The following is a 72,089-nucleotide window of genomic DNA, read 5'->3' as shown; positions in this document are numbered from 1 at the left end:
AGATGAGTCAGATCATCAGACTGGTGAAGAACTGTTTCGCCGAGAATTTTTCTATCCACTTGTAGATACAATTTCACAAAGTCTCCAGGAACGTTTTAAAAATATGAACGATTTCAAAACAAAGTACGGGTTTTTGTGTAGCGCAAGTAACATGAAATCGGCAATAACATTAGACATGTTGCCGTCCAGTTGTGCTGCTTTGGCAAAAAGGTATTGGAGAAGGTGATATTGATTGTGAGAAACTTGAGAGAGAAATTATCAATTTCGTCAATCTCATGGACAATAAAAAGTGCATTACATTTTCCGCCATTGAATGTATAAATTATATAATGAAACACACACTTGTCGATTTATATCTCAACCTAGCTGTTGCACTCAGAATTGTAACTATATTGCCAGTTACAGTGGCATCCTGTGAACGTAGTTTCTCTAAACTGAAACTAATTAAAAACTTTCTTCGGAACTCAATGTCTCAGGAAAGACTGGCTGGCTTATCTGTTATAATCATTGAACATGAACTAAGCCGAGAAATTGACACAGAGAATTTAGTACAGCAGTTCGCCACAGTGAAAGCCAGAAAAGTGAAATTTTAAACATAAAGATGGTAGGTAAATAAATTTTCTTCGATTCCATTTTCAATTTTGGTTAAAACAGTTTACTGTTAATTTTTTCGACACTGGCCAAAGTTTTCTTTCGATTTGAATCTGTTGCTTTAGTATGCACAAAAAGAAATGCTCAATGAGAAAATGAAAGAAATTTACTTGAGTAAATGAACCAATGAACATCTTTGGCACATACGTAGCCGGGAGCTCTTGTTCTTTAAAAAAATATGCATGTGTGAGTATGCACATTAGTCCCCCCGGAAAAAGAAAGTAAACATCATGACACCTCATGTTTAACTTGATATTTACTACGTATAATTACGGCTTGGTAAGTAAATAATTACTACAGTCTCTCTTATTAGTGATTGATGTAACTATTTAAAAAAAATAATATCATTTATCGACGGTTATTCAAAAATTATTAACTTTTCTCTGCTTGTTTACGAAAAAAAATGCAAAAATGGCGACAAATTTGAATTTGTAATATTTACGTTTGTAATTTAAATTTTAAAATACTTAATGGTGATTTGGGGGGGCTTTTCTTTGTTTTAAAGTTTAATCTCTTTTCTTTAAATTGAATTGGTTACTTTTAATGTTGTTTTGATTTAATTCGTCCCCCCGCCTCCAACATATCAACACTTTTCGAAATAAACTCCTAAACTCTAATTTTGGACAGTATATCTAACTTTTCTGTAGCAAAATAGTTTTAAAATTTGGGTTGACATTTTTTGAAAATCCCTTAAAAAAACTGGTAGGAGATTGAGAGCCCAAACGCCCCTAAATGACTATAAAAATAGCTGCGAACTACTAAAAAGTAACTAATGGTTTTAAAAAGGTTAGCTGCAAAACACCAATTCTTCGATTTCTTCGTTTTTTTTTTCATGATTACGGAATATCTGCGTTCTTTCAAGAGCATGTTATTCTGTTTAAAGTACCATTCATTGTGGGTTCAGTATGTTGAAGGGGGGGGGGCGGGTGCGCAAGATGAATTGTGTCGGTAGGGACGGTAGGGGACACAGAGCGCATTTTGCGGGGGGGGGGGGGGCGCAATGTTCCTAAGCACGGCGCTGCTTAATCCCCCCCCCCCAAAAAAAACATTCATTACAGTAGAGTTACTTCCCTTGACCAAAAAAAATTCATTACATTATTCCACAAAAATACATTCGTTACACTAGATTTGAGCCCCGACCCGAAGCATTCATTTCGGTAGACTTAATCCCCACCAAAAAAATATTCATTACAGTAGACTTAATCCCCCCGAAAAACATTCATTACAGTATACTTAATCCTTCCTCCACAAAACATTTATTACAGTAGACTTAATCCATCCAAAAAAACATTCATTACAGTAGACTTAATACCGGGTATTAAATACCCGCATAAACATTCATTACAGTAGACTTAACCCACAAAAAAATTCATTTCCGTACACTTAATTCCCCAAATAAAACATTATAGTAGACTGAATTACCCCCCCAAAAATATTCATTACAGTAGATTTAATCACCACCTCCAAAAAGAATTTATTACAATATACTTTATTCCCCCCCCTCCCCCCCAAAAAAAATTATTACAGTGGACTTAATTCCCCAAAAAAACATTCATTACAGTAGACTTAATACCCCCCGGAAAACATTCATTAGAGTAAACTTAATTACCCCCAAAAAACATTCATTACAGTTTACTCAATCCTCCCTAAAATCATTCATTGAAGTAGATTACTTTTCCCTAAAAAACATTAGTTACAGGAGACTTGATCCCCCCAAAATAACATTCATTAAACTTGACTTAATCCCCTCAAAAACATTAATTACACTAGGCTAAATCCTGCCCCCAAAACATTTATTACAGTAGACTTTATCCTCCCCCCAAAAAACATTAATTACAGTAGACTTAGTGCCCTCCCCAAAAAACACTCATTATAGTAGATAAATCCCCCCCCCCCACATCATTCATACATTAGACTTAATCACTCTCCAAAACATTCATTACTGTAGACTGTATTCCCCCCAAAAACATTCATAACAGTAGACTTAGCTCTCCCGCCCAAAAAAACATTCAGTACAGTAGATTAATTCCCCTTAAAAAACATTCATAACACTAAACTTCATTCCCTCATCAAAAAAACATTCATTATAGAAGACCCCACCCAAAAAACCTTCATTATATTAGACTTAACCCCTCCTCCCCTCCAAAAAAGAAATTCATTACTGTAAATGAATAAATACTACCACCCCAGAAACATTCATTTCAACCCCCTCCCCCCAAAAAACATAATTTCAATGAACTTAATCCCCTCAAAATAACATTAATAACAGTAGACTTTATCATACCCAAAAACATTCATTACAGTAGACTTAAACCCCCTTGAAAAAACATTCATTACAGTATAATATTATTTCCCAAAAAACATTCATTACGGTATACTTAATCCCACCTAAAACGTTCATTACAGTAGACTCGACACCCCCCCCCCCGACAAAACATTCATTACAGTCGACTTGTCCCCCACCCCAACAAAATATTGATTACAGTCGATTTGTACCCCCAAAAAACATTCATTACAATAGATTTTATCCTCCTCAAAAACATTCATTGCAGTAGTCTTAATACCCCCCAAAACATTCAGTACAGTAAACTTAAATCCCCTTGAAAAAACATTCATTAGAGTAGACTTTATCCCCCACTAAAAAAATGCATAATTTCAATAAACTTTATCCCCCCCCCAAAAAAAAAAACATTATTTTCAGTGGACTTACCCCACCCCCAAAAAACAATCATTATGGTAGACTTAATCCCCCCTAAAAACGTTCATTACAGTAGACTTGATCCCCCCCCCCCCGGAAAACATTCATTAGAGTTGTTTTGATTTCACCCCCGAAAACATTCATTACAGTCGACTTGTTCCTCCCCCAAAAACATTTATTACGGTATACCTTCTCCCCACAAAAAAACAGTTGTTACAGTAGATTTTATCCTCCCAAAACACATTCATTACAGTAGACTTAATTTCTTTCAAAATACATTCTTACAGTAGACTTTATCCCCCCAAAAAACATTTTTTCAGTAGACCTTTTCCCCCTATAAAAAACATTCATTACAGTAGACATCATCCTCATAAAAAAACATTCATTACAGTAGACGGAATTCCACAAAATCATCTGTTACAGTAGACTTAATCCCCCCCAAAACATTCATTTCAGTAGACTTTATCCCCACCAAAAAACTTTCATTACAGTACACTTAATTCTCTCCCCGAAAAGTATTCATTACAATAGACTTAATCACCAAAAAATATTCATTATTATAGACTTAATCCCCTCTCAAAAAAAATCATTACAGTAGACTAAATCCCGCCCCCAAAACAACATTCATTACTGTAGACTTAACCCCCCCCCCATATTCATTACAGTAGACTTTGTCCCCACTGAAGACATTAGTTACAGTAGAATTTCTCCCCTCAAAAATATATTCATTACAGTAGACATAATTCCCCCCAAAAACATTTATTACAGTAGACTTTATATCTCCCCAAAATTCATTACATTAGATCTATTCCCCCGGCTAAAAAAAATTAATTACAGTAGACTTTTTCTCCCTAAAAAACATTAATTACAGTAGACTAAACCCCTCCAAAAAACATGTATTACACTAGACTTAATCCCCCTAAAAATATTCATTACAGTAGACTTTATCACCACTAAAATACATTTAATACAGTATACTTAATCTCCCTCCAAAAACATTAATTACAGTAGACTTAGTCCCCCCCCCAAAACATTCGTTATAGTTGACTTAATCCCCTAAAAACATTAATTACAGTAGAGTTAATTCCGCTTAAGAAAACATTCATAACAGTAAACTTTCTTCCCCACAAAAAAAATTCATTACAGTAGACTTTATCCCCTCCCCAAAAAACATTCATTACAGTAGACTTAATCCACCCACAAAAGCGCATTCATATGAGTAGATTTAATCCCCCCCAAAACATTCATTACAGTAGACATTATCTCCACCAAAAAAATATTAATTTCAGTAGACTTAATCCCCCCCAAAGACATTAATAACACTAGACTTAATCCCACCCAAAAAACGTTCATTACGGTAATCTTAATCCCCCCTAAAAACGTTCATTACAGTAGATGTGATCCTCCCCGGAAAACATTCATTAGAGTAGATTTAATTCCCCCACCCCCCCTGCAAACATTCATTACAGTCGACTTGTCCCCCCCCCCAAAAAAAAAACATTAAGTTTACTGTAATTAATTAACATTAACATTAATTACAGTAAACTTAATGTTTTTTTTGGGGGGGGGGATTAAGACTACTTTTGAGGAGGATAAAATTAATTACAGTAAACTTAATCCCACCAAAAGTATTTATTACAGTTGTTATATTACGAATAAGCATATGATGGCAAGAAGGAATCAGACAAACAATATGTATTTAAATTTTAAATGATTGATTTCTCAATCGTTTATTTATAAAATTAAAGTAAAATAAAAAAAATGTTCAAAGTTCGTAAGAATGTGAGAATGTGCAGGAAAGAGTTTCACCGTAAGGTTAATGTTTGTGCTTCTTAAGAGAGAAAAGTCGAGCGCTAATATGAAACTGTGATGAAAATAAGAAGTAAAACTATTAGTTCTTGCTGTTGAGAAATTGATGGATGATGTGCGTGAAAGTGGGTTTAACGTCAGGGGAAGGGGAATCTGACAGAGCCGATGATTATCCCATGCTGTAGATCTGCTGTGACTCTGGGCGATTGACTTTTTGTCGCGACGGCTACTGTTTTTATAATGGTGTTGCGGACGTAGTTGAAGACAAAGGGCAAATCGATAATTAGCTTATATTTTGCTATTTTAATTGTGTTTGTTTATTGTGTCTCAATGCGATGTAGGGAATCGTCTGTTTGGTGTATGTATGCATGTGTTATATTGATTTAAACCTGAAAAGTTGTGAATGTAACCTAGTTGGTGTTGAATTGTTGCTATGTTTTGTGTAATATTTATTTACATTGATATGGTATCTAAGTTGCGTTTGCTGCGATGCTTGTGTTTTACATTTTGGCTTTCTCTTTTATTGTGCAGCCTTATCTAGCGGTTTTCTTGGTTGAAGCGATGTGCGAGCTATTCTATTGATGTCTGTATGTGAGAGAATGGGCTTTGAAATTGTTGTGTGTATTCATGGAGTTCATTTGTATTGACTCGACGAACAGATGTTTCTTATCGTCGCCATTGTTGTTGCCGTCGCAGCTGCTGCTGATTTCTGGTTTATTCATGTGAATATTGAGGGATATGCGAATATAACACGGACCCCCCCCCCCCAAAAAAAACATTCATTACAGTAGACTTGATTCCTCCTAAAATACATTCGTTAGACTTAATTCTCCCAGAAACATTCATTACAGTAGACTTTATCCCCCCCCCCAAATATTTATTTCAGTAGACTTTATCCCCCTATAAAAAACATTCATTACAGTAGACTTGATCCCCATAAAAAACATTCATTTCAGTAGACTTGATCCCCATCAAAAAACTTTCATTACAGTAGACTTAAACACACAAAAAATATTTATTACAATTGACTTATTCCCCCCAAGAAAACATTCATTACAGTAGACTTAATCCCTCAAAAAAACATTCATTACAGTAGACTTAATCCCTCAAAAAAATATTCATTACAGTAGACTTAATCCCTCAAAAAAACATTCATTACAGTAGACTTAATCCCGCAAAAAAAACATTCATTACAGTAGACTTAATCCCTCAAAAAAACATTCTTTACAGTAGACTTAATCCCTCAAAAAAACATTCTTTACAGTAGACTTTATTCCCCGCCAAAAAATTAATTACAGTAGACTAAATCCCGCCCCCAAAAAACATTCATTACTGTAGACTTACCCCCCCCCCCCTATTTATTACAGTAGACTTAGTCCCCACTAAAAACATTAGTTACAGTAGAATTTCTCCCCCCCAAAATACATTCATTACAGTAAATTCCCACCTATATAATTCAATCTCGGTCGATTCCAGGCCTGTTGCTAGTATATATTTCCACTTCTATATTTCAATCCTGGGCGACGCCAGGCTGTCTGCTAGTATATATTTCCACCTACATAATTAAATCCCATGCGATGCCAGGCTTTCTGCTAGTATATATTTCAATCCCGGGTGACTCTGTCTACTGCTAGTAAAAATTTTAACCTATCTAATTAAATCCCGGGCAAAGCCTGGCTTTCTGCAAGTATATATTACAGCCTATCTTATTTAATGGCGGGTGACACCATGCCTTTTGATATTATATATATCCACCTATCACATTCCATCCTGGGCGACGCCTAGTCTTGTGCTAGTATATATTTCCACTTGTCTAGTCCAATCCCAGGCGAGGCCGGGTGTTCTGCTAGTATAAATTTCCACCTATTCAATACCGGGCAACGCTAGCTCTTCTGATAGTATACATTTCTACCTTTCTCATTCAACCCCATTTGTGATAAATTCAGAAATGTATTTTGCATAAGCATTTTTATCAGTTGATTGCTGCACTAATTTGGCTCAGAAGAAACTGTCTCGAACTATGGTAGAAATAACAGCTTTAGTGGTTCAGAAAGGGGTTGATGTAGGGTATTGGATTAGTATCAGAGCGTTACAGTCAACTGTATAAATATGGTGGAATATGGAAAATTATTTTGGCACTGATTTTAAGTAAGTTTTTTTTTTTTTTTAATATTTCTGAAATTCAATGTAATCCTAAACAAATGCTAACCCTTTATTTTTTTGTCTATTCCTATTTTTCTTGTCTTTTATTTTCTTATTTTTATTCAATTTTATTTTTCTTCTTTTGTCTTGCAAACTGTATTTCTCTTGTCTGTAATTGAAATTCGTCACCCCCCTCCAAATGAGGGGATAAATCAGTGCCAAAATAATTTTCCATATTCCACCTAATATACAGTTGACTGCAACGCTCTGATACTAATCCAATACCCTATATCAACCCCTTTATGAACCACTAAAACTATTATTTTTAACGTAGTTCGAGACAGTTTTGTAAAAATGAGACAACGCAATGGAGTTTCATTCTATATTAATAAACAAACTTTATTTGTTATCTTTGTTAGTAGCGTTGGTAGAAGAGAGAAATGGGTTAGTAGGTTGAAGTGTTCTTATGTAAAGATATTGCTAGCTTGCTGAGGAGAGAACAGCTCAGTCCACACGTTTATAACTAGTCGTCGCTGGGGCAAAGGAAGCCGATTAAAGGAGAAAGAAAGGGCAAAGTCTCCAGTGTGTTTGCGTATTGTCGTGCATGTGTGTGTGTGTGTGAGTTGTATCGATGAGAGCAGTTCTTTGGCATGATAAATAAAGTTCATGTGGGTACCGCACGTGGAAATAAAGGTGAGTTTGAAGAGAGCCATAGCTAGCTTGTTGTACTCACATTCTGCCTGGGGCCGAAGCCTGAGGCGAAGTCTACTCCCAGGCAGGGTCAGGATCAAAGAAAGTTGAGAGTTTCAAATTTCACCTTTTATATACTCGGTCACGTGATTGAGAGCTGGTTTGTGATTGGACAAGCCAGGAGGAAATAAATTTCAAATCTCGAATCGTGAGAATTAGCTTCTGCCTGTGATGTAGCGAGTGTCGGCTGCTACAGTTTCTTCTAAGCCAAATTAGTGCAGCAATCAACTGATAAAATATGGTGAATTTATCACAAACGGAGATTTATCCTTTCTATGATAGAGGGTAGAAGAACTATATCTATAATTCTTATTCTTGTATCTACTAAAATATGTCCATCTTGCTATCTATAACTAATCACATATACTGGGTATTTGATAGCTCATATCTTACTTTCAGTATCCTGGTACTGTCGGGTTACTTTTATCTTAGTTATATCACCAATAAACATTTTCTGAATAGATACATAATCTTCCCGATCAACTCAAATATCCAGTTACTCCTTATATAATTTTTAATTGTGCTCTAACATTTTATCTTATTCTTGAGCTAATATGAACCACACGTAATTATACTTTATTCAACTACTTTTAAAACAAAATTAGACTGGCACAGAGTTATAATATTAAGGACTCATGTTTTGCGTCTGGCCTAAAATTTCCTGACTAGAATATCGTTTCATGATTCATGTTCTAATGGACTTCTCTCAAAACTGTTCAATTACTGCTGCTAGATTGCTATATACGAGGAGCGTGCAATAAGGAATGCCCCTGACCCACTTCCCATAGCAGTAGAGCAACGAAACTTGGCACAGTTATTAGTCTTTCTCTACATAGGAACCACCCAGAGTTATGCATTTTTCCAATCGTTTGATGTGGCTCTGGAGACCGTTGTTGTAGACAACCCCAGATTGGTCCTCCGACCACGACGTGACTTCAGAAATCAAGGCTGCATCATCTTTCCTTTCAAAAACAACTTCATGGCTGGGAAGAGATGAAAGAGGGTGCAAGGTCAGGAGAGTAGGGAGGATGGGGAAGGATTTTATAACCACACGCCCGTGCTTCTGATCTGGCGACATGTGAGTTGTGGACTGGAGTGTTGTCCTGTAAGAGGAGGGTACCTTTGCTGATCTTGCCCCGCCTCTTGATTTTGATAGCTTCCCTTAATTTCCTCAAAAGTGAAGCATAATAGGCTCCTGTAATTGTGGTACCCTTTGCCAGGAAATCTTTCATCACTACTCCGACCTGGTCCCAGAAGACTGTGAGCATGATCTTGCCAACGGAGGGCTGCACCCTTGCCTTCTTTGGAGGTGGTAAGTCCAAGTGCTTCCATTGCATTGACTGGGCTTTGGTCTCTGGATCATCGTGATAGACCCAGGTTTCATCCTGCGTAATCAGTCTTTTGAAAAACTTTGACTCATCTTCAAATTCATCCTCAAGCACTCAATGTGTTCTCGCTTCAGGAATGGTGTGAGCAACCTGGGAATCCATCTGGCAGACACCTTATGCATATGCAAATGGTCATGAATGATAGTTTTCACAGACCCTGTACTAATCTTAACATCTTGGGCTATTTGGCAAATAGTAATGCACCGATCTTCCAAAATGGCAGCCTCAACTTAACGGACAGATGCCTCATCAATGGCAGAAGGGGGGGGGATTAGGTCTGGGAACTGTTTCCACAGACTTCCGGCCATGTTTGAATTCACGATGCCAGCGTTTTAAAAGGTCATATGATGGGGCATTATCACCATAAGTTCCTTTCATTTCATAAAAAGTCTCCTGTGGTGTGCGTCCTTTCAAATACAAAAACCGGATCACTGCTCGACATTCAACAGGCTCCATTTCACACCTGACTTAGTTCAAACACCTGTAAAACAGAAACCACAATTAGTTCAGAGCTGTAATTTGCCACATAACCCATAGAGATATAAATCATTTCACATGCAAAATTTCAGTTCGAGCAGACAACTGGAAGTGGGTCAGGGGCATTACTTATTGCACGCTCCTCATATATCCAAAGATATTAAATAGATACTTTGCCTCCAAGACGACTGCCTTTGTCTGTTTTTGCATGTTAAACATGTTTTTCTCCTAAACTCCACCCAAAACTCTATATCCAAATGTGTAATTATACTGCAATCTGTAGTTAAAATCCTCTCTCCTAATAACTAACCAATTGCTCTAATTCCCAATTCACCATTAAATCTAATTCATTGCACGTACCTTAGAGGGGTTGGGTTTAGCTCTCAACCCTTAACCTTAGCAGACTGACTTTTAGAAATCACTAAACACTTAACATCTAAAGACTTCTACTGCTAAAGTGTTACTATTATCTCATAACAAAGCTATAAAGTAGATACTTACTTGTCATAGTCTTGCATTTAGATTTAAAGTGATTTAAAATAATAAAAACTCTTTATCTCTCTTTCCCTTAGATAGAAGATAGTATTACAATAATTAATACAAAAAACTGAACCAATACTCTTCGTAATGCAAATTGCAAATATATGGATTTTACATGAAAGGCAAAGTCCTTTTCCTTTATTAGATGTCTGAACACAACCTACTAAATCATCTTCAATTCCATATATTTGTATCTACTAAAAAATGCCATATATCTATTTTATACTTAATTATGCTTACAGAATACACCATAGTTTATACTTTATTTTCCAGTTATACGAGTACTGATTTGTACTCTAAGTCATAAATATGTCGTTACTTGTATCTATATTAAATATACATCTTCTGTTGACATAAAGTATTCAGAGTTTGGGCACCAAATTTTAATTTTAATTCCTAATATCAAGTAAAGCATACCTTAACATGTTATCCTATTCCTAAACTTACATATAAACTGTATTTTAACCATTTATCAACTCCTTTCTCTCAAACCAACCTGTTGCAATTTTAGTTGCTTCCACTGCATGAATTCTTACTTATCCCCTCTTCCAGTAACAATGAAATGGAAAGCATATAGTAATAACCGCTTTGATCACTTTAATTTTTCAGTAGATATTGAACCCCTACTAACTAACCCATTAACTACCCATGCAGAGACGCAGAAATATCTGGTTTAGGACCCAGGCACAGTGCAAACCCTCTCAGTGCTGATGAACCTGTAGATCTTTCCAGGTCATCCGTCTAGGAGAAGGAAAACTCTTAAGCTAAACCTAGGGGAGAGAGGCCTCTTCAGTCCTGGACGACAAGCTTCCTAGAGCTGGTGACTCAAACAAATCACCGGTTTGTAAACCTAAACTGCTTAAGGAGGATACAGGCTCTGTCTATCGCCCAGCTTTCATACTTCTTCTTTGCCTATTAGCCAGGAGCAGAGAACTCGACAGAAAACACCCAGTGGTCGACCTTGTTTCCTGACTAGGGCAATGAATGCCATTTTCCCCACTCCCGCCACATCCCATCTCCTTAAACTGGACACTGTGAGGGTGCATGAGTGCCATTGCAATTGGATTGGGTTGACTTTTGTGTGATGGGTTGAGGGTACTGGATTGACAGTTCCTGGCTGCTGTTTTCGACTGATAGTACAGGAGCCCTAACTCTTAGAGTGGCTGCTTCATTAACAGTTGTATAATATCGGGATGATTGTGGTGTCATGCCATGCCATACATGGAAAGGAACCCTGCATTCATCTCCGGTGGGCTTTCCTGAGGCCACAATCCTATAGATGATGAATCAGCTGATAACCTATTTGTATTGCATGTTTGATATTCTGCACAAACACGTGTTCAGCACCTGTCACCCTAACTGATACTTTTAAATGAAATAAAATGACAGTTCAAGCAAAAATTATGCTTAAACCAGGCACAATCTCAAACAATACCAACTTGCCTCCTCCCTTGAGGCTTGCATTTACGAATATCCGTAAATGAAACTAAGCTACACTCGTCCATTCCCTCTAACCACTTTAACATGCCTTATTAACTCCCATTCTGTCGTAAGGACTCAGACAGACATATAGATGGACTTGGAGTCTATATTCAAAACACCTTCTCCTGGACTAGAGAAACAAAACTAGAATCAGACAACCAGGCCTTTATGTGCTTCAGACTTAACATGCAACATAACATTAGCTACTTATACTTTCTCTACCGCTCTCCCTCGACCCAATAATAAACAAAATCTCTGACAGCATAGATACAGCACTCTTCCTCGATACTAGTGCACAAGTACATGTATTTGATGACCTCAATGTCCACCATAGTAGCTGGTAGCACAACACATAGCTTTTCTATATCTCATTCCCTATCACAGATGGTTACATTTCCGACACGTTTCCCAGACCAGCAAGATCAACATGCCTCACTTCTAGATCTATTTCTGACCACAGTTTCAGATGATTGTGTAACAAATGTCAACAGCCCACTCGGTAATGCTGATCACGCTGTGATAATGGTTGAAATCGCCCTAAATTCTGGACCCAAAACCAAAGAGCCACTGCTCAAAACGAGGTACAATAAAAAGGCTGACTGGGAAGCCATCAGGGATATCATCAAAGATGCCCCATGGGGAAATATCCTTTCTCTTCCTGCTGAACAGTATGCAAATAAGACAACTAAATGGTTCAAAATGGCAATTGAAGCACATGTTCCCACATAGAAATTCTATAGCAAGCCCCACTTTCCCAATGGTTTACTTCTACTTGTGCAGCTGCCATTGCTCAAAGGCAGCATGCATACCGCAGATTTAACCGTCCAGTTCAAAGAGACAGAAGTTTATAGAAGCTAGAAGTAATTGTAAGAGAGAAATAGCGGCAGCCAAGAGAGAACATACTGAAGACACCAGTAAACGCATCGAAGCACAGAATTAGAACAAGATTCGAACCCGTGATTTTTGGAAAATCTACAACAGTGGGCAATCTGCGATTCCCCGACTATCAAAATCATGATATTGTTTGCACGGCAACCTAGAAGGCTAACTTGCTTGCCTGTTGGTGTGCCTCAAACTCCACATTGGACCCAGCAAACCACTCTGACTTTCCTTTGCGGACAGACACCACACTAGATGATCTGAAAGGTGCAGGGTATCATAAAAAACCTAGACACCTCAAAAGCATGTAGACCCGATCTCATTTTGACTGTACTATTAAAAACATGCTCCGCCGAGGTTGATCCAGTTCTCTCCAAACATTATAATACAAACCTAAACGAATCTTGTTTTCCTGCCTACTGGAAAACTGCTACTGTGGTACCAGTTTTCAAAAATTCTGGCGAAAGAACTGACCCATTATATTATCGCCCCATTAGCCTCCTCCCAGTTATTGCCAAAATATTTGAGACCATAATTAATCAAACTCTAGTCAATCACCTTACAGCTGCTAAACTTCTGACTAACTAACAATATGGATTTAGGCAAGTCTGGTCCACAGCAGATATCCTAACTGTAATTGCTGAACGTATATACCATTCAATAAAGCAGAGGAGGGTAGAGCGGTAGCCCTAGATATATCTAAGGGTTTTTACAGCATATGGCACGATGGTCTTAGGAAAATCAGATCATATGGTATCAGGTTATTAAATCCTTAAGTAAGAGAAGAATCCAGCTGTCGTACATCTAAACAATATGATATAAATATGGGAGTACCTCATGGGTCTATCCTTGGACCTTTATTATTTATAATATTCATAAATGACCTCCCTGATAAATTGTCTCTGAGATGGGTATATTTGCCGATGACACCACTCTCTATAACAGGCACGAGGGGAAAACAAATGAACACATATCCAAGGAAATGGCAGAAACACTAGAGGAAGACCTTCAAACTGTAGTGGTATGGGGACATAAATGGATGGTCACATTCAATGCTGCAAAGACTAAGCTTGTTTTCTTCAATAATTCCAAGTGACACCTGGCATATATTTCAACCTGTCTCATTCAATCTCGGGTGATACCAGGCCTTCCGCTAGTGTATATTTTCACGTCTCCTTAAATCCCAGGTCACAATACGCCTCCCGCTAGTGTATATTTCCATCTATCTCATTCAATACTGGGCAATGCCAGGTCTTCTGCTAATATATACTTTCAGCTATCTCATTCAATCCTGGGTAACGCCAGGCCTTCTGCTAGCACATATTTTCACATGTCTTATTCAATCCTGGGCAATGCTGGGTCTTCTGCTAGTATATATTTCCACCTGTCTCATTCAGTCCCAGGCGACACCAGGCCTTTTGCTAGTATACATTTTCACCTGTCTCATTCTAATCCAGGGGATGCTGGGCTTTCTGTTAATACAAATTTCTTTCTGTCTCATTCAATCCAAGGCGACGCTGGGCATTCTGCTAGTATATATTTCCACATGTCTTATTCTATCCCAGGTGATGCTGGAACTTCTGCCAGTATATATGTCCACCTATCTCCCATGACACTGGACCATATGCTAGTGTAAATTTCCACCTGTCTCATTCAGTCCTGGGCGACGTTGGACCTTCTGCTAGTGTAAACTTTCACCTGTCTCATTCAATTTTTCGATAGCTTTCATACGAGATTCTGAAGTTTATAAACGATACCAACTTTATCATTGTTCATCACATCTATCAAAAGTTTTTATCATTGTTCATCACATTTATCGAAAGTTTTTGTTGTCAGGGATCAATGTGATAAAAGCATTGGGGGGGGGCATCACTGTTGGACCTGCAGATGCTGTCCGGATCGGCGTCATTGTTTGTCACGTCTGTCGAAAGTTTTAGCAGACATACAAACACACACACACAAAAACAAGTAAACACAGATTTTTGCCCTTTATATAATAGACTAGCCTGGGTGACCGGCGTTACCCAGATGTTTGGAGGTGTGTGTTGAGCAAAAAAAGTAGTAGTAGGTATGCAGGCAGGCTCGAACCCGTACCACCAAGGAGGAAAAGAATGTGCAAAAAACATGTGATGTCTTTGCTGCTGCGTCCATCACCAAACCAAAAGTAGCAAAGGCTAGTCAATCGAAAAGAGGGTATGACTTTCAAAAATATAGGCGAAAAAAGTGACCCCCTGCCTGTAGAAAAATACTCAGTTGAGGATGAAGGAATTAATGTTTTTAGCCAATTTTTTATATTTGTCGTCTGAAGGGTTGAGCTTCAAAACTACACCAATTTCGTGAAAATATGCCACCTCTGTCAAAGTTTTAGGCAGATATACATACATACATTTAAACAGACAGGTGAGATTTATATAATAGATTACTGCAGGGCAAATTGTTTTTTTATTCATTTTAAACATCACATTTTTTTTTCAATTAAGAAACCCTTCTACTCAGAGCGGTTGCAGGGCCCTCCCAACATTATATTTTCTTCTATTGAAGAGGGATTCGTCGACCATGACGATGTGCCTCAAGCCTCCAATTGGCACATCTCTGCAAAAGATTTTCCAGTATGTTCCGTTTTGATGCCGCACCCATGTCTAACGTTTTTGACTGTCGCCATCTCATGAGAGCAGAGATATATAAATTTTAGTGCTTGTGCAAGTGTAAGATGAGACCAGGTGAAAGCATCCCCACCAGCTACACAATTCATGCCATGTATTTAATGTTACAGCATCTCCAGGCATAATTTTTCGCTTTGGTTTTAGCTGGCAATTATGCTCGTATACCCAGCATTTCTTACTTGTGCCAATCAACTTTTTTTCTTGGCAGAATTGTATTGCAGACTCTGCAGTTTGGAATTTTTGCTTGATTGTGATAAATTTGTTGTGTTATTTTTAAAATTAAATTTGTTGTATGTGATTTGTATGACTTCTCATAAATGTAAACAAAAAATTCATTGAATTGTTTTGCTATTGAATTTGATTGGCTAAGTGGCTCGGAATATTCCAGTTCTTTCCGTTATTTGCCCAGAAACACTCGTGAATGTTTGTATTTCTCACGGTACCAAAAATGTATAAGTACCCAAATTTCTGTAAAACACATTATCAGTCTTGTAAATTTGAAGATAAAACATGAAAAGAAACCTTTGTTTTAAACTTATAAAGTTTGTATGAAATGGTTTTTGTTAAAAAATTACTAAGTAATTTCTTAACAAAAACAGTTTCATATTTAGGGAATCTTGTTTCGTTTTTAATTTATAGCAATCATCCACAAAGAACATTTATTAAATAATTTTGCTGGGAGGAATTCATACAGCATTTAATTTTGATTTCAAATGGCATACAACACACCTGACTACAAGTACATTTGAAGATTATTCAAAGCCATATTGTTAATATTCAGTAAATTTCGAGTTTTTTTTTTTATTTCTGTAAATTTGTTGAAACTTATAAATGAGCATTGAATAGATGTTAAATTTTTAAGATAAATTTTTTTGAAATGTAGAAAATTCATTTTTATATTTTGTTATTTAAAAATATCCCCTACACACATGCATTTCGGTTTTTGATAGTCTCTAGACAAAACATATTGTTTATTAAATGTCTCATCAAAATTTTAATTCCAATCTGATTTAATTAAACTTTATTTACCATAAAACAAAAACATACAAAACTGTCACCTTGGACTGCATATATTATTTTTTAATTTGAAATTATTGTCCGTATTCTTATTCATGTTACTGTTAGGGTCTGTACATTAGATTCGTTTGTGTTGTACAGGTTAGCGTTTGAGAAGCATTTGAAATATTTGATAGTGGTAAAGTGTACTGTTGATGAGTTTGAGACCCGAAAACCACAAACAACTGGAAAGCACCGGAATATTGGAAGAGAGTTACCTGCATGCACTGGATTCAAAAATCAATATTTTTATAAACATTTATCAATTCTTGCCACTAAAAAAATGATTTTGTTAAATTGAAAACACAAAAGAGATTTATATATTTTAATATACAGAATGAGTATTTTCTTCAAAAAAAAATTATTCCTAAAACCTTACTCATGATTGATATTTAAATCAGAGTTAAATATTAACTCTGATTTAAATATCAATCATGAGTAAGGAAGATAGTCTTTTAGGAATAATTTTTTTTTAAAAATTAAAAATCAATCAATACCATAATGGAAGCTGTTAAGTTTCAATGTGTTACTATAAAATAATCCTCATCCTGTTAGGATGGGTTGGAGGCTAATTAGAAATTAATCAAAGCTGACTGGCATTTTTACCTAAATGCGAGTTGGGAATATATATATATATATATATATATATATATAAGCAAAAATCAAAGCCGACTAGCAGTTTTTGCTTATATATATATATATATAATATATATATATATAAGCAAAAACTGCCAGTCGGCTTTGATTCCCAACTCGCATTTAGGTAAAAATGTACTTCCATATAAATAATGTAATTCATTCATGCAGTATTGCTAACAAAAACAAACAACATTTACATAAAAATGCGATAAATTAGTAGTCCTGTGAGATGGCTCAGTGGAAGAGGCTTAGGCTTCTTATTGTTATAGAATGACGAGAGAGAGAGGGAGATGTGTAAATAATATTGAGACATGTTGACCGGAAGTCAGGGTCAGCTGATCGGATTGCATGTTAGTCATGTGATCAGGTTAGCTGAATCGTGGAGATTTGGTTTAGACTTAGAAGAGAACGGATAACTTTACCATTGTCTCCTCCCCTTCACTGGTGGTGGTGTGGGGGACGCTGACGTGTGTAAAACAGAACCACACAAACCAGAGTTTCATTTTCCATCCTTCTGCGAGACATCTGGAAAGTGAAATAAACTATAAAACCGATTTCTTGTCTTGGAATGAAATAAATCTTCGTCCAAAACAGGTACTAGGTCTCCCCTCCAAGACGAGAGATGTTTCCAGATGGACCAACATCAACGACGCGTGAAGGTATGTTGAAAAATACATGTACCAGACACACACACACCCAACGGCATATGAACATATTTAATAGACTGACCATTAGACAATCACACACACGATCCCCCTTATTAGAGATAACAACGCAACATTATCATGGGTCCCGATTTCGAATGTCACTAGATTCAGCCACTCTGATGAGTCGTAGGCGATGAAACACGTATCAGTGGATAATTATGTTTTAAAAAATAATACATATATCCCTCCCTATTTTGGAGGTACCAAACTGGTCAAAGGGAAAATTATTCCCAACCTGCATTTAGGTAAAAATGCACTTCCATATAAATAACTGAATTCATTCAATAAGTATCGCTTACAAAAACAAACAAACAACATATATATATATATATATATATGTATTTGGATGAAAATGCTTTCTAGCAGTTCTTAATGTACCTGGATTTCATCTATCTGAAAAATCAGACTTCTTTAAATTATAAAAAGATTCATTAGAAATACTTCTGATTTGGGCTCATCATTTCTAAAGAAGTGTTGAGACTAAATTTAGAAATACTTCTGATTTGGGCTCATCATTTCTAAAGAAGTGTTGAGACTAAATTTAGAAATACTTCTGATTTGGGCTCATCATTTCTAAAGAAGTGTTGAGACTAAATTTAGAAATACTTCTGATTTGGGCTCATCATTTCTAAAGAAGTGTTGAGACTAAATTTAGAAATACTTCTGATTTGGGCTCATCATTTCTAAAGAAGTGTTGAGACTAAATTTAGAAATACTTCTGATTTGGGCTCATCATTTCTAAAGAAGTGTTGAGACTAAATTTAGAAATACTTCTTTAGAAATGATGAGCCCAAAATCAGAAGTATTTCTAATGAATCTTTTTATAATCTATCCGTTACATTTCATTTACATAAAAAGTATAAGATGCCCCTTCTAATCTAATATGGAAGTACCCCCTCCAAACTCTCCTTTTTTATCCTTTTCTTTCTGATATGTTTTTTCTCTACCGGATTTGTCTGCTTTCTTTTAGTATTTTTTATTCCTCATCTTTTGCTTAAAATCTTGATTCGTAATTTTTTGTCAAATTGAATTATGGAATATAAAAAGATATAGCTATAAGTAAAACAAATCAGTTTTCTTCTTTGAAATGTAAAGTATTTAAAATTGCTGTAGTATTTAGAAACAAGACAAATCATTTTATAGATTTAAAAGCAGAAAACGATTGAACTACACTAAAAACAAAAAATTTAACATTTTTATCAATTAGCCATGAAATTCCTGGAGCCCATAAATTGTAAATACTTTTGATTGAATGAATTTATTAGAAAGTAAAAAGATGGCAAGTGTTTTTGTTATTTTTTTAACATCATTTCAAAGTGTTTGCTTGTAGAAATTAAAAATAAGAAAATATAAGATAAAGATGGAACTCTGCCTTTTTGATAACTTGCTTCCATTTCTTCTTTTCAAAATTAAACATAAAAAGAAAATGTACTTTTGGCTAGAATGTAAAATGAACTACTCTTTATTTAATAAATTTCTCTTTGAAAGTTCAAATATAATGCATGGCAGCTCCATAAAAATAGGAGATAAAGTAAATTTGGTGGGGAGTTTATAAATAAACAAAAAAATTTCTATCAGATGTGATCAGCAGATTTTTTGGAAAAATTTGAAAAAAAAAAATTGTCAACTGATATTATGTTCCAGATTTCTGTTTGTTTTTATAAATAGGATTTTGAAGCATAATACTAAAATAAGTGTTTAAAAATCTATGACTGTTTTTGTTGAGAATAATTGATTCCCCCACCCCACCAGACACTAATAATACAAAATTTGTCAAAGTAGTTACTTAAACTTCAAAGAGACAATTTATTTTGGAATGACAGTTTTTGAAAATATTTCTTTCACTTAAAAACATCTCAACTTAGCATAAATGATATTCATCGTTTGGGCAATCATAAAAACAAAAACATCCACACAAGAAGCTATCATTCTATCAATTGAGATAAATTAAAAACTTAATATATTTTCAAAAAATTGACAAAACTTTTTTTATGCAAAATAAATAATAAAAGATTAATCAAAAATCAATGTTAAGTTGAAAAATTTCATTTTAAACAGCTTATAAATTTCATTTGTGGCATGTAGTCATTTCTTCTGATTTTACACAATTGAAAAGTTTTACAGCTTGAAAACTTGGCATAACAAAAAAAATTAACAAAGAAAATCAATTAATCTTAATATTTTGTGAAACGAGCAATGTTATTTGAATTCCAGTTAAACTGTTTAAAAAACAAATAAAGGATCTTGAGATTAGAGAATTATTGGATAAATTTGCTCTTAAAATTCAATTCTAATCAGGTTGGAAAATGATGAATGAGCACCAAAGAATTGAAGATTTGAGAAAAGAAAAACTGAATAATGAAATCTTTGTTATAACAAAGATTTCATTGTTCCGTTTTTTTTTTAACTAAAAATATTCAATTGAATAGTAAAAAAAGTAATTAAAATTCTTTCTTTCCTATTAATAATATTCAATCAAATTGCTTTTAAAGACTATATTAATGGTTGATGATGATATCAACTAGCATTAAAAAAATTACAAGATGTTCAAAGTTTTGTTTAAGAGAAAGCAAAATGTTCGTATACATATAAACATGAACTAAACATTTTTTAAATATTTAAAAGAATTTCATTAATTCATGAAGAGAAAAAGTTCTATTTAAAAAAATGATAACTATTATATTTTAATTTTTTATGTCATTTTTTTTGTCAAGTATTATTATTATTTTTTTTTTTTTTTTAAATTCAATTCTCACTGCTTGGACATTCAGCCATAGATAAACCAGTTAACTTTGAATAGTGGGACAAAACAGAGTTTCTTAGATGCTTAATACATTTAAGTGGGTTTATATTACTATACACATAGATTCAAAAAAGTTGTCAGAAAACAAATATATAACAAATAAATGTTATCAAAGGCAAAGTAAGTTACTTTTCTACCTAACTGGATAATTTTTTAGCGTTTTTATTTGATGTCACATGTTTATTCAGCTCGAAAAACATACAGTGTTACCGATGTATTGAAAAATTTAAAATGGTACCGGACTCTCTGCTGAATACAGTAAGTTTGGAGAAATGAGTTAAAAATAGAAAACTATACAAAATACTGTTAGAAACTCACTCAATATATGTTAGCAGGTCATAGGCTGGCATATAATCAGTGTTTTTTTTTTTTTTTTTTACATCGGTAAACACTGTGTTCTTCAAGCTGAATAAACGTTACATTAAATAAAAACACTAAAAAAATTATCCAGTTAGGTAGAAAAGTAACTTACTTTACCTTTGATAACATTTATTTGTTATATATTTTTTTTTTGACAACTTTTTCGAATCTATGTGTATAGTAATACAAACCCCATTTAAGTATTTAATGATATGAATAAACAAGAGAATGTTATTCTCTCATCTTCAAAGTAAATGAAAACAAATTAAACACAGTTATCTGCCCTTTTCATCTGACTTGAGGCACAGAAAATTTCAACAGAAATTAAATAAATTTTTATCAATTGCAACAAAAATAGAATTGAAATGTTAAACACTTAATCGCACAAACGCAGGTCTTTATGTGTACATCTTAGGATTAGAAATATTTTTTCTTTACACCATCATCATCTTCAGTTTTCTTTACAATTGGAACAAGTTAGGAAGCAACAATTAGTTGGCGCTGGTCGTCGTAGTAACATGTAAGTGTGACACAGGCTGTCACCAAGATCCCAGAATCTGTTGACCAAAATTTGTAACTTCATTTTGCTGCAATGTTAATAAAATGCTCATCGTTGTTGTTAATATTTAGTCCCATTTTCTCATCACTGTCCTTCTATGCTAGTCTGACTTTGGCCTGTATTCGCCACAACAGCAGTTGAAGAGCTGCATAAGGTAAGTTCAGGTGGCTGTGACATCAAACTTTTGTAAAGAGGATTAAAAGCAGAGGTGACACTGGGTTTTAAGACGTATGCATTGTTCTTAGGAGAGCAGAACAAGAGAGGTTCTTTGATTGCTGGTGTTTTCCTGAAAGAGAGAGATTTTTTTAGAGTCAAATTTAAAAGATAAAGAAAAAAATTGTTTCAATTGTTAAGTTACAATATAGAATTGATTTTGTAAACAATTTCTATTTTTTTTTAAAAAACTCTTGCTTTGTGACATCATGTGAGCACTGCCAATCCTACATTGTGTGCTGTGGATTTTTTGTTCATCTTATGTTTTATGGCTGTGTCGTCATTATTTCTCAGCCAGGTGGCTGCCGAGGGGAGTGCATGGGCTTACAAGATAAGCAAGAAAAGAAAACTAGACTGTGAATGTCACCACCGATCATCTAAATGTTAAGGTGCATATCTATATCTCCTATCAAGGCTGGAGATTTCATTTCCCTATTTGCTCCATCTGTCTTCAACCGTATCCAAACTTCATGCCCTCAAGGGTTCCCAATTAATTTCTGTCAAGTGTACTGTCAGCATAAATGTCTACAATGTCGTCAGCATAAATGTCTACAAATGATCTAAGGATGTGATTTGGAAGATCATTAATATAAATCAGGAAGAGAGTTGGGCCTAGGATGGAACCCTGAGGAACTCCAGTATTAATACTGTGAGCTTCTGATTTCTGCCCATCAACCACTACTCTGCCCAGTAATTTCTGTCAAGTGTACTGTCAAATTCACTACTGTCATAAAGTGAGGTCTAATTCACTACTGTCATAAAATGTAAAGCCCCTTGCCAATCCTCAGCATCATAAAACTAATTGTCAATCTTAAACTACCCACAAATTTAGATACATTTCCATGTCCATTGTTTGTTCCCGCCATATATACCTTTTTCCTTTCTCTCTTACTTTCTAGTGCTTGGGACAGGAGTCAACTATAGTATCACAGCTTATTTGAATTATCTTCCATGCAGATTCGTTTTGTGAATGAAATGTTTTATTTTCAGGGCAAGTAGCATATCTAGAGATTTACATAAAAGATGGATCTGTTCTCGACTGGAACACGAGACACATACTGTCTAATGTCTTTTTCAACTGAATCCAAGTCAACTTCTAGATTAGCTGCATATTTTGATGAGGAAAAGGAGAATCAACAGCAGAATAGAAAGTGGTATCATCAGCGTAGATGTTAATTTTCTCAATAATATTCTCTTGAAGTTCATTGATGTAAAGAAACAAAGTTGGTCCTCGAATAGATGTGTTGAGGCATGTCAAACATAACTGGTATGGACATAGCAACAACTGACCATCTTGACCGTTACAGAATTGGTCTGGTGGTGGACCATAAGTCATTGAACTAGTATTCATGAACGTGAGCAGTGAACACACAAATGTTGTTTTTATGATTTAACCGTAAAAAAAAGACTAAACTAGTTTCATCTTGTCGAACTTGGGAATCTATATAGAAATAATCTCTATGTAATGGAAAAGGTTCAATCAGTTCTAAGTGACAGTCTTTTGTTGGGTTGTACTACGTAAGATTAAAATGAAAAATATTATGTCTGATGGTCATGTCTGATGAAATGAGAACTGTCTAGTTTGAAATTACATACGGATTCCTGAGTTTTACAAAAATATTTTCAGATTTAAAAACCTGAAAAAAGGTAGAGATTACATCAGCCATAACATTGTGAAAATTGTAATAGTAATAACAAATAATTGAGTAGAATTGAATTGAGATTTTTGTCTTTGTATGAGTTCTACTTTGATACAGAGTTGATTGCTGTAAAATTGCATTTGTTTTTTTGGCATGTTATGATGAATTGAAGTTTTATTGCATCCTGGAGAGATAGTTTTTCTTAAGTGTATTTCATTGGTCAGGGCAAAATGCAGGCTCCAAAGCTTAAGCTGAGGCTTTGATTTCATAGATTGTAATTTATTTAGGTAGGATTTGCATATGACAATGTGGATAGTGAAGGTGTCATATACTATCTATAGTCATCTTCATGCCAGTTCATTTCTGAGAGGACTTTTATGATTTTAAAACCTTTTGGCATTTTTGTTTCAGCTTATCAACATTTCTTTTAAAGTTAAATTTTCTGTTGTATATTAATTTGTAAGGATTTAGTTTGTTGGATTCAGGTAATATATAATATTTTTTTACAGAATTGTATACAAGCAAGTTTTGATTAAAAAAAAATTTTTTTTTTATACATAGGAGTCTCCACTTATCAAGGCTCAGAGGCCACTCAAGGATAAGGTATAAAGAGTGTACAGTAGTCAATGGGACAATATAATAGGAATCGTTAGTAGTGAAAATTTGGTAAATTAGATTACTTAAGGGGAACAGCTCATCAAGAATTTGTTTATGTTGGACTTGAAGACGACTATATTGTAGTTGTCAGGAAAGTAGGCAAACGGAAGAGAGTTCCACATGCATGCAGCTTTGTTCATGGAATTTACGTTTAGGTTTAGGCACAGATAAAGAGCGGGAGAAATTATTGATAGTGTTTTCAGCTAGACGAGTGTTTCTCGTGAAAGTTTGGCCAGGGAGGGACCACAGATTGGAACTAAGACAAGCACTTGCCATGAAAATAACGATAATGCAGAGACACGCTCGCAATGATTCTTCTGTGAGAAAGAGGTTGCAGGGAAGAGAAAAAGGCATCCCTTACTAGATATGGCAACAGTACTTCATCTTTGGACGTATCTGGCTCTTATATAGGTAGAGAATTGCATAAGCAGCGAGATATCTACTGGATTGATAGAGGATCCCACCATTTTTCCAGCAACCTTGGCAACGGATTTGATATACGTGTTCCATTTCAAATCTTGTCAAAACATGATGAGAGCCATTCATTGATGCCAGATGATGGAAAGATAGAATTGAGCGTTGATGATGGAAAGATAGAAGTTTGGTTTTAGATGCATTAGTAACCAGCTACCTCTTTCCCCATTGTACTATGTGCTCAAGATCAAAGGAGAGAGAATTATAGAGAACTTGGTCATTTACAGCTGTTGATGTGTTGCCATAGATGGTAGTGTCGTCAGCATAAATGTCTACAAATGATCTAAGGATGTGATTTGGAAGATCATTAATATAGTTCAGGAAGTGAGTTGGACCCCTGGAGCTTCTGATTTCTGCCCATCAACCTTATGAACCTATCAGAGAGAAATGATTTAATAATTAAGACATTTTTATCTATACTGTAGCTGGAGATCCTGTGAGTAGATCTTTATGCCATACACTATCAAAGGCCTTTGATATGTCAAGAGCAATTGCCCTAGAAAGGAAGCCTCCATCGAGAGATATGATAATTCTATGAGATATAACCGCAAAAACATTTGCTGTAGATCTAGCAGAATGGAAACCATATTGCATGTCACTAAGAAAGTTATTTTTGCTGAGGTGGTTGACTACTTCTCTATTTAACAGATTAAAGCAACTTACTTATGACGCACAGGAGACTTATTGGTGTGTATTGAGAAGGGGATGACCGATCACCTGAATTCTTAAATACAAGGCATACTAATAAGGTTTTCCAAGGTGTTAGGAAGCAACTCTCCTTAAGGCAACATTTAAACAGCTTTGTATGTATGGGAGCTAGTTCTGGTTGAAACTTTTTTTCCAGCACTATAATAGGAATGCCGTTAGGGCGAGTTGCTTTACTGAAATCAAGGTTTTTGATTAGCTTGGCAACATTATACACAGATATTTGTATGTTGCATACTGTGTTTTCTGATACAGGAGGAAATACTAGGGATTGGTGGCCTTGGTCGCATAGGGTGGAATTAGCTACAAAGTCCATTAATGATGGTTGGGATAGACCTCATGCTTCTGTTCAGGATCCTGTTTGCTATTTGTCAAAACTGGTAGGAACCAAGCCGCTGCTCAGCTACTTTAGACTTGACGGACTGAGCATACAACTCTCTAGTGTTCTTTTACAGTGGTTGCTGGCAGTCCTGAAGGCGGCTTTAGTCTCAGTACATCTATTATGTTGAAAGCAATGGAAAAAGTGATTTTTGTGCACAATGGCAGCAGCACATTCTGGACAGAACCACATCTAGCTGTTAGGTTTTTGCTGGAACTTTTTCGAGGTTATGAAACGGTCTATACCTACAATTAACTATTCCATCAGGTCTGATAATATAAAGGACACATCCTTTTTAAACATGGAATGCAGAGGTAGACCTGATATAAATTTACAGAAACTATCCCAGTCAGCCATAGAGTATTGATATATTGTATGATGGAGAGGTACATCTGAGAACTTATAACATTTCATTTTGTCTTAACTAATACAACCGAGTGGTCGGAAGATCCCAGTGACAGAACGGAAAATGAACACAGCTCAAGGCAAGTTGTGAGAAAAAGGTCTAGGAGACTTGCATACTGGCTGTCAGTGTTGGGCACATGAGTGGGTTCGCGAACAACCTGAGTGAGGTCATAAGTAATGGAGAAATCATGACAGAACCCCCCCTCATCATTGGTCTTGTTTAAGTGGGTTAACCATTTTACATTGTGAACATTGAAGTCTCCACATACATGAATGTTAGCCTAAGGATGAGCAGACAAGATGTGGTCAATTTTCTCAGATATGCTTTTAAAGATAGTAAATCCGCTGTTGTGAATTGGGAAATCATTTTTTTCATCTATTTTATTCCAGTAATTTTGCAAATCTTTTGAGTAACATGGTTGGTGATGAATAGGTTACTGGCAATGATGTTTTTATTCATAAATCAGAAGCTTTGGTATACTTTTGTCTCATCATTGAGAATTTGATAAGTTTTCAAGTTTATAAAAGAAAGTTTGATGTGATAAGACATAATATATATGAAACGTTACATGAAAATGATTTGCTGAGTATGTAATCAAAGTCTTAAAGAGAAAGATTACATTTAGATTACACAGCAGGAAATTACATTTAGATTACACAGCAGGAAATTTCATTGGTTTTAGGTTAATAGATGTAGAAGATCATAGCAAGTAATATAATAATATTGGCAGGAAAACAAGGAAGTGATAATCATGGATGAAAGAGAAATACACAGATAAACTTTAGATGACTTATATTGGAATATTTTTTGCCATCGAGTGAGGAATATGGGATAATGACTTGCACAATAAATTTGGAAATTGTGCACCATAGCTCATTAAATGTTTCTCATAGTTTCAAGAACTGGTTATGAATTATATCTGGATAGCTGTCGTTTTACTTTTATTTATTAAGATATTATTTATTGAGCTCTGTGAAAATGAATGGCCCGGATAAATCAAAACAACCTGTATCAAAAGGCTATGATTTTTGGTGTTCAATGTGAATTTAGTTTTTTTTTTCTCTTGAAATTTGAGGAAGTAGTGAGGAGTTGGCTACAATTTTTTATCTCCATCTGTATCTATTAAATAGGTCAAAATTGATAGTAATTTGTTCTATTTTGTTTTATTGTCATGTTTTATTTACTGAGGTTTAGTTTTTTTGGAGATAGAACTTCTTTATTTTTGTCATTGTTGGCCTAAGTTTACATATACTAATTTTTACTGCTTTTCTGCATTCTACTGTGAACCAAGGGTTTGTTTTAGGAGTTGATTTAAGGATTATTTGTTTTGTCAGCTGATGTTTTTGTAAAATATTTTTTAGTAGACCTAATAATTAAGTATTTTTTGGTTGATTACTTGAGATAAGTTTGCTGAATTTTTTCAATTTGATTTTATGAAGTTATTATTTTGATTTCCTTTCATATGAATTTCTTTAGGCAAAGGAAAATCTGTTAGTGGATGCTGCCACATTGATAATCATAAAATCCTCACTAGAAATCTATGAAAATGGGGTTAGGTGAATGGTTAACATTGTACCAGACTCTCAATGGAGATATATGCGTTTGTTAAAAATGCATAGGTCAGATGATTCTGTTCTTTTTTTCCCAGTTTGATTGAATTTGCCACATCTCTATATTTTGCTGTGATCATTGAAATGTTTCATATGAAAAAGACAGGAAAGATGATCAATCAGTTTTCATTTCTATTATATTTAGATTGTGTTAAGAACTAGTCATCGTAACCCACATAGATAAGTCAAAACAAGGAGATTTGTCATAAGATTGTTTATACAAGAAGCAAGATAACCGAGCTAACATTATGCTAAATACCCCATCTGTTTTAATTAAGAACAAACACTGTTAAATTTTTATTCATAAATATCTGTTTATGGGGAAAACAATAGTCTTTTATTCATTCATAAGAGGGGGATGCATTTCAGGAGAAGCTAAAATCGCACAGTTCCAGAATAGGGTCAACTGGTGTGGAATTCAGTGGTTTGCGATTTTACCGAGAGCCAAGGCCATGATGAAAGACACTTAGTGTGGCTTCACTTGCAATGTGTATTGGCTGTAGACATGTTTTCCTTCAAGCTGTGAATAATTTACATGACTAAAATGGGAAATCGAGACATACGAGCAGAAATTAATCTTAAAAATTCATTAACTAATCAGTTTTAATTAAAGTTTTGATATGAACTAAAAATAAAGAGTACATTAAATTTTAGTTAGCATATTTTCTTGTGTTTTTGTTATAAATAAATGGGTACTTCACGGGGAACGTGGACCCTGCGTAAACAATGTTTTTATTTAATGATTGCTCCCTGTTTTGTTTCACTTTCTTTGTATATATCTCAGACTTTTTTTTTTTTAAATTGTGCATGTATTTATTTATTTCAAAAATTTTTTTTTTCATTTTTGGGGGGTAAATTTGATTCATAATTTTCTTTCGTGCTTGTTTTTATTTTATTTCATTTTGATTTTTTTATTATTTTCTCCACGAAAGATTTTTATTTTTTTGTTTAATTATTTTTTTTTATATATATTCAAATAATGTTCCGTGGCCTCAAATAGTACCTGCAAAAAAGTTTTCATGATTAAATAAATCAGAGACAACCTTTTGTGCATGCGCTTACAGGGAGCAATCATTAAATAAAAACACTGTTTACGCAGGGTCCACGTTCCCTGTGAAGTATGAGTAAATGTACGCGCCCTGCTGAAATAATGTTATTTAGAAAGCCATTCTTAAAAGGAGGAGGGGTTTTCTAACTATTCCACACTTTCACCTAACAATTTAATGAAAAAAAAAAAAAGATATCATAAAAATTTAATTTAACTTGGAAATACTATCTAAAATATAGCACAGTGCATACACTGCACAAGCACCATTATTATTATAATAATAATAATAATAAAAAAAACTGGTGTAGATGACATCGACTGGTGCCACATTAACTAGTTGTGAAGGGTCAGGGAGGATGGAAAGTCCAAAGTGGGAGATTACTAACCAGATCTCCACTGAAAGTGTGCAATTCAAATCTGGTACCTTGGGAGAGGAGGGGGGAGGCATTTTGTCACCCAACCCCAGGAAACACCAATGGCTGATGCCAATGAGAAATCAATGGCAAACGGCTGTTGCGATAACATGCAATCATCTGCACGAGTGGTCAAGAGGTGAAGAACACTGGAAATCTGGGGAGACATTGTCACTTGGTCTCCAAGGAACACCACATGTGAGACAACTAGTAGTGAGTGAAATAATAATGTCCCCCTCCCAAATTCACTACCACCCTGATTTAATATCATAAATGTTTACTAAACTTTCTTAGTTTTTAACCAATATTCACATCATGCATTTTCGTATTCATGTATTCTGCACGGATATGAAAATGAAGACTATAGTGGAGTATAGGAATCCTAACCATGTAACTGATGAAAATATGCTACACGTTTTGATGAAAAACATAGGGGAAAAATGGATATAGAACAGAAAACCAAAACTTTAAATATAATTAAATATAATTTCTGTATTATTTCAACATATAATCTTGTAGGGAAAAATCCTGGGGAAAACTAAGGGGCACTCTGGATAGGAACAAAAATGAAAATTGTCTCAGTCATGAAGGATTTCTCATCCACCAACCGAGGACAGAAAAGGTGAAGTATAGCATCAAAACAGATACTACACTGTGATCTTGTCATGAAGGCCAAGAATTGTTTGTGTTTAATATGTTTGTTCCCTTAATTCAGTTTTATCAGTATTAGATTGCATATTGCTTTAAAATTACATAATTTTACATAGATAATATTTATATTTTATATTGAATAAAGTTCAGTTTCATTATTAATCAAATTGGGTTCCTTTCTTTTCTTAACATGTTTTAATGCTCTTTTTAAAAATGCCCTCGTATAGTATCAACAGTAACAGTTTGACAAATCTTACCTACATTGCTTGCAGGCATTTTTCAGTTAACAGGCCTTCTTCCTCTCAGTGGCCTCAGTATAAGGTCTTGGAGTTTGTCAATAAAATACTTGTAAAATAGGCAGAGGGATGCAACATTTCATTGATGGGACAAGGTTGGAGTTTGGTTGACAGAGTGGGACCTATCAGATTGGCCATTCTTTTTTAACCCTGTCCAGGAGAGAAAGATGCACCAACCCAAATGTGGCAGCAATACTCCATGATGGTGGCCTTATAGAGTTACAAGATACTCTCCGGCATAAGTGTAACCAAGTTATGGGGTTGATATGCCGTTATAGAGAAAGAGCCAAAAGAACGAAAAAGTAGGACGATCAAATGACTCTTTGGTTAGAACAGACAAAGGAAAAAGTATGTCAAGAGATACTTATTGTTGTAACGGTCAGAGTTTGGAGTGAGCTGGCTGTTTATTTTGAAACACAGAATTCGAGATGAAATGACAGGCGGTTGTTTATTTTAGAAAACAAGGTTTGAAAGCTGATGACAGGCAAGTTTTCTTGTTGTAAACAAATACAAACTCGTGATGTTTAAAGGGCATTGATGGATATGTATATATTCCTCGAACACAGAGAAAAGAACAGAAGGAGAAGAGAGGAGGGGGAGAAGAGGAGAAGAGAGAATTCGATTTTGGCGAATTCAGATGGTGTTAAAGTCTGGCAGAGAGGGCTTTTGACTTAAAACAAGTATCTCCAATGGCCGAAAAACTTATCTGAACTCGAGTCACAAGCTACCGTTTTAAAATAGCTACAGCCAACTTCCTTCAAACTCTGAAATATTATTAGACCATTATTATTGTGAATAAACCCAGACTAATTGTTTATTCGTGTGTGGAATCGTTTTTATTTCCTTTTTCACCACACTAAAATCCACGGCTCTCTTTTCGGCAATGTTCGCCGGTAAGTGAGTACACAACGATAGGTCCGGAGTATAAATTTAGACGATCAACTGATAATTCTGTCATTACCCCATACTAGCAACATTAAAACGGCTAAGAATTATCACCGGCAGTGGTCACTGGAAGGACGAAAATAGTGAGCTGCAAACCGCCAGAGTCGGGTCGTTTTCAGGCTGCCGTAATTGGAGTGGAAGAGTTCTGAGGTCGACGATCGTCTCAACCGACCGGCTGAAGGGGGTGACATAAGTAACCCTCTATCGCAGTAGAGAGAGAGAATCCACCTTTGCAGCAGCTTTGGCAATGCCATTCAATATATCTGTTCCAATTCATTCAGCTGAGTTTGAACGAAGAGCTTTCATGTAGAATATCATTAGCAATGGCTATCAGCGGTTGAGAAAATTTCTTCTAATTATTAAAGAAAAGAAGCTTGGCAGCATTGAATGTTACCATCCATTTATGTCCCTATTTCACTACAGACTGGAGGTTTTCTTCTAATGTTTCAGCCATTTCCTTAGATGTGTGTTCATTTTTAATAATATGGAATAGATTTATTCTGACAGATACATGTTGGGTAGCAACAACTGATAACGAAGTTGATAAGTAAGCCAATAATCATATTATATGAATCCGAGGATTCTATTGTTGGCACTGGTTTCCCTGGTATTTTTGTAGTCAGAATTCTTTCTAGTAAAACATTGGGTATTTACAGGAATATAGTTGTCAAATAAAAGCAGGATAATTATTTATATTCATAGAATACATTGCTCTCAAAAGGAAAGGAAAAAAATGGAAACAGCATTAACCCCATGCAGGTTTAACCAACTTCCTCCAAAGAAGAAAGTTCCATGGGAGTATGAAATTCACAAGCAGTCCTCAGTCACATGTATATCCCCGTTAGGAGAGATGATGCCGTTAGGTTTTTGCAACTCTTTCAGGAAGGTGTCTGCGTGCATCTTACGTATAGTGCCTGGAATTCACAAATTCATCACCAATCTGATACTTACCAGGCTCACATTGCTTAACTTCGTGAGAACCAGTGTGTTAATGTGATTATTCAGTACATCTCAGATAGAAATTTCACATTGAAAGTGAAAATATTATGCTTATGCTGAGAGAGAGAGAGAGAGAGAGAGAGAGAGTGAGAAACATTACTCTAAGAAAACATTACTTTTTTGGCATTGAAAATCTTCATTTTTAATATGATTGATCGCTGGTCACCACCTTTTAGTATCTATTTGGGAAGAAGAATAAAAAGTTTGATTTTTTTTTTTTTTAGATTAATACAGTTGTGAGATGGACTTATAGATACTAGGGTATGACATAACCTGCCAATTGATCGAATCCTGTCCCTATATCTTCCAGTCTAACCAAACTAAGAGCCAAAGCGGATGAATGTCTGCATACCAACAACATAAGAGGGTACCACTAATAGCCAACAGGTGCTTCTAGTTTTGAAGGATTTTCCTCCTTTACATGAGGTTGCAGTTGTTAAATTAATAACCAAAGTATGGCAGTGTATCTTTCATGAAATGTTTTTTTAAATTATTATAGTGTAACATTAAAGTTTTTGTTTAGTTTAGATAGTATATCTTGAATTAAGATTTGTTCAGTATTGTATGTGTAACTATTAGAATTAAGTTTTGTTTAATATTGTGCATGTACATTTATTCAAGGTTCAATTTTTTTTGTATGGTAGTCTTGAATTAAGTTTTGTTTATGCATACCTTTCTTGAGGATTGATTTTTTTTGTATCTTTCTTGAATTAAGATTTGTTTAGTATTGTATGTGTACCTTTCAAGGTTCAATTTTTTTGCTTGGTAGTGTATCTTTCTTGAATTAAATTTTGTTCATCATTGTATGTGTATCTTCCTTGAATTAAGTTTTGTTTAATACTGAATGTGTACATTTCTGGAATTATGTTTTGTTTAGTATTGTATGTGTACCTTTAGTTGAGATTCAATTTTTTTGTATGGTAGTGCATCTTTCTTGAATTCAGTTTTGTTTATTATTGTTTGTGTACCTTTCTCTAGGTTCGATTTATTTTTGTTATGGTAGTGTATCTTTCTTGAATAAAGTTTTGTATGTGCACGTTTCTTGAATAAAGTTTTGTTTTGTATGCACACCTTTCTTGAATTTAGTTTTGTTTAGTATTGTATGTGTATTTTTCTTGAGCATCAATTTTTTTTTGTACATTAGTGTATCTTTCCTTTTATTATGGGAGTGATTTTGGCACCAAATCTTGAGGTTTGTACCTTAAAGTTTTGTTTCCTACAGTAGTACATTTTTGTTATGTTTAAATTGTAGTACATCTTTTTTTTAAGTTTGTTTTTTTAAATTCTGAGATTGGTTTATTTTATGGCATACCAACCTTTTTGGAGTTATTTAATGCTGGATTCAGTAATCTTGGAAAAACATTTTATATTTCAAGTTTTTTATATCTTCAAATATTGATTTATGGTACTTGTTTTTGTTGTTTACTTTGCAGGACATGGTTTAGTTATGCAAAATAAAAATCAATGGTGTATTCGAGGCCAGGAAGCCACTATCAGACAGCTTGATCTGGTAGCAATTCTATCGCAAGCGTTGGAAATCCCTACTGATCACTTGATACAAAATACATTCTTATTAATTTACGTGACTCCAATAATAATTAGCACGAAAATAAGAGTCATAAATTATATTTTGGTAAGGGCTGTTTACATGTCAACGCATATTCATTAACAAAGAATACTAAATATTTTATTATGCTAAGAAATATTTAACTCTCACCTATACTGAAGATGCTTGCTCTCGTCTTTCTTTTCTAACATAATTTCTAATTGTTTTCTTAGCAGTTAAGTTAAGATGTTCTCCATGCCATTGAAACCATGATCCTTTCGGAGGATATTAATTTCTTTTTACAGAGATACACTTGCGCTAACAGACGTTAATAATACATTTCACAGTTTACATATTGTTTGACTTTGTACTTTGAAACTGCTACAGCTGCAACCGAGTACCCTCAGCTACATCCCACTCCACTCCAAAAATGAGCTTCTTCTTTGGATAACATTACCTTTTGGGACACAAAGATTTATCATAGAATTTTGGGTGGGTTATTCATTTTCCATTTATACAGTGCTTTCTTGGATGGGTGGGGGAGAAAAAATAACTATTAACCCAAACACGGATCTAGGTGACAATAGTACTTTTTTTTTTTTTTTTAACTATCAAACCAAACTCAAACCCTAAGTCTACTTGGCAACAGTGCCCACAAATCTTTCCCTTAACTTTGCTTTTGGGACATTCCACTACAGCATTTTCATTGCTTTCTTTTCTAGGGGAATGCGCATTTTATTTATTATTACAGCACAATCACGTTGACACACTGGTTTTCGCAAGGTCACTGAAGTTAAGCAACGATTAGCCTGACTAGTACTAGATGGGTGACTATTTAGGAATGCTAGGCGCTGTATGCGGTCTCCGTTTTATCTCTGCACTGTTTCCAGTCGTCGTGAACTTATATAGACTTGTAACTGGAATTAAAACAGTGCCAACTCAGAAGAAGAGGTGCAGTTGGAGATTGTGTTACTCTTGCCACAAGAATTTCACATGCAGTCCGACAAGACTGAACGGAGCCTTTTTTTTTTTATAATTATTTAATCATCAACAGGGATCTAACTTGATAACTTCCTGATAACAAAATTGTCATGCTCTAGAAGGATCTCTGCTTTATTGCACTAGTTTCATGAGTGATTGCGTTTTATTTCCTCATAAACATTTAGGACAAAGTATGGAATGAAGATCCTGGAAGCCAACAGACTCAAACCGGACACTTTCTAATTGACACGTGTCATTTGTGAACCATACACAACCTAAGTTGTTTGTTTTATTTGTTGATTTTTTTAAAAGTAGTTAGTGTGTGTTTTTTCTGGGGCTTTCCTTTTTTTAACAAAACTTCAATAAACAAATGCAGAGATGGTGCCTTTCAAGTAATTTCTCGTTTCAAAATGAGTTTATTCTCCATGATTATTAAATTTTTTTTAGGCATTTTAAGAAAAACATTATCTATTTATTTTTTAATGTTGGATGCCTCTTTATTTTTTTCTGGGTTCTCATGTACTTTTTGTATTCCCGTTTCGTCTCATTTTTTCTCACTCACATGCCCCCATTCCAAATTTGTAGTAGTGGGCTGCCATCAATGGGCTTTTTTAGTACCTAGACGGTTATTAACAATGTTTCTTTTAAGTTTAACCTATTTTAAACTGATATAAATTATTGTACATTAAAAATAATTACATTAAAAATAAAATCATTTTTCACATTTCTAATTTTTTTAATCAAGACAAATTCCATTTTTTTCTTGATTACTAAATGTAAAAAGTTATTCTAACAAATTTGAAGGTTTTCATAGACCTTTGCATGGAAGTTTTACTTGATTAAATAATTCGAAATAAAAACAAGAATCATATATTACAACACTATTTTTTTCATAGAAGTTAATTCAATTTTTATATTTTTGTTTAATTGCTTAGAAATTAAAAAAAAAAAAAAACATACCCCCCCCCACAAAAAAAATGCACCATACATAAAAATATATTGCCCCCACTATTCTTTAAACTGTTTCCTTAATATTTAAAATCAACAAATAAAATAAACAACACAAGTTGTGTACGTTTATGTACAAATGACACATGCATTGGCAGTTAACCGGTGTCAGTTGAAAAGTGTTCCCTTGGAGCCACTTGACTTCCGGGGTTCTTATTCCATACTTTGTTCAACGTCTTTTATTGATTTCTTTCCTTTATTGGAGGAATATGCACGATTTTTGCCGTTATGCACATTTATTTAATGTTAATGTGCTTTTCAATATTTCTTTTTATTGATGGGGGATATCAATTTTTCACTTACGAACCAAACAAATTTAGCTGAGTCTATAATAATGCGCTAGATAATGACAGTTTCAACTGTTTTTGAGGGAGGGATCTTTTTACGAATCTGTCAACTTTCCTCCGGGCTACACATATATAATATATATTATATATAATACTTATTTAATAACTTATAAAATACCATATATATATATATATATATATACCCTAAACTCAAATAACCATATATATACCATAATATATAACCCTAAACCCAATAATTCTAATTAAAAAATCAATGTAAAAAACAAGATATATGTCTGACACTGACAGACAGTATACAAGTCTTCTAGACCTTTTTCTTACAACTTGCCCCAAACTGTGCTCATCTTCTATTCGGTTGCCATTGGGATCTTCAGATCACTTGGTTGTCTCAATTAAGATAAAAACAAAATGTAATAAATCCTCATTGTACTGTATATTGATACTCTATAGCTGACTGAGATAACTTCTGAACATGAACATTAATATCAGATATACCTCTGCAGTCCATGTTTAAAAAGAATGTGGCTTCTACAGTATTAGACCTGATGGAATGGTTAATTGTTGGTATAGACTGCTTCATACCCTCCAAGAAATTCTAGCAAAAGCCTAACAGCCAACCATAGTTCACTCCAGAATGTGTCGCTGCCATTGTGATCAAAAACTCTATTTTCATTGCTAACAACAAAATAGGAGTTATAAAACTAAAGCTACCTTTAAGATTGGCAGCAATCACTGCAAAAGAATAAAAAAGAATGAGAGATTTGTATGCTTAGTACATCAAGTTAAAAATAGCTGAGCAGTGGCTTGGTCCCCACCAGTTTTGGTGATTAATAAACAAATCCTGAACAAAGGTAGGTCCCCTATCCCAACCATCATCAATGGACCTGAGGTAATCTAGTCAGCATCTGACAAAGCCAAACTCTTTGCCAAGAACTTTGCAGCAAGTTCTACCCTTTGCGACCAGGGACACCTACACCCTGTATTTCCTCCTGCGAATGAAAACACACTATGCAACATACAAATATCTGTGCGTGACATTGCCAAGCTTATCAAAAATCTTGGTTCCAGTAAAGCAACTAGTCCCAATGGCATTCCAATCATAGTGCTCAAAAAGTTTCAACTGGAACTAGCTCCCATACTTACAAAGCTGTTTAAACGCTGCCTTAAGGAGAAATACTTACCAACACCCTCATCAGTTTTCCCTGTATTTAAAAATTGCAGAGATTGGTCATCTGCTTCTGAGTATAGACCAATCAGTCTCTTGTGTCATGAGTACGTTGCTGGAATTTGTAATAAATAGTGAAGTGGTCAATCACGTCAACAAAAATAACCTACTCAGTGACATGCAATATGGTTTCCGTTCTACTAGATCTACAACTGATGTGCTAACTGTAATATCACATAGGATTAGTGAATCTTAATGAAGGCTTAAAAGCTCTAAATATATCAAAGGCTTTTGATAGGCAATCGCATAAAAGGCTGCTTCACATAGTTCATCTGGAAAAAGACCTCTTGCCAGAGAGCCAATGTGGATTTCTAAGGATCGTGGTACTACTGATATGGTGTTTGCTACCAAGCAGCTCCAAGAAAAGTGCCAAGAACAAAATGTAGACCTTTACTCCACCTTTGTTGATCTGACGAAAGCCTTTGACAATGTAAGCAGAGGAGGCCTCTGGAGAATAATGGTAAAGTATGGATGTCCTAGAAAATTCATTGCCATCATACGTCAATTTCATGATGGAATGATGGCCAGCGTGCAAGATCGTGGGGAGACCTCTGACCCTTTTGAAGTCACAAATGGAGTGAAACAGGGGTGTGTTTTGGCTCCCACTCTATTCAGCCCCATGTTCTCTGCAATGCTGATGGATGCGTTCAGACACACTGATGTGGGCATTGGAATCCGGTACAGATTTGACGGATCAGTTTTCAACCTCAGGAGGCTACAAGCAAAATCTAGGGTTGCATTAGACACTGTAAATGATCTTCTGTTTACTAATGACTGTGCCCTTAATGCTAACTCTAAGGCAGGCATGCAACACACTGCAAACATATTCTCAGAGGCTTGTGAAAACATTGGTCGCACAATCAATACCAAGAAGACTGTGGTGATGCATCAGCCTGCTCCGGGAAAACTATATGCAGAACCCAACATTTCAATCGGGGACAAAGACTCAATGTGGTTGACAAGTTCACCTACCTTGGCAGTACGCTTTCCTGCAATGTAATCATTGATGATGAAATCAACACCAAACTCGCTAAAGCAAGCGCTGCCTTAGGCAGACTCCACAAAAATGTATGGGACAGAAGAGGCATCACCTCCATGACAAAGACCAAAGTCTATAAAGTTGTCATACTCACCACCTTACTCTTTGAATACGAGTCGTGGACGTCTACCAACCACACGCTAGAAAATTAAATCACTTCCACACCACCAGACTGAGGAAACTGTTTGACATAGGCTGGCAGGAAAGGATACCAGACATAGAAGTCCTCACTCGTGCTGGACTCCCAAGCATCCCCACCATCCTGATGAAGGTTCAGCTTCGTTGGGCTGGTCATGTAGCTGCATGCCAGACTACAGGCTACCCAAGAAGCTTCCGTTTGCTGAACTCCAACATGGCAAGCGCTCCCATGGCAGCCAGAGCCAACAATTTAAAAACACTCTAAAGGCCTACAATGTTAATCCGTCATCATGGGAGCAGACAGCTTTAGACAGAGCCAAGTGGCCAGCCGCTGTTCATGATGGTGCCTGCAAATATGAAAGTAACCGAAAAGTTGCTGCAGAGAAACGCAGAAAGGAAAATGTTTTGAAGCCCTCAACGTCTGCTACCATTCCCTGTTCTCACTGCAATAGAACTTTTCAAGCAAAGATTGGACTTATCAGCCATATCCGTACTCACCGATGATGACTCCCCCCCCACCCTAGCTAGGCTGTAGGAGGAGGACCACCTGATCATCTTTGCTCAAAACCTGACATCAACCTCTGGCTGTCGCTGAGCACACCGGTTATCAAAGCGTAACAACGCTACTCAAGGAAAATACTGAAGAAAACGTGTAAATATAATAAAATCACACACAAAAAAAAAAAAAATAAATAAAAATATAACAAAATTAAAAAGAAACAATGATTAACCGTAACAATTTCTGTTTTATTCTTGTAATGATTGGAAAAAAAGTTTGTTTTTTTTTATACACGTGTAAAGTCACAATCACTATTTTTTGGCGTTTCAAAATGGTTAACTGTTGCCAAAAAGAAACTATAGTGAAAAAAAAAGATTTTTTTAATATTGTAATATTTTTTAATTTTAAATATATAAGAACGCACTTGGATTATTGCAAAATGTCAAACATAGGCTTCAGTGGTTTTTTAGATTATCGATTACGAACAAACATTTTTTACACGTTTATTTAAATAGATTGGCCATTTTTCTTTTTAATATTAACGACTTTCAATCTTAATTTTAGCCTATAGCAATTTCAGTCGATTCAATTTAATGCCCCCCCCCCACTCACCATATGGACTTTATGTGGATGAGTTTCAATATTTATATTGTAGAATTTTCAAGTTAGCAGGTTTGTTTTTGCATTCACAGGGATAGATTATTAGTATACTTAAATTGATAATAGCACCAAAAACCCTGCTAATTTCAGGCCTTCAATACTTGATTAAACATAAGTCAAGTTCCTATTCTTTTAACACAATTGATCCTTAGACAAAACCTTCTAATGTATGCCTTCATACCTTATACTTAAATAAGTTGGTAATGATCCAGAAGAGCTGAAAAAATCTCATGGAAAAATTATTTCTTTTAATCTATTTTAAAATGTTGAATTTTCTAAGCACATTTTTTTTACATAAAAGAATGAAAACACAAAATCACTTTTTAAAAAATTAATTTGATAATTATTCCTATTTATTATCTTTATAGACTTTCTGTTTATTTTTATATTTAAAAAAAGTTGGAAATTATTTGGACTCCTCTTTTTTTCCTACATAAAATTATAATTATAAGCGGCTATCTACTTTTTATGAATTCACTCAAAGATAATACAATAGATTTATTTTATATTTTTGGATCAAGTAAAGATTAGATACCCTGTAGCAGAAGATGAAAATTAGCGCACATTTCAAGTTCGACCTTAACATTGTCATTGGTTTGTAAACACGTCAAATAGCAGACATGGTCGAATGTTCGCGAGCAAGATTTTTTAAAAATATATTTACAAAACTTTTTAAGATTTAAAAGAAAAAATATATATTTACAAAACCTGTTTTTTAATATTAAATATTTACAAAACTTAAGGATAAAAAAAAACAAAACTTTTTAATGTAAGTAATAAAACGAACGTATATAAACAAAGTATATTTAAATAAATGCGTGTCTTTCTCAATGGTTGTTTTTTTATATATTTACAGAACTTTTTAATAAAACTAATAATAATAATAATATAAATAAATAAATGGTAAACCTCAAAAGCCGTTCTTAACATGGGGAGGTTTGGGGGGGGGGTTAATTCCGAAAACCGTTCTTAACATGGGGTGGTTGGGGTGTTTATACTACACTGGGGCAGGTCGTAAAATAATACCAAATAAATAAATAAACCGACATTATAACTGAGAATCTTGGATGATGTCAATTAAAAAATACATAATTTAAAAAAAAGTTCAATAAAATTATTATAACCAAACTTTTTAATGGCAGAAACAAATATAAAATAAGTGACTTGTTCAGATTTTTGCAATTTAATTTTTATGTATAGTATGTTTTTTTTTTAAAAATCTTTCTATGTGCGTTTTTAATACAATTCAATATTTATTTAAAGTGCGATGTATGAAGGTAGTCAGTGAAGGAGAAATCTTTCTAGACCGAGGCAATTTTTATGCATAATAAAATCACAAGTATAAGCAACAAGTATAAACAATAGAGATTTAAAAAAATATATTTTATTCACATATCTTTTATAACTTATTTTTATAAAGATGAAGTGTAGTATCACAAGATACAAATCTTTTTATAATTTTCATTTAAAAAAAACAAAAAACCTGCTATTTGCTTACTTCTCCACAAGGGCAAATTAAATACAAGTTTAGTACCTGAAATTCTCAATTTCTAATGTTTTGTAATTAATATAGTTCATTTTTTTTTTTTAATTTATATTTATTATAATTATTATTATTATTAGTTTTATTCAAAAGTCCTGTAAATATATTAAAAAAAAAATAGCACTCAAAAAGACACACATTTATTTAAATATGTTTTGTTTAAATTCCGAAAACTGTTCTCCTGCTACGGATCTCCTGCTTTACTTGATCCATATTTTTATCCAGGGTTTAATAAGTGAAATAAATAAATAAAAATTATTATCTTTTTGTTATTTAAAAAATTTTTTTTTCTATATCTATGGGAAAAATTTGACTATATGTTTTAATTAATAAATATTTTAACATTCTAAAAATAATTTGTGTAGAGTTGCTATTGTTTTTAATTCATAATAACCATAAACTCATAATAAATTCATAATAACCATAAACTCATAATAAATTCATAATAACCATAAACTTCTAAAATAGAGAAAATGAATCTTATTAAACACAAGATTTCAATGTGATTAATTTGTACGTGTTATATTTTTGATTCCATCAACTGGATTAATAATTAAGTAAAAGGTGTTTAGTGGTTCAATTTTGAAATAAAGATGAATATTTTCAAGTATACCTATAACACATTGTAATTTGAGAAAAAGACACAAGTCAAAATAAATTACTACAGAAGAAACAGATAAAATAATTTTTTCTTGCAACAAATATTACTTACTTTGCACTTTCAACACAAGTTGCTCTGATTCTCTCACAGCCATCTGGTGGTTCTCTTGCAAAGGAATAGGACATATTTGGTTTAGGGCTGGATACAAACTTTGGTTCAGGTGATGCAATCATGGATAACTCAGGATCACCTGAAACAAATTTGACAAAAATTAATCAACGCTTACATATGGTTCTTTAATATTATAAATAATCAATAAGCAAATTGCATACACAAGTCTTTACTGCAATGTTTTGATTTGTAATTTTTTTATAATTATTTTCATCTGAAAGAAAACAAGTTAAGATGTTCAAGCAAATTGGGTATTAGTAGTAAAATTACTGAACAGATTTCTTCCAATTATGATAAGAGACTCATCTAGAGAGGTTAACATTCTTGAAATAATTTCTTTGATTTTTAAATAGGTTTTTTGTCATTGTAAAGTAATGAATGCAGTCAGTAAATATTGCTATATATTATTAGTACAAGGTATTAATTTTAAATTGCATATAAAATTAATGATCATCAGAACAGAATATTCTGATATTTATATCATAATATTCTGTTATGATGATCATTATGCCTTAAATTGTTCAACCAATTTTTATATTTCGATATAAAAACTCATGATTAAACAGAATCTGGAGTGTGTCTAGAAAAACAGGCTAAAAAGAATGTTAAAAAAAGTCCTGTAGGCTAATTTAAATAATGGATCAGTTCAAAATCTGATTTCAAATTGTAATTAAAAAGAAAACAAAAAAAACAAACTTATTCTTAAATATAAATTTTCATTAATATTTAATGGATGCTTCTTAAAGAAAATAATACTAAAAAATTATTTCATTATTTCAAGAATAAAAGAATAAAGAGATTATTTAATTAAAACTTTAAAATTAACAATTACCATATTTCTATGGTAGATATTTAAAAAAAATATTTCCCCTAAGCCTTGAAAAAAGTTTAAAAAATTAAATCTATTAAGATTTTGAATTTTTTTGTTAATAAATTTTGGAACAAGTTAAATCAGATTAAGAACAGCATAGTTTTAAGATGGAATTTGATGAATTTAGAAATAATAGTAAAATCCTTAGAAAATCACCTCCAGATCATAGTGGAATAGGGATGCAAATGGATGGTAACATTTAATGCTAGTAAGACTAAGCTGCTTGCCTTTAACAATTACAAGACGCCTCCCCAACCACCGATATCCATGACAAATAATATCCTATCTGAGAATTTTTCCTTCAAATTTCTCAGCTTAACATTCACAGGAAATATGAACTAGAACAAGTACATTGAGGACATTGTAAAGGCTGCTGCAAGGAAGGTGGGTTCTCTCTATTGTGCTAGAAAACTATTCATACCTGAGAGTATCCTATACCTCTACAAGGCCACCATTTACCCATGCATGGAGTATTGTTGCCACATCTGGGTTGGTGCATCTACCACTAATCTCTATCTCTTGAATAGGGTCTAAAAAAAAGGGTCTCCAATACATCCCAATTTGTCAACAATTTGTACCATCACCACAATGTTGCATCCCTATGTTTGTTTTACAAATATTTTAATGGAATGTGTTCTGATGAACTCATTGTACTAGTGTCCCCATGACGTACATATCCTCGACAAACCCCATAGCAACAAAATCTCACCCCTTCACTGTTGAGGTTCCTAAATGCCAGAAAGCTTTCTACTCTATTAGCTTCTTCCCACGAACAGCTAGACTTTGGAATTCCTTTCCTGCTACCTGTTTCCCTGACTATACTGATATGCGGACATTCAAATGTAACATAAACCTGTTAATCTTTCTTAGGCATGGTCACAATTAGTAGCCTTTTACATCCAAGTAGCGATATGCCCTGCTTGTGGTGAAGATGAGAAAACAAAAAACAATTGAAAGGTTGAGTTTAGAAGATAAAAAAATATCCAATGATAAAAAAAGGACCATCAAACGGAATTTAGAATGGAAATATGCTACATGAGATGGAAAGGGGAAAATTCAAGATTGTAAAAAGTATGGAATTACCCAACTGAGAGATGAAGGCAAACAACCATGTTATAGCTATAAATATCTGGGATAATCTGTGATACCTATAAATATCTGGGAGTTCTGGAAGCAGAAACCATCAGCTCAACAAATGAAAGACAAAATTAAAAAATGCTTGAAAAGGAAAAGAAAATTTAGAAAGCAACTTATACAGAAGAAAACGTAAAAAAACAAAATAAAACGTAAACGTAAAATAAAACGTAAAAAAAAAATAAAATAAAATAAATAAAAGGTACTTCTGCAACGAACGACCTATTTTTCCGTGATGTTGTCCCAGCATATGATGGCAGTTTACACAAACCATTGGCAGATGCTGAGGACTGATCAAATTTTGAAATGCTAGAAAAAGGAAAAATATTGACGAAAAATGAAAACACAAAAAAAAAAAAAAAAAAAAAAAAAAAAATCAGTCTATGGTAACCTTTCATGAATAAATATTTTTATTTCTTTTATTGTAAAATAATATATAGCAACAAATGAAAACATTTATTTTGTTTGTTTTTTTTTGTAAAAAAAACTTATAGAAAACATTTTTTATTTACTATCATTTTTAGAAGAAATTTTATTTTGGTAATTTTTGTAAGCATATTTTTTTTGTACTTTTTGCAAGCATATTTTTTTTGTAATTTTTGCAAATAATTCTTTTTTTGGTATTTTTTTTATAAAAAAAATGTCAATATTTTTGTTTTCAATTTTTTTTTGGTGGGAAGCATAAGAATTTGTTATTTTTGGAAAAATGTTATTTTTTTTGTTTTGTCTACTTCGTTTTTTTTTTCTGTTAAGACTTTCCAACAGCAAGATACGACAGTAGTCCCTAGCAGAATATACTTCTTTATTATGGGATGGTGGGTTTTGCCAAGGATCCACCGGGATTCCTAAGGAAATATTCCTGGCAAATATTTTGTAGGAAATTTTTCCTCTTGGTCACGGTGTGTTTCGAACTAATGGCCCCCTCTCACTTGTACAATTGCAATGTTGTAGGATATGTATATTATCTTGATTATTTTAACAATTTTCAGATGAGGCTTGGATAAAAAAAAGTCCTATTTAATTTTTTGCACAAATAAAACTCATATTTTGCGTTTTTATCATAGGTGTATGGTTGAGCAATTTTTCATTGGCGTCATATTTTGGCAGTTTATGTAAGCTTCTGAAATATGTTAACGTAACGTTCACAGAAAAACAGGTTTTCAAGGCAGAAGCATTAAAAGTAAATATCTGGGCAGTATCCCTAGTAAGATATTCATAGAAAGAAGAACTCAGAACCAGAGAACTAGAAAATTAAGGATTATACATAATACACTGTATGTGAAGGATGATACTGACAGAAAAGAAAAGAGGAAAGAGACAGTACGGCTGATACAAAAGAAACACATAACATAAAACAGAGAGAGACTAATTATGACTGCAATACTGGAAGAAAAGAACCAAGAAACAAAAAGATTAAAAAAATGAAAAATCAGAAGAGAGGCAATGAAATATAAAAACTAGGAAACATAAAAAAACAACAACAAAGAAACATAAAAAATAAGAAAACAAAAAATAAGGAAACATGAATAAAACAAGGAAACAAAAAATCTAAGCTTAGTTTTTCTTAATTATCACAGTAACTTCATTCCATATTACTTTTATATACTTGGCAAGTTCTGAGAACTGAAAGTCAAACTGCAAAGTTTTTTTTAAATGATTATCAAGATGTAGAGAGAATAGTAAAAAACTTCCACTAAAATATAATTAAAATACTCAGGTAGTCATGAATTTATGTAATTCTTTTTCTAACTTTGATTTCTAACACCTGTGATAAAATTTTATGTTAATCAGAAATTTAAATTTTATGGCCAATCCTAAACAATATGCAACTTCAGCATAACTGAGAATCAATAATGAAATACCGAAGGAGTTTGTGAGCAAATCATACATATGAACTTGATTGATAGTGAGAAAATATTCATAGCTATATATGTTTATATAAAATGTGGTTTGAGTGAAGATGTGAAAAATTAGTTTTATGACAGGCTTATCACAATTACTAGTAAGGTTGATAAGAAAGAAGTACTTGTTGTGACAACTGGTGATTTTGAGAGAAAATGAGGATAGCAATACGGAAGAAAAAATTTTAGAATTCAGTTTTGCAATGAGCATGTTGATTGCAAACAGCCTTTTTAGGAAAAGAAGAGTATTGAGTCTATTGCTTTCTATTTGTGTTTTTAGAACCATTTTCCATGGAGTTTTGTCCAGGTTGTCTGGAAGAGATGTCGTGTGCTGATGATTTAGTTCTTGCTTGTGAATCAATGCTAAACTTACTATTAAGATAGAAATTCTATGGAAAGTAAAGGTTTGATAATGAATTCTATAAAAACCAAAGATCAGTGGTTGTAATGTTGAAAAACTACTAAAAAAAAGGAGGAAACTTCTCTTGTTTGTAGAAAGGAAATCAGAGTTAATTCAATTTTTTATCGTACTTGTAAGCATTCGATACAAAAAAAACCCCAAAAAAACGGCAGTGGAATTACTGGTTGAGAGATGATAACTATGCAAGAAATCTGAGAATTCAGATGTAGAAAAAGTATATATTTTGATAGCAAAACTATTGAGGTAGTTCAAAACTTTTCTTACCTCTGTGATATGATCAGAGTGTGATTGATTGCAACGACTGGAGGGGAACTTTTGCAACTAACAAGCATGTGTTTACAAGTTTAAACAAGGCATGCGATGATCTATGGAATGAAACCAGTGAAGCATAAAGGACATGCATTGCATAGAAAGAAATGATATGAGAATGGTATGATGAATTTGTGATACGAGTTTTAAAGGTAGACTTTGTTCTGATGAACTCAGAGAAAGATTAAATCTGGATAGGGAAATGTGTGCAAAGAATAGGAGACTTTGATGGTATGGTCACGTTGAAAGAATGGACGAGAATTGTTGCATTAGTAGATTTAAGGTAGTAGCTTTATTTCACAGAAAACTAAAACACAGAAGACTAAATTAAACAGAGAAGAATAAAACAAGACTTGAAGGAAAAAAAGCTAAAGACCTGACCAGAGATAGGTAAGTTTGCAAGTCAATTTCTTAAAGCTATCCAACACATGCCAGCATATAATATGGACATTGAAGTGAAAATTCTGATGATGATTTGGTAGGAGAGATATTTTTAGCTACATACAAATAAGTTGCAATTAACAATTACTTCCAAGCTGTACGCCAGAAAAAACTCTCATGCAATAAAAAAGGAAATATTAAAATCGCAAAAACCCATGTTCTTTTCTCAAAACAGAAATGGAAGATACCCCCTGCGTTAAAAAGAAATGTTTAATTCTTTGATCATCAAGTAAAGATTCTTAGTTATATTCAAATACGCTGAGACTAATAAAATACCATCACAAAAGGTGGTCCTCAAAAAATATTGAATTCTTGAAGTAGTCACAAACCTTTATCAGTTTCTTTAGGGATATTATTTGCATTGTCTGTTTGACTAGAGGGTCTGGATGTTTCCATCTGACCAGCTGGCATGATCGGCATCACTGGACTTACAGACTGTGACCGACTACCAGCAGTAGAGCTACTGTTGCTACTACAACTCTGGCTTTCATTGCTACTGCTTCCTGATGATATCTCCACAGTCTCAGAAGGTGTTTGTGTATACAAGCTGCGGGTGCTGGTCATGTGTGAAGAAAACAAAGCAGTACTGTTTAGTCCTTTAACTATGTTTCCACGCAGCTGGTGGTGGTGTTGTTGTTCAGGTAAAGGTGCACGGTGACCATCAGGAATATCATGAGTATGCACCTACAGTAATAAATATAAAAAGTCAAACCAAAAGATAAAAGATATGATAGAACTGAAACTGAGGATTTTACACAGGATGACCCAATCAGGCACCTGATCTTACACTGCTTGAAAATTTTATTTGTCATGTTTTGAAAGACTATGTTTATGTTAAAAAGTCACCAACAAACAATGTTTTGATTGCTTGGTTACTTATGACTTACGTTGTATAATAATAATATAAAAAAATAGACAATTTTAAAACAATTATGAATGATTAAAATCATGATTGACCAATAGTTACAGAACTGGTAATTTATTTTGTGGTGATGGGCGGTTGACCAATAGTTACAGAACTGGTAATTTATTTTGTTGTGATGTGTGATTGACCAATAGTTACAGAACTGGTAATTTATTTTGTGGTGATGGGTGATTGACCAATAGTTACAGAACTGGTAATTCATTTGGTGGTGATGGGTGGTTTACCAATAGTTACAGAACTGGTAATTTATTTTGTGGTGATGGGTGATTGACCAATAGTTACAGAACTGGTAATTTATTTTGTGGTGATGGGTGATTGACCAATAGTTACAGAACTGGTAATTTATTTTGTGGTGATGGGTGATTGACCAATAGTTACAGAACTGGTAATTTATTTTGTGGTGATGGGTGATTGACCAATAGTTAAAGAACTGGTAATTTATTTTGTGGTGATGTGTGATTGACCAATAGTTACAGAACTGGTAATTTATTTTGTGGTGATGGGTGATTGACCAATAGTTACAGAACTGGTAATTTATTTGGTGGTGATGGGTGGTTGACCAATAGTTACAGAACTGGTAATTTATTTTGTGGTGATAGGTGATTGAGTAATAGTTACAGAACTGGTAATTTATTTTGTGGTGATGGGTGATTGAGTAATAGTTACAGAACTGGTAATTTATTTTGTGGTGATGGGTGATTGACCAATAGTTACAGAACTGGTAATTTATTTTGTGGTGATGGGTGATTGACCAATAGTTAAAGAACTGGTAATTTATTTTGTGGTGATGTGTGATTGACCAATAGTTACAGAACTGGTAATTTATTTTGTGGTGATGGGTGATTGACCAATAGTTACAGAACTGGTAATTTATTTGGTGGTGATGGGTGGTTGACCAATAGTTACAGAACTGGTAATTTATTTTGTGGTGATAGGTGATTGAGTAATAGTTACAGAACTGGTAATTTATTTTGTGGTGATGGGTGATTGAGTAATAGTTACAGAACTGGTAATTAATTTTTATTTTATTAAAGATGGGTGATTGACCAATAGTTAAAGAACTGGTAATTTATTTTGTGGTGATGGGTGATTGACCAATAGTTACAGAACTGGTAATTTATTTTGTGGTGATGGGTGATTGACCAATAGTTACAAAACTGGTAATTTATTTTGTGGTGATGGGTGGTTGAACAATAGTTTCAGAACAGATAATTGATTTGGTGCTGATGGGTGACTACATGTTCTAGTTTTTTATGGTGCAACTTAACATTTCATTAAATTGGTCTGGTGGTTTGGGGGTGACTAAATGTATGTTATAGAAAAGATTTGGTTGTCATGGTGAAATTGAATGTTTATCATAGATGATTGGAGTAATTAAGTGGTGTCAGGGAATTATACTACTGTTAAGAAAACAGACCATACGTCGGGAGGGGAGACTGGCCACGTCTCATAGAACTGGTCTGCTTGTTAGGGGGCAACTGAATACTTTTCTCAGAACTGGGCTGGTGATGATGCAGAGCTACTCTGGATCTTAGAAAGCAATTGGCCACTTATCATGGAACTGGTCTGGTAGTAAGAGGGCAACTAAACATATGGCATAGAAATGATGATGGTAATGGAGTGACTAAACATGTATAGAATTGGTCTGGTGGTGAGTGAGCAACACACAGAGTGTAATGAGGCAGTAACACACTGCATGTTACAAAACTGGTCTGGCAATAAGGGATCCACAGACTGTTTTTTATGGAACTTGTTTTGAGATGAGGCTGTAACTTAATACATATCACAGAACTAGTCTAGCAGTAACAGGGCCACTGACATTTTGTCACAAAATTCAGAGTAGTGATGCAGCGACTTAACATATGTCACACAACTGGTCTGGTGATGAGGAAATGTTTGACTGCATGTTTACAGAACAAGTACAAATGTCACAGAACCGATTTGGTGTAACACTGTAACTCAACGCATGTCACAGAATTCATCTGGTGGCGAGGATGCGATCGACCACATCACAGAATTAGTCTGGTGATACATGAGAGAATGAAAACAGGAAATGGACTTCCGATTCAAACTAAATAGGGGGCTAAGCCAATGCATTATCACATGGTTTGAAACATTAGGAAACAAGCAACCCAACAACATTATTTCCTTTCAATCTCATAAACTGAATCATACTTGGTACACACAAATTTTTGAAAACTAAAAAGCAGAGAATTCACTTACTTTGTCTTCATCTTCTGTTAATGAAATTGATTTCAAAACGAGTTTTTCTATTTCCTAAACAGAAACAAAAAAGATTTGAAGCAATATACCAGTAATTTCTAACATAAATATTTCTACATAATTTTTAAAACAATTTATAAAAAAAAGATTTGTAAACAAAAAACAGGAAATTATCGGCAAATGCCAGTATCATGGGCAAGTGAATTTAAGATAATTAGGATAATCGAGATAGTGCTTACATTACAGGAATATGGGGTGGAGAAAAATAATTCAAAATATGTGTTTAGAAAACATTTTTAAGATTAATACAGAGATTTAAACGTATTTTTAAGATTAATACAGAGATTTAAACATATTTTAAAGATTAATACAGAGATTTAAACATATTTTTAAAGATTAATACAGAGATTTAAACATATTTTTAAAGATTAATACAGAGATTTAAACATATTTTTAAAGATTAATACAGAGATTTAAACATATTTTTAAAGATTAATACAGAGATTTAAACATATTTTTAAGATTAATACAGAGATTTAAACATATTTTTAAGATTAATACAAAGATTTAAACATATTTTTAAAGATTAATACAGAGATTTAAACATATTTTAAAGATTAATACAGAGATTTAAACATATTTTAAAGATGATTACAGAGATTTAAACATATTTTAAAGATTAATACCAAGATTTAAACATATTTTTAAGATTAATACAGAGATTTAAACATATGTTTAAAGATTAATACAGAGTTTTAAACATATGTTTAAAGATTAATACAGAGATTTAAACATATGTTTAAAGATTAATACAGAGATTTAAACATATGTTTAAAGATTAATACAGAGATTTAAACATATTTTTAAGATTAATACAGAGATTTAAACATATTTTTAAGATTAATACAGAGATTTAAACATATTTTTAAGATTAATACAGAGATTTAAACATATTTTTAAAGATTAATACAGATATTTAAACATATTTTTAAGATTAATACAGAGATTTAAACATATTTTTAAGAATTATACAGAGATTTAAACATATTTTTAAGATTAATACAAAGATTTAAACATATTTTTAAGATTAATACAGAGATTTAAACATTTTTAAAGATTAATACAGAGATTTAAACATTTTTAAAGATTAATACAGAGATTTAAACATATTTTTAAAGATTAATACAGAGATTTAAACATATTTTTAAAGATTAATACAGAGATTTAAACATATTTTTAAGATTAATACAGAGATTTAAACATATTTTTAAAGATTAATACAGAGATTTAAACATATTTTTAAAGATTAATACAGAGATTTAAACATATTTTTAAAGATTAATACAGAGATTTAAACATATTTTTAAAGATTAATACAGAGATTTAAACATATTTTTAAAGATTAATACAGAGATTTAAACATATTTTAAAGATTAATACAGAGATTTAAACATATTTTAAAGATTAATACAGAGATTTAAACATATTTTTAAAGATTAATACAGAGATTTAAACATATTTTAAAAGATTAATACAGAGATTTAAACATATTTTAAAAGATTAATACAGAGATTTAAACATATTTTTAAAGATAATTACAGAGATTTAAACATATTTTTAAAGATTAATACAGAGATTTAAACATATTTTTAAAGATTAATACAGAGATTTAAACATATTTTTAAAGATTAATACAGAAATTTAAACATATTTTTAAGATTAATACAGAGAGTTAAACATATTTTTAAGATTAATACAGAGATTTAAACATATTTTTAAGATTAATACAGAGATTTAAACATATTTTTAAAGATTAATACAGAGATTTAAACATATTTTAAAGATTAATACAGAGATTTAAACATATTTTAAAGATTAATACAGAGATTTAAACATATTTTAAAGATTAATACCAAGATTTAAACATAATTTTTAAGATTAATACAGAGATTTAAACATATTTTTAAAGATTAATACAGAGATTTAAACATATGTTTAAAGATTAATACAGAGATTTAAACATATTTTTAAAGATTAATACAGAGATTTAAACATATTTTTAAAGATTAATACAGAGATTTAAACATATTTTTAAAGATTAATACAGAGATTTAAACATATTTTTAAAGATTAATACAGAGATTTAAACATATTTTTAAAGATTAATACAGAGATTTAAGCATATTTTTAAAGATTAATACAGAGATTTAAACATATTTTTAAAGATTAATACAGAGATTTAAACATATTTTTAAAGATTAATACAGAGATTTAAACATATTTTTAAAGATTAATACAGAGATTTAAACATATTTTTAAAGATTAATACAGAGATTTAAACATATTTTTAAAGATTAATACAGAGATTTAAACATGTTTTTAAAGATTAATACAGAGATTTAAACATGTTTTTAAAGATTAATACAGAGATTTAAACATGTTTTTAAAGATTAATACAGAGATTTAAACATGTTTTTAAAGATTAATACAGAGATTTAAACATGTTTTTAAGATAGAATCTGTTTACTCTTTTTTTTTTTCTGGAAAACATTATCAGAAAACATTAGTTGTGAAAGAAAATTAAAAAAGAAAACGAATCAATCATTTAAGAAACGGCAATTCTAATATAAATTTTTACAAGAATTTGGACTATATGTTATTGATACAATTTAAGGAAACTTTTCACAATAAAAGATAAGGAAATACAACCAAGACAAGAATCATTTAAGCAAAACATGAAACAATATTTAAGCATAAATTGAAACTATTAAAATTTAGTGACTTTTGCAAAAGTTGCACATCCATATTTGATTAATTGCAATAGACGATGGAAATGTGTAGACTTACGGTATTCAGTCCCTCGACACTGTTTCTCTGGTACCTCGGCATACTAGGTTTTGGAATGTTATGTGCTATTGACTTTGGCTGTGTGAAAGGACTTTGTGCTGTTGGTAATGCAGAGTGATGTGCAGGCACTGGACTTTGTCGTGGTTTTATAGATTCGGTCTGTTTGTTGCCTTCTTTTGTCCTCTGTAAACGCTGCCTTATGAGCTGAAGAAAACAAAATTAGTGATGCTAGAAGTCACTTGAAAATCATCTTATGTGAATTTTTTTTTTTACTTTCTAATAACATTTTGACTTAATTTCTGCCTTTTTCAGATATGTAAAAATCAAGAGATAACAACTGCATACAGTGTCAGCTAATCAAGGATAATTATAAACAAGAGTATAATCCTGGTGTACTCCTACCATTATTTTAGTTTAGAGAGCACACCAGCATGGTCAATTTGTGGTAAAGTCTGAAAAATGCATTCATTCATTGTTTGGGAACAAGATTATGCCTAAAGGTCCAAAGCATAGTTTTTCTTGCCACCTTGTAAAAGACCTTTTCTTAGAAAAGTCTTCAATGAATGTGAAAATGCAGCTTTTTCTGTGGGAGGAATTTCTCATGGAGTTGTGATAGCTACTATCACAACTACAAAAAAAAAACAAAACAAAAACGGTATCTGTCATCAAATTTAATGCTCAAAAGCTGCAGCATTGTTCATCTATTTCAATCAGTTAAGGATTCGATTCACAAATATTCTTTTATAGATCTTCAACCTTTGTTCAAGGAGTCTCAGTCCTTTATAAGCTTCACACTGCAATGTACCTTTGTAAAGTGGGATAGTAATGTTATTTTCCTGCTTCAATAATGTCATCTTCTATTTTGGGAAAAATTGAATGATGACTGATGACAATTTTTCATTCACATTTCAGCAAATTGGAACCATGTTTGTTTTTGTTATCTCCATCATAGCCTTCAGCTCTCGATAGTTTCAGCATTGGATCTACTACCACTCCATGAGAAAAATTTTACATTTTTTTCATGATAAAAATATATTTTTTAATTATTATATAAAAAGAGATTAAATTAAAAAAAATATTTAATAGAAATAAAAAAAAATATGTTATTAACTTGCTTTGAGTCAGTGCTTATTTACTCCATTTTTTGTATCCATTGCTAAAACAAGTCAAGAAAATAACTACAGAAAAAAGTCATAATATTCCTGGCCTAAATGTAACCTAATTATAGTTTATGAGTTCTTACTTAAAAATACAAATTCACAATACATAATGTTTCTCAAGCAAAATGAATCGGTTTCTCTGTTCGATTTTAGATGTAATTTTTTTATAAAAGGAATGACAAAATGAAATATTCAAAAAAAAAAAAAAAAGAAAGCACAATTACCATTTAAATGTAATTTGTTTTTTTAAAAGAGTTCAAAAACTCTAATTGACAGAAGTAATCTGATGACCAAAGATGAAATGCATCTTAATTGAACTTAAGTTGATCTGTTTTTTTATAATAATGTTAAGAGTTATATACAATACTTATCTAATATATAAAGAAAAATCACAATTTTGTATTGCATGTGTGTCCGATTAAAAGTTAGTTGTGAAAAAATTAAAAACTACACAAGATACACAGAAAACTTACAACATCGGATTCATTGTAAACTCTGCCCGTGTTAGGGTAAAAAGAAATACCGTAATATTTTTTCATTTGGGGTCACTAAGAGCTAAATTAATGCATGGAAGGAATAACTATTTTTTTTTTCATTCTTACTGCCAGCAAAAAAAAACAAAAAAACAACACTGAAACTAAGTTAAACAGTTTTGTTTTGTGCTTTCTAATATATTGAACCCGTTAAGAAATAGAAAGAAAGGGAAGGAAAAGAAAAACACTTTTTTAAAACCTTTTCTGTTTCCTTTGGGCAGTGCTGTTAATCGTCCATAATTCTTTGATTATTTGTTATTTTATGCGGAAGTTCATAACTTTTTTCGGGCAATATTTGTATCTAAGTGAAACTTAATGCTTTGACTGGATTTGAACTTGGTTTACCCATGATCTGCAATCGTTTTCCACTTGACCTGAAGTCACAATAAAAATCCCAATTTCATGCATTTCTCTGATACACGTTCTGTTTTCTTTCTCATTTTTGTCAAATTTCCTTAGAAGGTAATTCTTGGGGGGGGGGGGTCTTATGCACTTTTATTATCGGGTATTTTTTTAAATAGTATTTTCAAGTTAAATTCAAGTTTTACATCTTTTTTTTATTAAATTGTTATGTGACAGTTTAGAATAATTACAAAACCTCTCCCCTCCCCATGTTAAGAATAGCTTTCTAAATAATAACGTTATTATTTAAGCACTTCAACAAAGTGCATAAATAGCTTCTTTTTTTTTTTTAAATCATTTTCTCTCCTAATAGAGAAAACGGGTAATGAAAGCATTGCAGTTATGCACATCGTCGTATTCGACTGCACATGTGCTGCACTAGTGCACTGCTGCACTAGAAAAAGTGAACATGCTTTCGTGTTCGATTGATTCAATTTTTCTGTTAACAATCCAGTTTATGAATTATATTTAATATAACAAAATTTTATAAATTATATTTAATATAACAAAAGTACAGAACAAACGTTTTCCTAATCTTTTAGCAGATAGTTAAAAAAAAAAACAAAAAAAAACACTTATAATAATACGAATAATACAGTATAGAAATAGTTGATTAGAAAGAATACGCCGAGAACTAAAAAAATATTTGAAAACCCCACCCCAAAAGTGATGATGGCCAATGTATCATTGCACTTGTAACAAACGTGTTAGACAAATAAAAAAAAAAAAAAGCTACAACTGTATATTAATTATACGGTATATAATTTTAAATAAGGATTAAAACAGAAATAAATTACAAAAGTAGTCAAATAATTCATAAATCGGCGATCTTTTTTAGTGTTCTGTTCTTCCTCCAACATGAGGATAGAAAATTAACTTGCCCAAGAATAAAGGAAAATGAAACTAGAATAATCGCTATAAAAAAAAAATTGAAAAAGCAATTAAGATTATATTAAAAAAAACCTACAAAAGGAGAAGGCTTTGTTATGAAAACTGAAAAAGGAATGAGATTTAAAAAATTGTTCTTCTTACCTGCAATTGGTCCTGTTGACCTAAAGATGCCGATCTTCGGTGTCCCTTTTTCGGCCGTTTCTCGCCACTGCTATTATTATTATTGTTGTTATTAGTTGTTGTGAAAGGCCAATCTTCTGGTGTCTGTAGGGAAAGAAAGACGAAAGATGGATCAGCGGCATGACAACTCTATTTGATATTAAAAACAATACTGAGTTGACTTTAACAAAATCTTTTTACTTGTTCCCTCTTCAAAAACAAAAAAGGGATTTACATTACCTTCATTCGACTACAATATGTTTGGGTCAGACGAACAAAATACATCGTACGCATAAGTGTTCAGATAAATCCGGAAAATGAATGTGGTGGAGACAAAAAAAAAATAGGAAGATAATGAATGATTAACAAACATTTGGGAAGATGTAGAATTAAAGAACGAAAGAAAGCCTACCAAATCTGCCATTGTGTGTCAAGTATCGAATGATGGCAATACGACCAGATACGAGAAGCAGCTGCAAAAAAACAAGAAATACAAAATCGTCGTTAGCAGCAGCAGCAGCAGCTGTGTTGGGTAGACGACAGCAGCAGCAGCGGACGGGACAGTGATTTTTAAATCTGTTTTTTTTTGTTTTTAAGGAAATAGTCACAAAGTAAAACTAAATACAAGAGAAAGAAGGGAAATGCAAACAACATCAGTGTTGGTTTTACATTAACAAAGGAAACTAATCAGTGAAAAATTGTGAAAGATGACCGGAAAAAAAGAATAAGTGGGTGGGGTGGCGTATTCTTTAAACATCAATAATTTAATGAATGAATGGCTACAGGATCAAAAATAACAAATTCAATTAAATATTGTTTCCGAAGCATTAATAAATTAATAATGGGTGAAATATCATTATTATCATTTTCTTTATAAACTGGATATAGATTTATTTTTATAATATATATATATATAATATATATATATATATATATATATATATATATATATATATATATATATATATATATATATATATAATCAGCAGTTCGGCCTAGCTTTGCTACTGTTCATAACATACTGTGCAACTGTGCATATATATATATATATATATATATATATATATATATATATATATATATATATATATATATTGAAAAGTTTGACTCATGTCTACATAGAAAATTTGAAAGTGTTTAGATCCAAAATTGGCGGAGGAGTTTGGTAGAGTCTGAAAAGTACAACTCTTTCAACTAACCTCTTGGCAGACAAATTTTCCCCAAAAAACTGATTAAAAAGCTTGCTGCATGTCTGAATACCCTTTATGAAACATTTCAAATGTTTAGACCCAAAATTGGCTAAATAGTTTGCTGGAGACCGCAAAGGTCAAATCTTTTGAACTTTGACCCCTTGGCAGCCAAATTTCCGGCCAAAAACCGATTAAAAAGCTTGCCCTATGTTTAAATACACACTTATGTAAAATTTCAAATATTTTGACTAAAAATTAGCCGAGTAATTTGGTAGAGACTGCAGAGGTCAATTTTTTTTTTTTTAAACTTTGACCCCAATTTTGACCTCTTAACATTTATTGTTTTAGGCTCAAATCAAATTAAAAAAGTTTGATCTATATCCAAGAAACCTACATCTAAAATTTCAAATGTTTAGACCCAAAATTGGCGGAGGAGTTTGGTAGAATTTTCAAAGGTCAAATCATTGAACTTTGACCCCTTGACAGCCAAATTTCTGGCCGAAAACCAATTAAAAATTTTTCCCAAATCTCCATATCCCTTTTATCAAATCTTGAGTGTGCGTACTGAAAAAATGACAGAGTAGTTTGGTAGAAAAATGTACACATACAGACACACACACACACACACACACACACACACACACACACACACAGACTAAGTCACTTTTATAGATATACTAGCAGTCCAGCCCGGCTTTGCTCGGACCCTATGTGCTGATCATAACTTTTAGGCTAGACTTCTTACAAATTGAAAAGATACAAGACTACACAGTGGATTACTGTTACTCGTTGAATAGTGCACCGGAAAGTTATAATGAGGCGATTAATTCAGAAAATCACCAAGAATGGGAACAAGCTATGATATCCGAATTGAAAGCTTTATCTGAAAATAACACATACGAAATAGTGGCAAAACGGCAGACAAAAAAGCTACGAAAATTCTCTCACTTGTGCATTGTGACTTAGCAGGTCCGATCAGCCCAATGGGGAGAAATAATCTAAGGTACGTTTTGAACTTTATTGATGATTTTTCCGATTTAATTATAGTTTACTTTCTAAAAAACAAATCTGACACTATCTTCGTAAATAAGAAATATTTAGCTGATATTGCCCCATACGGCTCAGTAAAATGTATTCGCTCAGACCATGGGACTGAATTTACTAGTAAAGACTTTGAACTTGTATTAATTAACCACCGTATTAAACACGAGAAATCTGCACCGTATTCCCCCTTCCAAAATTGGCACCACTGAAAGGGCGTAGCGAACCCTTTTTGAGATGAGAAGATGTCTACTTATCAAATCAAAATTAGAGCATAGTTTAATGGCAGCAGCATATATCAGAAATAGATCGTTCAATAAAAGATTAGGCAAAACACTGTATGAAGTGTTTTGCGGTTTTCGTAGGTTACGATAAAAACAGTCTAGCATATTTAATCTACTTTCCAGCTCAAAATGCCATAAAAAGGGTTATATGTGTAAAATTCAATGATACATTAAATTTTAAAAAATGGCGATCCAGTGGATGAAAAACGTGAAATATTACCTAGCATCTTAATCGATCACAATGAAAATATTAATAACGACGACAATTACAGTAGAACTACTGACGAAAATATTAACCAGACACGTTGATACCCAATCAGGCCAGACTTCTTACAAATTGAAAAGATACAAGAATATGCAGTGGATTACTGTTACTCGTTGAACAGCGCACCAGAAAGTTATAATGAGGCTATTAATTCAGAAAATCACCAAGATTGGGAACAAGCTATGATATCCGAATTGAAAGCGTTATTTAAAATTAACACATATGAAATAGTGGCAAAACCAACAGATAAAAATATAATTTCTTCACGTTGGATTTTTCCAAAAAGATCACAGCTTCTGGCAGTGAAACTTTTAAAATAAGATTTGTTGCAAAAGGTTTTTCACAAATTTCTGGAGTGGAATATTTTGCAACATTTTCATCAACGACAAATTTAACAACAATTAGAATTTTATTACAACTTGCCGCTCAATACAATTTAAAAGTACATCAAACGGATGTAAAAAAAATGCTTATTTAAATGCTCCGATTGACTGTGAAATCTATATTTACTCTCCAGAGGGATTTAAAATGAAAAATAAAAATTGCGTGTGGAAACTGAACAAATCGTTATATGGACTTAAACAAAGTGCACACAATTGGAATTTAACACTCCATAATTATTTAATAGAACAGGAATTCAAGCAATGACCCATAGACGTGTGCATGTATACCAAAAATGTAGGTAATAAATTGTTGATTCTGGGTTTTCGGGTTGACGATATATTACTCACCTCAAATTGTGACAACACTTTAAAAGATGTTAAAAATGAATTAATTAAAAAATTTAAAATGGCCGATCTTGGATGACTGTCATGGTTCCTCGGTATAAAAGTTACCTGTGAAAATGAAACTATAACTATGGACCAATCTATTTTCATGGAAAGTGTTCGACTGAGCTTCAATCTATGGTCCCCCCTCGCCAAACTTTCACAAGAAACACTAGACTAGCTGAAAACATTATCAATAATTTTCCCCACTCTTTATCTGTGCCTAAACCTAAACATAGATTCCATGATCAAAGCTTCTTTCTTAGAACTGCATGCCTGTGGAATTGTCTTCCGTTTTCCTACTTTCCAGCTGTCTATAATATGGTTGTCTTCAAGTCCAACGTGAACAAGTTTCTGATGAGCCGTTCCACTTAAGTTAACAAATTTACCGAACTTCCATTACTATTGATTACTATATTGTCCTTTTGACTACTCTACACTCTTTAACCCTTATCCTTGAGTGGCCAATCGGCCTTGATAAGTGGTGACGCCTATGTAAAAAAAAAAAATCACGATACATTGAATAAATTCTGCTTAAGTTCGTAATGCAAGATTGCAAACCGTGTAAAACTCCTGTCGAAATTGACATAAATAAAAATAGAGAGACTGATACAAAATCCATAGATAATCGATTATACAGAGAAATGGTTGGAAGCCTCATCTATTTGATGACCACAACTAGGCTTGACATATGTTACACTGTAACAAAGTTATCTCAAAACTTATCGAGACCAACAATTAAGGACCTTAATCGTGCAAAACAAATCCTTCGTTATCTAAAAGGAACCAAGGAACAATCTTTAATATTTATAAAAACGTCTGCATATCCTCTTTTCGGATTCAAATTGGGGTAACTCTGAGGATAGAAGAAGTATGACGGGGTATTGTTTCAGACTGTCAAAGACTGGGCCCATAATCTGTTAAGTGTTGAGACATTATGTTGAACAAAGATGGCGGCATAGTTCAGATCAGATCCTGAGTGTAATTGGCAGTAACCAAGATGGTGGCCAAGAATCAAATGCGGTCCATGATGTAGTTAACGGCGAACAGTGTGAATCCAAAATTCGACAATTTTTATAGTAACTTTGGAAGGTTTTCATTGGTTGGTTAGCACAGCTGGTGGTTATAAAAACGATTGGCGAATTCATTGGTCTCATAACCCCCCCCCCCCACTAGGAGTCAAAAACAGTTTACATATATGTATATATATATATATATATATATATATTAAAAACCATGTCTAGGAAACCTACATCAAAAAGCTTACTGCATGTTTGAATACACACTTTATGTAACACTTCAAATGTTTAGACCCAAAACTGACTGAATAGTTTGCTAAAGATAATAAAGGTCAAATGTTTAAAACTTTGACTCCTTGCCAGCCAAATTTTGCTAAAGATCATAAAGGTCCTTGCCAGCCAAATTTTGCTAAAGATCATAAAGGTCCTTGCCAGCCAAATTTTTAGCCAAAAACCGATTAAAAAGCTTGCTCTATGTCTGAATACACACTTTATGTGAAATTTCAAATGTTTAGACTAAAAATTAGCTGAGTAATTTCATAAAGACCGCAGCGGTAAAATTTTTTAAAACTTTGACCCCAATTTTGACCTCTTAGCATTTATTGTTTTGGGCTCAAATCAAATTAAAAAGTTTGATCTATGTCCAAGTAATCTACATCTGAAATTTTAAGTGTTTAGACCCAAAATTGGCGGAGGAGCTTGGTAGAGTTTTCAAAGGTCAAATCATTGGACTTTGACCTCTTGACAGCCAAGTTTGTGACCGAAAACAAATTAAAGATTTTCCTAAATCTCAATATCCTTTTAGTCAAATCTCGAGTCTGTAGACTGAAAATTGACAAAGTAATTTGGTAGGGAAATGCACACACACACACACACACACACACACACACACCGACAATTTCACTTTTATAGATATACTAGCATTGGTGCCCGGCATTGCCCGGGTGTTTGGAGATGTATGTTGAGCAAAAAAATTTTTAAAAAGCGGTCAATTTTTTTAAAATTTGACCCCTATTATGACACCTTAACATTTTTTGTTTTGGGCTCAAATCAAGTTATTAAGTTAGATCCATGTCCAAGGAAACTATATCTTAAATTTACAGGTGTTTAGACCCAAAATTGTCGGAGGAGTTTGGTAGAGTTCTCAAAAGTCAAATCGTTGAACTTTAACCCCTTAACAAACAAATTTCTGGCGGAAAATGGATTACAAAGATTTTCTCAAATCTCAGTATCCTGGATATCAAATTTCGAATCTGTAGACTAAAAATTGACAGAGTTATTGCATAGGGAAATGTAGACAGACACACACACAGACACACACACAGACACATCCACTTTTATAGATATATAGACTAGCATTTCAGCCTGGTGTTGCCCGCGTGTTTGGAGGTGTGTGTTGAGCAAAAAAAAAAAGTGGTAGTAAGAAGGCAGGAAAAGAAAAGTGGTACTGCGAAGAAGGAAAAAAAACGAGGAAAAAACGTGACACCTTTGCTGTTACGACCACCGCCAAACCAGAAGTGACATAGGTTTAAATTAAGGCTAAGCAATCGAAAAGAGGGGATGACTTTCGAAAATATTGGCGAAAAAAGCGACCCTTCCCTGTTGAAAAGTGCCCACTTGAAGAAATTAATGTTTTTAGCCAATTTTTCGGTATTTGTCATCTGAAAGGTCAAGCTTCAAAACGATACTGATCTTTGTGAAAATCTGTCGCCTTTGTTGAAAGTTTTAGGCAGACATGCAAACATACAACCATACATTTATATATTGGTAGCTCAAATTTTCAACCCAAACCGATTAAAAAGCTTTCCCTATCTCTGAATACCCTTTATGTAAAATTTCAAATGTTTAGATCAGAAATTGTCTGAGTAATTTGGTAGGGACCGCAGAGGTCAAATTTTTTAAAAATTTGACCCCTATTATGACCCCTTAACATTTATTGTTTTAGGCTCAAATCAAGTTATTAAGTTAGATCCATATCCAAGGGACCTATATCTAAAATTTCAAGTGTTTAGACTCAAAATTGGCAGAGGAGCTTGGTAGTGTTCTCAAAAGTCAAATCGTTGAACCCCTTGACAGCTAAATTTCTGGCTGAAAATGGATTACAAAGATTTTCTCAAATCTCAGTACCCTGTATCTCAAATTTCGAGTCTGTAGACTGAAAATTTTCAGAGTTATTGCATAGGGAAATGTACACAGACACACATACACAAAGACCGACAGACAGAGAGACACTTTCACTTTTATAGATATATAGATGAATATGTTCAGGTGAAGATAGTCGATGCTTATGCATCCAGTGAAGAGATCGAGAGAGAGATCGAGAGATCGAGAGAGAGTGAGAGAGAGAGAGAGAGAGAGAGAGAGAGAGAAGAGAACGTCTTTCCTCATTGCTTTCAGGTCTGTTGAACGACTATGATTCCCTAAATGGCTGAAGTAGTTCATTATTTATGACTGCTACATCACCCTCTGAAGAAAATTTTTATCTGCTATGTCCCACAGAAGGTAATTCTTCTTAGCTTGATAGCTGCAACTTAGATAAAGAGAAAGAAACCTTCACGAAAAAAAAGAATAGAAAAAAAACAAACCGCCTTGAAAGAAATGATTTTTATTAAAGTCTGTGGGAACATGATGAGAATTAACAGCAAACCGGATGTTAACGCATCCACCATGAGACAAAAAATGAAAAATCGTCGTTTCAACATGGCTCCACGCATCGCTTCGGGTTGGGAAGAAAAAAAAAAGAAAACCAAAAAAAAAATTATCGACCGATGGCAGAGCTCCGCGCCTAAAATAAACACCTCAAATATCACAGTCGCTGGGAGACGGTTTGCCACTATAAAATGAGGGGACCAAAAAGAAAGAGGAGATTCGACCTGCTGCGTCAGTGAACACAGGGATGGATTCTCCCACCCGACCTAAAGAGATGAAGAAGAAAAAGAAAAAAGGCACCAGTGAACTGAAGCCGACTACGCTCTCATGTTATGGGCCAAATGCCTTCAATTCTAAACAATGCCTAATGCATACAAACCGAAGAAGTGAACGCACGGGCAGATTCTCCAAACCTGACATAAAGAGATAAAGTAGAAAAAGAAATAAGGCACCAGTGAACTGAAGCCGACTACGCTCTCATGTTATGGGCCAAATGCCTTCAATTCTAAACAATGCCTAATGCATACAAACCGAAGAAGTGAACGCACGGGCAGATTCTCCCACCTGACCTAAAGAGATGAAGTAGAAAAAGAAAAAAGGCACCAGTGAACTGAAGCCGACTACGCTCTCATGTTATGGGCCAAATTCCTTCAATTCTAAACAATGCCTAATGCATACAAACCAAAGAAGTTAACGCACGGGCAGATTCTCCCACCTGACCTAAAGAGATGAAGTAGAAAAAGAAATAAGGCACCAGTGAACTGAAGCCGACTACGCTCTCATGTTATCGGCCAAATTCCTTCAATTCTAAACAATGCCTAATGCATACAAACCAAAGAAGTTAACGCACGGGCAGATTCTCCCACCTGACCTAAAGAGATAAAGTAGAACAAGAAATAAGGCACCAGTGAACTGAAGCCGACTACGCTCTCATGTTATGGGCCAAATGCCTTCAATTCTAAACAATGCCTAATGCATACAAACCAAAGAAGTAAACGCACGGGCAGATTCTCCCACCTGACATGAAGAGATAAAGTAGAAAAAGAAAAAAGGCACCAGTGAACTGAAGCCGACTACGCTCTCATGTTATGGGCCAAATTCCTTCAATTCTAAGCAATGCCTAATGCATACAAACAAAAGAAGTTAACGCACGGGCAGATTCTCCCACCTGACCTAAAGAGATAAAGTAGAAAAAGAAATAAGGCACCAGTGAACTGAAGCCGACTACGCTCTCATGTTATGGGCCAAATTCCTTCAATTCTAAACAATGCCTAATGCATACAAACAAAAGAAGTTAACGCACGGGCAGATTCTCCCACCTGACCTAAAGAGATGAAGTAGAAAAAGAAATAAGGCACCAGTGAACTGAAGCCGACTACGGTCTCATGTTATGGGCCAAATGCCTCCAATTCTAAACAATGCCTAATGCATACCAACCAAAGAAGTTAACGCACGGGCAGATTCTCCCACCTGACCTAAAGAGATAAAGTAAAAAAAGAAATAAGGCACCAGTGAACTGAAGCCGACTACGCTCTCATGTTATGGGCCAAATGCCTTCAATTCTAAACAATGCCTAATGCATACAAACCAAAGAAGTTAACGCACGGGCAGATTCTCCCACCTGACATGAAGAGATAAAGTAGAAAAAGAAAAAAGGCACCAGTGAACTGAAGCCGACTACGCTCTCATGTTATGGGCCAAATGCCTCCAATTCTAAACAATGCCTAATGCATACAAACCAAAGAAGTGAACGCACGGGCAGATTCTCCCACCTGACATGAAGAGATAAAGTAGAAAAAGAAAAAAGGCACCAGTGAATTGAAGCCGACTACGCTCTCATGTTATGGGCCAAATGCCTTCAATTCTAAACAATGCCTAATGCATACAAACTAAAGAAGTGAACGCACGGGCAGATTCTCCCACCTGACCTAAAAAATGAAGTAGAAAAAGAAAAAAGGCACCAGTGAATTGAAGCAGACTACGCTCTCATGTTATGGGCCAAATGCCTTCAATTCTAAACAATGCCTAATGCATACAAACTAAAGAAGTGAACGCACGGGCAGATTCTCCAACCTGAGCTAAAAAGATGAAGTAGAAAAAGAAAAAAGGCACCAGTGAATTGAAGCCGACTACGCTCTCATGTTATGGGCCAAATTCCTTCAATTCTAAACAATGCCTAATGCATACAAACCAAAGAAGTGAACGCACGGGCAGATTCTCCCACCTGACCTAAAGAGATGAAGTAGAAAAAGAAATAAGGCACCAGTGAACTGAAGCCGACTAGGCTCTCATGTTATGGGCCAAATTCCTTCAATTCTAAACAATGCCTAATGCATACAAACCAAATAAGTTAACGCACGGGCAGATTCTCCCACCTGACCTAAAGAGATAAAGTAGAAAAAGAAATAAGGCACCAGTGAACTGAAGCCGACTACGCTCTCATGTTATGGGCCAAATGCCTTCAATTCTAAACAATGCCTAATGCATACAAACCAAAGACGTGAACGCACGGGCAGATTCTCCCACCTGACATGAAGAGATAAAGTAGAAAAAGAAAAAAGGCACCAGTGAACTGAAGCCGACTACGCTCTCATGTTATGGGCCAAATGCCTCCAATTCCAAACAATGCCTAATGCATACAAACCAAAGAAGTGAACGCACGGGCAGATTCTCCCACCTGACATGAAGAGATAAAGTAGAAAAAGAAAAAAGGCACCAGTGAACTGAAGCCGACTACGCTCTCATGTTATGGGCCAAATGCCTTCAATTCTAAACAATGCCTAATGCATACAAACTAAATAAGTGAACGCACGGGCAGATTCTCCCACCTGACCTAAAAAAATGAAGTAGAAAAAGAAAAAAGGCACCAGTGACTTGAAGCCGACTACGCTCTATTGTTATGGGCCAAATGCCTCCAATTCTAAACAATGCCTAATGCATACAAACCAAAGAAGTTAACGCACGGGCAGATTCTCCCACCTGACATAAAGAGATAAAGTAGAAAAAGAAATAAGGCACCAGTGAATTGAAGCCGACTACGCTCTCATGTTATGGGCCAAATGCCTTCAATTCTAAACAATGCCTAATGCATACAAACTAAAGAAGTGAACGCACGGGCAGATTCTCCCACCTGACCTAAAAAGATGAAGTAGAAAAAGAAAAAAGGCACCAGTGAACTGAAGCCGACTACGTTCTCATGTTATGGGCCAAATGCCTTCAATTCTAAACAATGCCTAATGCATACAAACCAAAGAAGTTAACGCACGGGCAGATTCTCCCACCTGACCTACAGAGATAAAGTAGAAAAAGAAATAAGGCACCAGTGAACTGAAGCCCACTACGCTCTCATGTTATGGGCCAAATGCCTTCAATTCTAAACAATGCCTAATGCATACAAACCAAAGAAGTTAACGCACGGGCAGATTCTCCCACCTGACCTAAAGAGATAAAGTAGAAAAAGAAATAAGGCACCAGTGAACTGAAGCCGACTACGCTCTCATGTTATGGGCCAAATGCCTTCAATTCTAAACAATGCCTAATGCATACAAACCAAAGAAGTTAACGCACGGGCAGAATCTCCCACCTGACATAAAGAGATAAAGTAGAAAAAGAAATAAGGCACCAGTGAACTGAAGCCGACTACGCTCTCATGTTATGGGCCAAATGCCTCCAATTCTAAACAATGCCTAATGCATACAAACGAAAGAAGTTAACGCCCGGGCAGATTCTCCCACCTGACCTAAAGAGATGAAGTAGAAAAAGAAATAAGGCACCAGTGAACTGAAGCCGACTACAGTCTCATGTTATGGGCCAAATGCCTCCAATTCTAAACTATGCCTAATGCATACAAACGAAAGAAGTTAACGCACGGGCAGATTCTCCCACCTGACCTAAAGAGATAAAGTAGAAAAAGAAAAAAGGCACCAGTGAACTGAAGCCGACTACGCTCTCATGTTATGGGCCAAATGCCTCCAATTCTAAACAATGCCTAATGCATACAAACCAAAGAAGTGAACGCACGGGCAGATTCTCCCACCTGACCTAAAGAGATAAAGTAGAAAAAGAAATAAGGCACCAGTGAACTGAAGCCGACTACGCTCTCATGTTATGGGCCAAATGCCTTCAATTCTAAACAATGCCTAATGCATACAAACCAAAGAAGTGAACGCACGGGCAGATTCTCCCACCTGACCTAAAGAGATAAAGTAGAAAAAGAAAAAAGGCACCAGTGAACTGAAGCCGACTACGCTCTCATGTTATGGGCCAAATGCCTCCAATTCTAAACAATGCCTGATGCATACAAACCAAAGAAGTGAACGCACGGGCAGATTCTCCCACCTGACCTAAAGAGATAAAGTAGAAAAAGAAAAAAGGCACCAGTGAACTGAAGCCGACTACGCTCTCATGTTATGGGCCAAATGCCTCCAATTCTAAACAATGCCTAATGCATACAAACCAAAGAAGTTAACGCACGGGCAGATTCTCCCACCTGACCTAAAGAGATAAAGTAGAAAAAGAAATAAGGCACCAGTGAACTTAAGCCTACTACGTTCTCATGTTATGGGCCAAATGCCTTCAATTCTAAACAATGCCTAATGCATACAAACCAAAGAAGTGAACGCATGGGCAGATTCTCCCACCTGACCTAAAGAGATAAAGTAGAAAAAGAAATAAGGCACCAGTGAACTGAAGCCGACTACGCTCTCATGTTATGGGCCAAATGCCTCCAATTCTAAACAATGCCTAATGCATACAAACCGGAGAAGTGAACGCAAGGGCAGATTCTCCCACCTGACATGAAGAGATGAAGTAGAAAAAGAAATAAGGCACCAGTGAACTGAAGCCGACTACGCTCTCATGTTATGGGCCAAATGCCTCCAATTCTAAACAGTGCCTAATGCATACAAACCGGAGAAGTGAACGCAAGGGCAGATTCTCCCACCTGACCTAAAGAGATAAAGTAGAAAAAGAAATAAGGCACCAGTGAACTGAAGCCGACTACGCTCTGATGTTATGGGCCAAATGCCTCCAATTCTAAACAATGCCTAATGCATACAAACCAAAGAAGTGAACGCACGGGCAGATTCTCCCACCTGACATGAAGAGATAAAGTAGAAAAAGAAAAAAGGCACCAGTGAATTGAAGCCGACTACGGTCTAATGTTATGGGCCAAATGCCTCCAATTCTAAACAATGCCTAATGCATACAAAGCAAAGAAGTTAACGCACGGGCAGATTCTCCCACCTGACATAAAGAGATAAAGTAGAAAAAGAAATAAGGCACCAGTGAATTGAAGCCGACTACGCTCTCATGTTATGGGCCAAATGCCTTCAATTCTAAACAATGCCCAATGCATACAAACTAAAGAAGTGAACGCACGGGCAGATTCTCCCACCTGACCTAAAAAGATGAAGTAGAAAAAGAAAAAAGGCACCAGTGAACTGAAGCCGACTACGTTCTCATGTTATGGGCCAAATGCCTTCAATTCTAAACAATGCCTAATGCATACAAACCAAATAAGTTAACGCACAGGCAGATTCTCCCACCTGACATGAAGAGATAAAGTAGAAAAAGAAATAAGGCACCAGTGAACTGAAGCCGACTACGCTCTCATGTTATGGGCCAAATGCCTCAAATTCTAAACAATGCCTAATGCATACAAATCAAAGAAGTTAACGCACGGGCAGATTCTCCCACCTGACACAAAGAGATAAAGTAGAAAAAGAAATAAGGCACCAGTGAATTGAAGCCCGCTTCGTTCTCATGTTATGGGCCAAATGCCTTCAATTCTAAACAATGCCTAATGCATACAAACCAAAGAAGTTAACGCACGGGCAGATTCTCCCACCTGACATGGAGAGATAAAGTAGAAGAAGAAAAAAGGCAACAGTGAAGTGAAGCCGACTACTGTCTCATGTTATGGGCCAAATGCCTCCAATTCTAAACAATGCCTAATGCATACAAACCAAAGAAGTTAACGCACGGACAGATTCTCCCACCTGACATGGAGAGATAAAGTAGAAGAAGAAAAAAGGCACCAGTGAAGTGAAGCCGACTACGTTCTCATGTTATGGGCCAAATGCCTTCAATTCTAAACAATGCCTAATGCATACAAACCAAAGAAGTTAACGCACGGGCAAATTCTCCCACCTGACATGGAGAGATAAAGTAGAAGAAGAAAAAAGGCACCAGTGAAGTGAAGCCGACTACGGTCTCATGTTATGGGCCAAATGCCTCCAATTCTAAACAATGCCTAATGCATACAAACCAAAGAAGTTAACGCACGGGCAGATTCTCCCACCTGACATAAAGAGATAAAGTAGAAAAAGAAATAAGGCACCAGTGAACTGAAGCCGACTACGTTCTCATGTTATGGGCCAAATGCCTCCAATTCTAAACAATGCCTAATGCATACAAACCAAAGAAGTGAATGCACGGGCAGATTCTCCCACCTGACATGGAGAGATAAAGTAGAAGAAGAAAAAAGGCACCAGTGAAGTGAAGCCGACTACGGTCTCATGTTATGGGCCAAATGCCTCAAATTCTAAACAATGCCTAATGCATACAAATCAAAGAAGTTAACGCACGGGCAGATTCTCCCACCTGACACAAAGAGATAAAGTAGAAAAAGAAATAAGGCACCAGTGAATTGAAGCCGACTACGTTCTCATGTTATGGGCCAAATGCCTTCAATTCTAAACAATGCCTAATGCATACAAACCAAAGAAGTTAACGCACGGGCAGATTCTCCCACCTGACATGGAGAGATAAAGTAGAAGAAGAAAAAAGGCACCAGTGAATTGAAGCCGACTACGTTCTCATGTTATGGGCCAAATGCCTTCAATTCTAAACAATGCCTAATGCATACAAACCAAAGAAGTTAACGCACGGGCAGATTCTCCCACCTGACATAAAGAGATAAAGTAGAAGAAGAAAAAAGGCACCAGTGAATTGAAGCCGACTACGGTCTCATGTTATGGGCCAAATGCCTCCAATTCTAAACAATGCCTAATGCATACAAACCAAAGAAGTTAACGCACGGGCAGATTCTCCCACCTGACATAAAGAGATAAAGTAGAAGAAAAAAGGCACCAGTGAAGTGAAGCCGACAACGGTCTCATGTTATGGGCCAAATGCCTCCAATTCTAAACAATGCCTAATGCATACAAACCAAAGAAGTTAACGCACGGGCAGATTCTCCCACCTGACATGAAGAGATAAAGTAGAAAAAGAAATAAGGCACCAGTGAACTGAAGCCGACTACGCTCTCATGTTATGGGCCAAATGCCTTCAATTCTAAACAATGCCTAATGCATACAAACCAAAGAAGTTAACGCACGGGCAGATTCTCCCACCTGACCTAAAGAGATAAAGTAGAAAAAGAAATAAGGCACCAGTGAACTGAAGCCGACTACGCTCTCATGTTATGGGCCAAATGCCTTCAATTCTAAACAATGCCTAATGCATACAAACTAAAGAAGTTAACGCCCGGGCAGATTCTCCCACCTGACCTAAAGAGATGAAGTAGAAAAAGAAATAAGGCACCAGTGAACTGAAGCCGCCTACACTCTCATGTTATGGGCCAAATGCCTTCAATTCTAAACAATGCCTAATGCATACAAACGAAAGAAGTTAACGCCCGGGCAGATTCTCCCACCTGACCTAAAGAGATGAAGTAGAAAAAGAAATAAGGCACCAGTGAACTGAAGCCGCCTACGCTCTTATGTTATGGGCCAAATGCCTTCAATTCTAAACAATGCCTAATGCATACAAACTAAAGAAGTGAACGCACGGGCAGATTCTCCCACCTGACCTAAAAAGATGAAGTAGAAAAAGAAAAAAGGCACCAGTGAACTGAAGCCGACTACGTTCTCATGTTATGGGCCAAATGCCTTCAATTCTAAACTATGCCTTATGCATACAAACCAAAGATGTTAACGCACGGGCAGATTCTCCCACTTGACATGAAGAGATAAAGTAGAAAAAGAAATAAGGCACCAGTGAACTGAAGCCGACTACGCTCTATTGTTATGGGCCAAATGCCTCCAATTCTAAACAATGCCTAATGCATACAAACCAAAGAAGTAAACACACTGGCAGATTCTCCCACCTGACATGGAGAGATAAAGTAGAAGAAGAAAAAAGGCACCAGTGAAGTGAAGCCGACTACGGTCTCATGTTATGGGCCAAATGCCTCCAATTCTAAACAATGCCTAATGCATACAAACCAAAGAAGTTAACGCACGGGCAGATTCTCCCACCTGACATGGAGAGATAAAGTAGAAGAAGAAATAAGGCACCAGTGAATTGAAGCCGACTACGTTCTCATGTTATGGGCCAAATGCCTTCAATTCTAAACAATGCCTAATGCATACAAACCAAAGAAGTTAACGCACGGGCAGATTCTCCCACCTGACATAAAGAGATAAAGTAGAAAAAGAAATAAGGCACCAGTGAATTGAAGCCGACTACGTTCTCATGTTATGGGCCAAATGCCTTCAATTCTAAACAATGCCTAATGCATACAAACCAAAGAAGTTAACGCACGGGCAGATTCTCCCACCTGACATGGAGAGATAAAGTAGAAGAAGAAAAAAGGCACCAGTGAATTGAAGCCGACTACGTTCTCATGTTATGGGCCAAATGCCTTCAATTCTAAACAATGCCTAATGCATACAAACCAAAGAAGTTAACGCACGGGCAGATTCTCCCACCTGACATAAAGAGATAAAGTAGAAGAAAAAAGGCACCACTGAAGTGAAGCCGACTACGGTCTCATGTTATGGGCCAAATGCCTCCAATTCTAAACAATGCCTAATGCATACAAACCAAAGAAGTTAACGCACGGGCAGATTCTCCCACCTGACATAAAGAGATAAAGTAGAAAAAGAAATAAGGC

General features: G+C 34.4%; 1 protein-coding gene across 2 annotated transcripts; it reads right to left on the bottom strand.

The window, feature by feature from the left end:
• Positions 1-21,324: 21,324 nt before the first annotated feature.
• Positions 21,325-56,533, bottom strand: LOC145247358 (protein FAM117B-like). Of its 2 annotated transcripts, none has more exons than XM_080109038.1 (7): positions 56,388-56,533; positions 55,958-56,080; positions 52,831-53,034; positions 49,984-50,037; positions 47,165-47,519; positions 41,699-41,837; positions 21,325-21,889 (listed from the first exon to the last, which is right to left on the bottom strand). In XM_080109038.1, the coding sequence occupies exons 1-7, from the start codon at positions 56,397-56,399 to the stop codon at positions 21,688-21,690; spliced, it is 1,089 nt and encodes a 362-aa protein (XP_079965164.1). In that variant the 5' UTR covers positions 56,400-56,533; the 3' UTR covers positions 21,325-21,687. The 2 variants fall into 2 exon arrangements, with proteins under 2 accessions (XP_079965164.1, XP_079965165.1); XM_080109039.1 differs by having other exon boundaries at positions 56,216-56,458.
• Between the last annotated feature and the right edge of the window lie 15,556 nt (positions 56,534-72,089).

The sequence above is a fragment of the Euprymna scolopes genome, chromosome 25, assembly GCF_053919585.1.
Source record: "Euprymna scolopes isolate OS-2025 chromosome 25, ASM5391958v1, whole genome shotgun sequence".
Classification (NCBI taxonomy): domain Eukaryota; kingdom Metazoa; phylum Mollusca; class Cephalopoda; order Sepiida; family Sepiolidae; genus Euprymna; species Euprymna scolopes.
The sequence above is the reverse complement of the archived record's forward strand: the minus strand, read 5'-3'. Positions and strand labels throughout refer to the sequence as shown.

What these genes read in the sequence shown, in the direction of transcription:
- LOC145247358 (XM_080109039.1), bottom strand. Translation starts at nt 56,269, where the DNA reads ATGCGTACGATGTATTTTGTTCGTCTGACCCAAACATATTGTAGTCGA. An exon ending in GTGTCGAGGGACTGAATACC is followed by an intron (nt 50,038 to 52,830) that starts GTAAGTCTACAC and finishes GTTTCTGTTTAG; the next exon opens with GAAATAGAAAAACTCGTTTT. An exon ending in TAACAGAAGATGAAGACAAA is followed by an intron (nt 47,520 to 49,983) that starts GTAAGTGAATTC and finishes TTATTACTGTAG; the next exon opens with GTGCATACTCATGATATTCC.